We start from the raw sequence: 66,575 nt of genomic DNA, 5'->3' as shown, positions 1-66,575 counted from the left end.
ATCGCCGGCGAAGGGCAGCGCAGTGGCGGACGGATGGGCGGCGGCGGCGCACGAAGCGGGCGGCGGCGGGCAAGATCCGGGCGGCGGCGGGTCCGATCTAGCCCGGGGCGGGCCCAATCTGGGCTCCCTCAGGCCACAGCGGCGGCGGGTGTCGGTGTCAAAACCAGCGGATCTTGGGTAGGGGGTCCCGATCTATGCGTCTTAGGCTGATGGTAACAGGAAGCAAGGGACAAAATGTTTACCCAGGTTCGGGCCCTCTCGATGGAGGTAAAACCCAACTTCCTGCTTGATTAATATTGAAGATATGAGTAGTACAAGAGTAGATCTACCACGAGATCATAGAGGCTAATCCCTAAGAGCTAGCCTATGATGGTATGATTGTAATTGTGATCGGCCTTCTAAGGACCATCCTCTCCGGTTTATACAGACACCGGAGAGCTAGGGTTTACATGGAGTCGGTTACAAGGAAGGAAATATAATATCCGGATCGCCAAGCTTGTCTTCCACACAAAGAAGAGTCCCATCCGGACACGATCTGAAGTCTTGAGTCTTGTATCTTGACGCTTCTACAGTCCGGACGATGAATATAGTCCGGCTGTCTGGATACCCCCTAATCCAGGACTCCCTCATTAGCCCCTGAACCAGGCTTCAATGAAGATGAGTCCGGCACACAGTCTTGTCTTCGGCATTGCAAGGCGGGTTCCTCCTTCCGAATACTCCAATGTTCCCATCATGACGAATAGTGTCCAGCATCTTCATCAATGTTGTACTCCTCGACTTCAGTGTTTCAATAATGACCATTTCCACTTGTCGAGCGAATGCAAGGAGTCGAGGCATTTTTGCATTTGCCACCCTCAGTCCTTCGGGCTAGCCATCTATTTGAAGAGACGGGATTCCCAGATCCAAACCTCACTCTCCCTCCTTGAGCAAGCATCCAACAGAGTGCCCGAAAAAACCATTCCAACATGGCCGGTCATCGCAGCTCTTCTGCTCGCTCCCCTTGCCCCAAGCCGGGGGATTGGGGAGAGTGTTCAGTTCCCCATAGCCGTTTTGTAAAGTTACAAACCCAAGGGCTCCTCCCGCTAGCGTTCATGGTCCCTGTCCGAGCCGGAGTGGCCACCTATAACGGCGGAGAACAAGCAGAGAGATCCCCCGATCCGTCTCCAGAGGAGCGAATATGCTTAATTCCACATCTGTTAAGGGGCGTCGAGTTTCGTATTCATCCATTCCTTCGTGGGCTTCTGGAGTTCTACGGCCTCCAGTTGCACAATTTTACCCCAGCCTCCATACTGCATATAGCAGGCTACGTCACCCTTTGTGAGCTATTTCTAGGCTGCGAGGCTCATTTCGGTTTGTGGAAGAAGTTGTTCTGCCTTGTCCCCCGCAACCAGGGAGAATCCCTATGTCAAGTGGGCGGGGACGAAGTATGGCGTATCGCTGAGACCGGATACCTATCCGGTACTCCCAAGAAGGCACCAGATAACTGGGCTTCAGAGTGGTTTTACATTGATGACGCTCCCCTTCCGGATCTAGTCCAGACAGGACTCCCCAAGTTCAGTAACACCCCGCTGAGGGCACGTCTAAGCTGGCGCCCCCGAGGCCCCCAAGAAGAGGATTCCAGGGAAGTACATTTCCCGTATGAGCAGGATAAAGTTACTGGCCAAATCCGGACTGACGATAGTCGAGGTGATGGCAATATGCATAATGCAGGGAGTGCAACCGCTTCAATATCGGAGAAATCCCATGTGGCACTACAACAGGACAGACGATGCCACCCGCTGTGGCCGTAAGGGTCCGGACTCCCCCATCGCTCTGGCAAGGATACTGTCCGACCTATACAAAGAAGAAGAGGAAGACTTCCTCCACATCAAACCGCGGGACGGATTCTCCATGTATAATCCCCCAAACTGGGTAAGTCGTCATTTATTTCCTCGCTTCACTTATTGTGGCATTCTTTTCTAAGGTTACCCGCATCGATATTTCTGAGCAGGAACTGAGGAGGGACGTGGAAGGAATCTCCAGCCTTTCCCCGCAGCCAGAGGACCCCGAAAGGGCCCTGGATCCGGGACTCAAAGAAGACCCAGATGCAGTCGTGGAGCTTGTTGACGGGATATTCTATCGGGCGAGCCGTGACGGCGCCCCAGTGGCTATTACCGCTGATTACCTCGGACTGTTACCTTCGTCGCGTGTAAGCCAAGCCGAAGACTCGATCCTCCAAAGAGGATTCTTTCCTGATGTCACGCCTTATCCCTGATACGTCGTGCTTTTGCAGAAGCGACGTTCGGAGTGCAGGGCCGAGCCCCTAGGGACCCATCAGCCACAGGCGTCCGAATTGGGTAGGCTCAAGAGGAAGGCAATTAGAGCCGACACGCCTTTACAGAGGTAAGAAAACAACCTGTCACATAATTATTGTTTATTTGAAGCATGACATCGCCCTTTACATGCTGGCAGGAAAAGGATCATCCGGACTATATCTGGGGATCCCGCCAACCACGCCTCCACCAGTCGGGCTCCAGGACCAACTTCGAGAGAGGAGGCGGACGTAGGGCCGACACCGCATAGTCCTCCGACAGAGGACGCAGATATGCTCTCTGCCACAAATTCGGAAGTAGAGAGTGCCATGAATCACCGGCGTCGATGGGCCGTGCTTCGCCACAACATCTTTTCCTAAGAGGCATTTAATGCTTTCAATTCGGGAGACGCATACATCCGAGCTGCTCAAAGCAGACTTGCCCGGGCAACAGTCCAGTATACCAAAGATATACAGGTAAGAAAGTTTGATGAGAATATATATAGTAGTAGCCCCTGAGACTTGAAACGGTTGAAACAACAGTTTTAAGTATCAATTCATGCGCAGGTTCTTGTAGATAAGAATGAGCAATTGTCTCAGGAGCTAGAGGAGTGCAAGACTCGACTCAGGGCCACGGTTGCCAAGCTAGAGGAATCCCAGAAGGCCTCCTCCGGTAACATTTTGAGTGTACGAAAGTGAACCAGTTAGCAACTGGCTGGCATGACGAATTTAACAGAAAATTTTGCATATAACCCTGGAGTAAATCCGGAGGGCGGCGGGGATGACGAGTCGCATCTCTAGAGGCAACTAAAGGCCGGTGAGCGCATTCTTACGCAAGTGAAGCATGATAAGAATATGCTCCAATACGCCAATGTTCGGCTGGACGTGGAATTGAAGGACGTCCGCGCGCAGCTGGTAGACTCCGCGAAGGAGAACAAAAGGCTTCGCCGCGGCATTTATCGTAAGTGCCTAAACGAACTGTAGCATAGTTCGGCGAGGAAGTATATTGAAAAAGTTGTGTTTGTAGGAATGCTGACGGGTCGCCCTGAGGAGGAGATGCCCGCTTCTGCAGGTGATTTACTGTAGGACCTCTCGCAACTGCACGAGCGAGCTCGGTAGGTGATGCAGGGCATTGCGTAGTCTCTGTGGCCATCAAGCTCCCTGTCAAATGGCATGGGGGGGCTTGTGGACATGCTTCAAGGAGCACGGCGGCGCTTCCGTTTGTGGAAGTTATCAGCCTACCGGCAAGGTGAAAGAGAAGCATGGGCGATGGTGAAGACGCGCTACACCAAGCTGGACCCGAACCATATGGCCGAAGTTGGACCGGCCGGGCCAAATGGGCAAGAAATTCCCGTGAGTCTGGTATATGACCAGGTGGCGTTAGCCGCAAAGTATTCTCAACAGGATTGTAAGCTAGATAGCCTGTTGGTTGGTATAGAGGATGAATATAATCAGTCCAAATGACTGTGTAATTCGATGGACATAAGTAGCCCCTAGCCGGATTAAAATCATTTGTCATGGCGGACCTTTTCGCTTCAGCCCCCGGATCCTAAAGTCCGGGGTGTGTCCGAATACCCGCTCGGTTATACAAAATGGGAGTATGCTGGAGACCAGGCGTAGGGGTCATAAGTGCTTGAACAAACAAGTACCCAACTAGTTATGTTATATTACATGGTTAGTAAGAAACATCTTCCAGGGAGAATGGTTCCGTTAAGGGTTCCTTTCCCTGGGTAAGCATCTGTCAAGGCACATGTCCGGACTGCGAACCAAAGCGCGGGATACAAAACTTCTGGGGATTAATGTTAAAATAAACGAAGACATCTTTTGTTCACCGACCGAATATTCTCTTAAGGAAACTAGCTTTCGGCTTCACCCAGCCTGAGGTACACATCTGGCTCAACCGGCAGTAACAATCGCAGAGGTGCTCCCCTTATGCCCTAGCCGGGAATGTAGGGCATAAATACAGGAGCCAGGCAACCCAGCTTGGCCACGTCTTAAGTCATATTGATGCATATAATGGTGAAGAAAAGGCACACATGGAAAAAGAAACGCATGTGTGACGGGCAAAAAGCCCTGAAAGTGATTTATATTTAGCTTCCGTATAGGAAGCCCCCAGCTAAAGCTTACACACATAGTCCGGCCGGAGTAATCCGGGAGTCCGTACTATATTAAATACTGTGTGTGAAAAGAAAAACATCGAGAAAGGAAAAGGGAGGGAGCATAATTGAAAAAGGAGGGTTAAGGAGACGAACACTAAGTTCCGCGCTAGGCGTAGAATCTCCAGATTCTGGCCGCGTTCCATGGGTTTGGCTCGAGTCTGTTATCAGACGCATTACGTAAGCGGTACGCTCCTCCGGTGAGAACTTTGTCGATGATGAAGGGGCCTTCCCACTTGGGTTTGAGCTTGTCCTTCTTCTTCTCTGGTAAGCGTAGAACGAGTTCGCCAATATTATAAGTTTTGGCCTGCACTTCTCTGCTTTGGTATCGTCGAGCCTGTTGCTGATAGAATGTGGAACGGGCCTTAGTGACATCGCGCTCCTCCTCCAGGGCATCCAAATTATCCTGCCGATCTAACTCAGCTTCCTTCTCTACGTACATGCGTACGCGTGGCGACATGTATTATGTCGCAAGGTAGTACTGCTTCTGCGCCGTACACCATAAAAAATGGTGTATATCCGGTGGTGCGATCTGGCGTGGTCCGCAGCCCCCAGAGTACGGAGTCGAGCTCCTCGACCCACCGAGTATCCGACTCTGTCAAGGATCGCACTAGACTGGGTTTAATGGAGCTCATGATAAGACCGTTTGCCCGTTTGACCTGGCCATTTGTTTGAGGATGGTAGACAGAAGCATAGTCGAGCTTAATGCCCATTTTGCCGCACCAATATTTCACCTCATCGGCCGCGAAATTTGAGCCATTATCGGTGATGATGTTGTGGGGGACACCATATCGGTGTACGACCCCGGATATAAAGTCTATTACTGGTCCGGACTCGGCCGTTTTCACTGGTTTGGCTTCTATCCGTTTGGTGAATTTGTCTACCATGACCAATAAATATTTTTTCTTATGGCTTCCCCCTTTAAGGGGTCCAACCATATCAAGTTCCCAGACCGCGAAGGGCCAAGTTATGGGGATTGTTTGGAGAGCGGTAGGGGGCATATGACTATGATTGGCAAAGAGCTGGCAACCGACGCAGTGTTGGACAAGGTCTTGTGCGTATACTCGGGCTATCGGCCAATAGAAATTTGTACAGAAGGCTTTGCTGACTAATGCTCGAGCCGCAGCGTGGTGCCCTCCCAGTCCGGCATGGATTTCAGCCAAGAGCTGCCTCCCTTCCTCTTCGAAGATGCACCTTTGGAGCACTCCGGTGGCGCTTTTCTTATAGAGTTCCCATTCATGGATTTTGTAAGCTTTAGAATGCCGGACAATGCAGCGTGCTTCATTTTGGTCTTCAGGGAGCTCCTGCCTATTTAGGTAGGCCAAGAAAGGCTCAGTCCACGGGGCGATGATAGCCATTATTTCGTGGGCTGACGATGTTATTCCGGTGGTAGAACCTCCGATTATGTCTGATAGTTCGGAATCTGGGGATGTATTCGGATCCGTGCTGGTATTGCCAGACTCCCCTTCCCATACCACGGATGGCTTGAAATGCCTTTCCAGGAATATGATAGGTGGGACAGGGTCGCGTTTAGCGCCGATGCAGGCAAGGACATCTGCCGCTTGATTGTTTTCTCGACCCACATGGTGGAATTCGAGCCCCTCGAACCAAGCTGACATTTTAAGGACGGCATTGCAATAGGCCGCCATTTTCGGATCCTTGGTGTCAAAGTCTCCGTTTATTTATGATATTGCGAGGTTTGAATCCCTGCGCACCTCTAGGCGTTGAATGCCCGTAGAGACTGCCATCCGAAGACCGTGCAACAGAGCCTCATATTCGGCTGCATTGTTGGAGTCTGTGTATAATATTTGGAGGACGTATTGGACCGTGTCTCCTGTGGGAGATGTCAGGACTACGTGCACTCCCAGTCCAGCCAGCATTTTAGAGCCGTCGAAGTGCATGATCCAGTTGGAGTATGCGCCGTACTCTTTAGGGAGTTCGGCCTCCGTCCATTCGGCGACAAAGTCCGCTAACACTTGCGACTTGATAGCCCGCCGAGGCTTGTATATTATGTCGAACGGAAGGAGCTCAATGGCCCATTTGGCGATCCGGCCCGTTGCATCACGGTTATTTATTATATCGTTTAGTGGTACTTCGGAGGCCACTGTAATTGAACACTCCTGAAAGTAGCTTTCGGGATGCCATGAAGACCGCGTATGCTATTTTTTTATAGTGTGGGTATCGGGACTTGTATGGGGTGAGGACCATGGATCCGTAATAAACCGGCTTCTGTAGCGGGAATTTGTATTCGTCAACCTCTCATTCGATGACGAGTACTGCGCTTACAACTTGATGTGTTGCAGCTATGTGCAGCAGCATAGGTTCACCGATATTTGGCGCTGTTAGGACTGGATTATTGGCCAATAAGGTCTTTATTTCATCGAGTCCGGTCGCGGCTGCATCCGTCCACACGAAGTGTTTAGTGTGCCGAAGAAGGCGGTAAAGAGGCAATGCCTTTTCTCCTAACCTGGAGATAAAGCGGCTCAAAGCAGCCACGCATCCAGCTAGTTTCTGGATATGTTTGAGGTCTGTTGGTATAGCCAACTGCGACAAAGCTCAGATTTTTGCCGGATTAGCTACAATTCCTCTATTGGAAATGATGAAGCCCAGCAGTTTTCCGGAGGAGACGCCAAAAATGCATTTCTCCGGATTCAGCTTGATGTCCTATGTTCGTAGGTTTTCGAACGTAAGCCTCAAGTCATCTATTAGGGTTTCAACGTGTCTTGTTTTTATGACTACATCGTCCATGTATGCCTCCACTGTTTTGTTGATTTGCTTTTCCAGGCATGTTTGAATCATGCGTTGATAGGTTGCTCCGGCATTCTTAAGCCCGAAAGGCATAGTGTTGAAGCAAAAAGGGCCATATGGCATTATGAAAGCTGTTGCAGCTTGGTCGGACTCTGCCATCTTTATTTGATGGTATCCATAGTATGCGTCGAGGAAACACAGCGAGTCGTGTCCAGCTGTGGCATCGATGATTTGATTGATGCGAGGGAGGGGAAAGGGATCCTTGGGGCAAGCCTTGTTAAGGTATTTGAAGTCGATGCACAGGCGCCAAGATTTGTCCTTCTTTGGTACCATTACCAAGTTCGCCAGCCAATCCGGATGTTTGATATCTCTGATGAATCCGGCCTCAAGTAGCTTGGCTAGCTCCTCCCCCATGGCTTGTTGTTTGGGCTCCGAAAATTGCCTTAGCGTCTGCTTAGTAGGTTTGTATCCCTTCAGTATGTTAAGGCTGTGTTCGGCCAATTCGCATGGGATGCCCGGCATGTCCGATGGGTGCCAGGCGAAGATATCCCAATTCTCATGTAAGAAGTCACGCAGTGCGGTGTCCATAGTGGGGTTCGACTGTGTCCCGATGGAAGCTGTCTTCATGGGGTCCGTTGGGTGGACTTGGAATTTGACTATCTCATCTGCGGGTTTAAATGAGGTGGACTTGGGTCGCTTGTTGAGTATCACGTCGTCCCTGTCCACGGTGGCGCACAGCATTGTTAATTCTTCTGCCGCTAGGGCTTCGGATAGTGCTTCCAAGGCTAGTGTTGCGGTTTTGTTTTCGGCGCGGAGTGCGACGTCCGAATCACTAGCTAGAGTGATAATTCCATTGGGTCCGGGCATTTTAAGCTTCATGTACCCGTAATGGGGTATGGCTTGAAAGCTTGCAAAAGCCTCCCGCCCTAGAAGGGCGTGGTATCCGCTATTGAAAGGAGCCACTTGGAAGGTGATTTCTTCGGACCTATAATTCTCTGGGGTGCCGAATACCATATCGAGTGTAATTTTACCCGCACACCGTGCCTTCCGACTAGGGATAATTCCCCTGAAGGTTGTGCCGCTTTGTTCAATGCGGCTTTTGTCAATCTCCATCTTGAGTGTTTCTTCGTAGATTAGGTTTAATCCGCTTCCGCCGTCCATGAGTACTTTAGTGAGCCGAAAGCCGTCCACTATTGGGCTGAGGACCAGAGCGTCCGGCGCCCGGACAGACTGGAATTGGGGTTCGTCACTGGCATTGAAGGTTATAGCAGCGTCGTTCCACGGATTTATTTTTGCCACATGGCAAATTTCAGCGGAGCTTTGATGCGCTCGCTTGCGCCTATTGTTTGAGGCGAAGGTCTCGAAGACTGTCAGTACTGTATTGTGTTCCTTGGCGGGATGTGGTTCTGCTTTATGGTTCTCGAGGAGATCCTCGCCACTCTTAGCTACCTGCCGGAGCATCCAACATGCTCTAAGGCTATGGGTCGGCGTTCCATCCGGCATGCTGTGAAGCTTACATGGCCCGTTGAGCCATCCTTCCAATACGGCTCTGCGCCCTGGGGTGGGTTTTGGTTTCTTGGGAATTGAGTTGGTCGACTTACGAGAGTTCGGCCGTTTAGTTCGAACAAAGGTTCTGGTGAGGGCCATACTATCCCAAAATTCTGTTTGCACAGTACTTTCATACTATGGTTGCCAAGTCCGTAAAGTGCACTATGTCACGGCGACTTATAGCATTAAGGAGTCCTTTGTTCGTGCAGTTTCTACAGAAAAGAGAGACTACGTCCTCCTTGTGGCAGTCCTTGACTTTATTAAGAGCAAGGAGAAATCTGGCCCAATAACGGTGTACCGTCTCCTGGGGCTCCTGCCTGATACGGGATAGACGGTTTAAGTCCGAGCGGGCGTCGTTGGCTGAACCCGGATTCTGATCCGATCTGACGCCCGGGGGCACGGTACCGAGCCCGACAGTTCGGGATCTGGAGTATTACCTAATCCCTTCGGCCCAACGCCTGATTCTAAGTCCGGGACCTGGGTCATGTCTTCCTTTGGGTGGGTGTTCGGATCACTGATCCGGACATAATTTGTCCTCAAAGTTGAGGGGCAACCCACATGTGGTTCCTCCACTACCACTATCTCATGGGTGGCCGACGGGGATCTAATGTCCCTCTGGTCGGGTTTAAGCCCAATCCGTTCGTAGTTCATAGCGACTCCCAAAGCGGCGATGAGATCCAAGAGCTCGTTAAGAGAGGAGAGCTCCATCGGATCCATCTGTTCGGCAAGCTCCGAATCGATGCGAAGGTTATGCGTGATGACCCGAGAGGCCATCGTCGGCGCGACAGCCGATGGGGCGGTCATAATGAAGCCGTCAAGCTGGAGAGTCTGGCCTACAGCCAGCGCTCCCCCAGAAGTGATGTCGTCCTTGACAACGAGACGGGCCATCGAGCCTTTGCAGCGACGGCATAGAGGAACTCTCAATGAAAGCACCAATGTCGGTGTCAAAACCGGTGGATCTCGGGTAGGGGGTCCCGATCTGTGCGTCTTAGGCTGATGGTAACAGGAAGCAAGGGACACAATGTTTACCCAGGTTCGGGCCCTCTTGATGGAGGTAAAACCCTACTTCCTGCTTGATTAATATTGAAGATATGAGTAGTACAAGAGTAGATCTACCATGAGATCGTAGAGGCTAAACCCTAAGAGCTAGCCTATGATGGTATGATTGTAATTGTGATCGGCCTTCTAAGGACCATCCTCTCCGGTTTATATAGACACCGGAGAGCTAGGGTTTACATGGAGTCGGTTACAAGTAAGGAAATATAATATCCGGATCGCCAAGCTTGTCTTCCACGCAAAGGAGAGTCCCATCCGGACATGATCTGAAGTCTTGAGTCTTGTATCTTGACGCTTCTACAGTCCGGACGATGAATATAGTCCGGCTGTCCGAATACCCCCTAATCCAGGACTCCCTCAGCGGCGGTGCTGGGACACGTGGCGGGCGCTGGTTGGGCTCAGAACGGACAACGGAGAGAACCGGGGGAACCCGAACGGATGCAAGTTTTAAAAAACATGTAGATGAAATGCAGATGATGACATGGCAAAATGCAACACGCAAGCAATGACATGGCAACAACAATGAATAACTGGAAGACACCTGGCGCATCGAATCCGGGGCGTTACATAAGGATAACAAGATGGGGTCTATTCCTACATGAATAGATCTTGTCTACATCATGCCATCGTTCTTATTGCATTACTCCGTTTCTCTATGAACTTAATACAGTAGATGCAATGCTGGATAGCGGTCTACGTGTGGAGTAAACTAGTAGCAGATGCAGGCAGGAGTCGGTCTACTAATCTTGGACGTGATGCCTATATATTGATTATTGCCTTGGATATCGTCATAATTATTTATTCTTCTATCAATTGCCCAACAGTAATTTGTTCACCTACCGTGTGCTATTTCTCGAGAGAAGCCACTAGTGAAATCTACGCCCCCCCCCCCCGGTCTATCCTTTATCATATTTGCTTTTCGATCTATCTTTTGTCATATTTATTTTCAGAACTATATTTCCAAAAACCCAAAAATATCTTGCTGCACTTTTTATTTACTTATTTTCTTTTGCATTTTATCAAGATCTATTTATCCAATATCATACAATTTAATCTATCTTTTTACCATGAAGGGATTGACAACCCCTCTTACACGTTGGGTTGCAAGTATTTGTTCTTTGAGTGCAGCTATCGTTTACATAGTGTTACTTGGTTCTCCTACTGGAATGATACCTTGGTTTTCATAACTGAGAGAAATACCTACAATACCTGTACTGCATCATCCCTTCCTCTTTGAGGAAATACCGACGCAGTTTCAAGTCGCATCAAAAGCTACTCCGGCTGGCCTCGCTATGGCCAGAAAGTGCATGGCATAGAGGCCGCGGCCATGAGGTCGCGAGGCAGCCGCGGCCAGGCAAGGGGGGAGCAGCGCCGAGCGCGGCAGCCACGACGTCAGGCGCAGGTGGCGAGCAGGGCAATTCTCGGGCGCGGCCAAAACTCAGCGCGGGAGCGGGGCGAGCGGAGGGCCGTGGGCGACAAGCAGGCAGAGGATTAGGCGTGGCCACGAGCATCAGGTGTAGGTGCGCGTAGGGGGGGCAGGGGCGCGGCCGGGCGGTGAGCGTCGGGGCGGAGAGAAAAGAAAGAGGAGAAGAAGGGAACGGAGGAGGGGAGGGCCTCACTGTCATGGTCGAGGAGGGGGCGGCGAGGCTTGTGGTAGCCGTCGTGGAGGCGGTCGGGGACGACGGGCGGCGGGGCAGCGACTGGCGACGGCAAGCGGTGTCGGGTGCGAGTGGTAGAGGGAGAGGGAGGCACAAGGGGAGAGAGGTTAGGGTTCCAGGGGGAGAGGGGGCGTCGTGGTTAGCTAAATAGGTGGGAGGGGGCCGCCGATGGCCGCCACGGTAGCCCCACCGCAGCCATGGCGCCGCGGATGGTCGCCATGGCAACCCCCATTGTCGGTGTCAAAACCAGCGGATCTCGGGTAGGGGGTCCTGAACTGTGCATCTAGGCGGATGGTAACAGGAGACAAGGGACACAATGTTTTACCCAGGTTCGGGCCCTCTTGATGGAGGTAAAACCCTACGTCCTGCTTGATTGATATTGATGATGTGGGTATTACAAGAGTAGATCTACCACGAGATCAAGGAGGCTAAACCCTAGAAGCTAGCCTATGGTATGATTGTTGTTCGTCCTACGGACTAAAGCCATCCGATTTATATAGACACCGGAGAGGGCTAGGGTTACACAGAGTCGGTTACAATGGTAGGAGATCTACATATCCGTATTGCCAAGCTTGCCTTCCACGCCAAGGAAAGTCCCATCCAGACACGGGACGAAGTCTTCAATCTTGTATCTTCATAGTCTTGGAGTCCGGCCGATGATAATAGTCCGGCTATCCGGACACCCCTAGTCCAGGACTCCCTCAGTAGCCCCTGAACCAGGCTTCAATGACGATGAGTCCGGCGCGCATGTTGTCTTCGGCATTGCAAGGCGGGTTCCTTCTCCGAATAATTTATAGAAGATTGTGAACACCAGGATAGTGTCCGGCTCTGCAAAATAAGTTCCACATACCACTGTAGAGAGAATGATATTCACACAAGTTCAATCTGCTGACGTATTTGTTGGCGTGACGTCACACCACTACCAAGCCTTTACTCGAATCGTCTTTATTGTACCACCTCAACGTGTTTAGCGAAGCGGTTTCCTTGGCACGTCTTGTCGAAGCGGAGATCGTGTTCCCCTTATTCCGGGATTCCCATCAATACGGACGTGGGTAACCCAACCGCGCCATTGATTGCGGCTCTTGGGGGATAAGCGAGTTTTATCAGGCCAGTGGGGACGCGTGTTTCCATCCGCCCATATAAGGGGATAAAGATCCAACCCTTTTACTTGCACCTTCTTCCTCCTTGGCTTATCCATCTCCGCGAACTCGAGCTCCAGCGCCCAAGTCCGCACATCTCACCTCAACCTTCTCCAACCATGTCCGGAGCGGGAGGCAAGTGGATGGCCTCCTCCATTACGGAGGGGCACATCCAGAAGCTGCACAGCGCCGGATATCTGTCCAGCGACATCGCGCACCGGCTCCCCGACGAGGGAGAGCTCATCCCCACCCCTAGGCCCCACGAGAGGGTAGTATTTCTTCCCCATTTCCTCCGCGGACTGGGCTTCCCACTCCATCCCTTTATCCGGGGGCTCATGTTCTACTACGGCCTGGATTTCCATGATCTGGCCCCGAATTTTATCCTCAATATCTTGGCGTTTATCGTTCTGTGTGAGGCCTTCCTCTGCATCCAGCCCCACTTCGGCTTGTGGCTCAAGACCTTCAGTATCAAGCCGAATGTGGTAAAGGGCAGCCAAGCGGAGTGCGGAGGCGCCATGGTGGGCAAGATGCTCAACGTTACTTGGCTTGAGGGCACTTTCGTGGAAACCATTAAGGGGTGGCAACCGGGGTGGTTCTACATCACCGAGCCACGTGGCCCTGAATGGGCAGCGGCCCCCGAATTCAGATCTGGCATCCCCATATGGCTCACCTCCCGGAAAGAGAGCGACCGGACATGGGGTGATTCGGAGGATCTGACCGGGCTCCAAGCCTGCATCAAAAAGCTGGTGAACAAGAAGCTCAAGCTTGTCAACGTAATCCAGGTCATGCTTGTCCGCCGGATTCTCCCGTGCCAACGACGGGGCTTCAGTATGTGGGAGTTTGATTCGGCACAGCACCAGACTTTGAGCGGGCTCTTCGACACCACGTACGAAGATGTCTAGAAGGTGCTGTTTAAAGGTTCCGAGGCCCCCGCATCCGCTACCGAAGATCGCGGATTCAGCTCGCAGCGTCCGGCTAGCGAGGTAAGTGATTTTGCCCTTTATGGGACACTTGTTTTCCATAGTTTGACTCTATGCGGGATCTAAACTCCCTCTCCTTTTACAGGACTGGCTGAAGAAGGCTGAATAGACTATCTGTCCGGCCCCCTTGCCAGAGGACCCAGCGGACGCCCGCTTGACGGGGCTGCTGGCTCTGGCACCCCATGTTGTGCCGGAGAAGAAGGCCAAGAAGAAGGCCACGGGCACTCGGAAGAGTTCCCGTTTTCAGGTGTCATCGGATGATGACTCCGAGGCAGACTCCTCCCACAAAGGTGAGGAGGAGAAGAAGAAGACCTCTCCCCCAGCAGGGGGAGGGAAGAAAAGGAAGGCTTCTCCAACGAGGGATGCCGAAGGGTCCAAGAAGGGAAAGATTGTTCCCCCGGACTGCTCCGCCAATGCCAGTGATGACGACGAGGATTGGCCTCCAAGGGCCAAGCCCCTGGCAAGATCGTAAGTATCCGGACTCCCAAATAACTTCATGGTTTTTCTTTTCGCCACATAATGTCTTTCTAATGCCGCATACAACCCTGCAGTCCGCCCAAGGATGATTTTCCCGCTTCGTCGAGTGGGTCCTTGGGAGCGTCGGATATGGATTCCCTGCCGACCACCTCCACCCCCCGTGATGCGTACGATGCCGAGGTGGGATCCCGGGAAGGGACCCGCCAGGAGGGGGAGGCCCCGGAGGTGCCGCAGGGCAACCTCCCGGACTTTGCGTCGGACTCCACACCAGAACCTGAAGTGGCTCCGGAGTCCGACGGGCGGCCCCTTCGTAAGAACGGCAAGACCGCAACGCCAGCGGCCTCCGTCCAACCGGAGGTGCCGGATAGCTTGCTGGAGGCGCTCAACGGCGCCTCTATCAAAGAGGAACACCGCACCTTCATGAGTGCGGTGATTCAGAAGGTTCAGCTCGCCAAGAGCAGGCTGACCGAAGCCTGCAGCAGCCTTCTAACAGGCTTTGAGGTAAGAACTTTGATATATGTAGAATAGTACTGCATAGACAGTAGCCCCTGATGCTCGGTTCGGTATTCGGAAAGAAAAACCGGACTGAGGATCTAAAAAGATATACGCAGGAGTCATGAAATATGTCAATATGGGGTTGCAGGCTGTGCTGCTGACCTCTGCCGCACTTACTGCGGAGGTCAATACTTTGAAGCAAAGCCTCGAGCGGTCCGAGAACGAGTTCGGCCGTGCCAAGAAGCAGCTCGAGGACAAGGAAGGTGAATATCACCGTATTAAGATTGTACCTTACAGAAAAGGATTTGGTTACAAAAAAATTGACAAGGATAACATGGGTATTACAGGTGCCACGACCGAGGTGGCGACCCTGAAGGAGGCGGTGTCCGCGGCCGAACGTAATGCGGCCGCGGAGCGCACCGAGCGAGAGAAGCAGGAGGCGCGGGTGGCGGAGGTACAGCAAGAGCTCTAGGATCTCGTGGAAAAATATGAGAGCCTGGAGCGTGACTCGAAGACTCGAGAGTCTGAGCTTGCATCGGCTCTTGAGAGTGCCAAAGCCGCTAAGGCCGAAGCCTACAAGGCCCTCCAAGAAATTGAGGCGTTGAAGAAAATAGCAGCATGTAAGGCATTTTTCATGCAAAGTAAGCATGTGAGTGTGAATTACCTGTTACTTACCCGAATTCGGAGCTCTCCAGGAGCGTTCGCAGATCTTCCTCGCAGCGTGTCCGATGCTGCCGCGTTCTACCGGGCCGAGGAGGGGAGCTCGACGGAGAAGGTCTTCTGGTCTCAGTATGCTGAGGCCGGACATCCGGTGCCCCGTAGCAACCAGCTGAAGCAGCTGGTCGAGCTCCACAAGATGGCCGAACAGGCCATGAGGGGCCTCATAGTTCGGCTGTGGCCTAAGGAGGCCGTGCCTGGGAGTTGCTTCGGCCTGGTGCGACGGCTGGTGGATGCGTGTCCATGGGTTGAAGTCATCAAGCACTCCGCCTGTATTGAAGGTGCCCGTCGGGCCCTTGCCCGCACAAAGGTGCACTGGGGCAAGATGGATGCTGAGAATCTTGTGACGGACACACCACCGCTGGGCAAGGAGTATCATACTCCCGAGATGTATTATAAGACTGTTCTGAAGGGTGCCCGCACTATTGCGGGTGAGTGCTCCAAAGATGTAATATTTGAGTAGACTCGCATTTTGTTATCCTGTGCGCTGAAAACTTTGTTCATATGTGCTAAGCAACGCTTGTTAATTTAAAATATTACCTTCTGTGCGGCCGTTTATCAAATCTGAGAGATGGCAAGTCGTCGGCTTCGGCCCCCATGCCATGAGTGCTGGGGTGTTCGGGATAAATTTGAGCGCTCTTGTTCCCATTTTTGGGTCCATCTAGGGAGGCGCTCAACACAACGAACAAGGCAGCCAGACTTATAATGCTTGAACACTCTCACTTAGCCATAGAATTCTATAATTTTAAATTTTGGCAAAGCCCCTAGTGTTCGGAAGGCCGAATTTGGGGCGCTATCCATGCCTGGGACGGACAAAGCCGGTTCCTCGCTCTAAGCGGCATAAGTCTTTAGGGACTCGAAAAAACCTCTCGAACAGCGACCGGCTCTCGCCTCATCATGACGGTCAGTTTTAGCTTTCTCCACTGAGGCGCTCGCCCAGCTCAACTGGGGCGCAATCGCAGTGGTTCTCCCAGTGCTACCTTAGCCGATACAACGGAACGTAAGGTACCAAAACATGGGAGCCGGGCAAACCCAACTATTGACCCAAGACATGATTCAGAGCCGATGCATATAATGCTATAAGTTCGGGGTGCCGCACTTGTGAAAGTGTTCGGACTTATCGCACCATGATGCGGGAAACATAAGCCCCTAGTGTATTTAACCGTACCAAAGTGTACGGATGCAACATGTCATAAATGAACATATGTATAAGAAAGGAATGCAATTGTAAGCAAAAAGGTGCATTGTTTATTCAGGAAATACTGCTGTGAATGTAGAACGATACAAATGGTGCGATAAGCAAGGGATGGGACTATTAAACATGTCCCCCTCTAGGGGTAGGCTGCGGAATGGTGTATAAAACAGATTTAATGCTCATAATGGAGACCACCTGGATATTCGTCGTAGCCTTTCTCCTTCCCTGGCTGTTGCATCATGAGTTCGGCAGGTCTACTGCCGGACAGGGCCTCTGATGAACTGGGTCCTGTGGGTAAAGAAAAAAGAAAAGAAAAAAGAACGACACACTTGAGAACCCCTGGTATGGTTAAGCCGCATTCTGGGCCTATCGTGGTCGTGCCCCTTCCCCTATGCCCATGGTATCTTCAGGGCGTAATGATGTACGCGAAGGACCTGTCTTGAAATTTTGTAGGGGCTGGGGTTGGGGCCGCATTGCTACGCGTGCTCGGAACATGCCAGGTGGTCTTGTTGTAGGTTACTCCGGGCGCGTTTAACCGTGTCCGGTCACTTGATGGCCGGACTCGAGAATTGCCTTAAGAGGCTGCACTGTACTTCTGCCATGAGAGCCGCTGTATGTTCCTCCGTTCGGAGAGAGCATTCAGTGTTTCCGTTGACCATGATGACTCCTCGAGGGCCTGGCATCTTGAGCTTAAGGTATGCATAGTGCGGTACCACGTTGAATTTTGCAAACACGGTGCATCCGAGCAGAGCATGATAGCCGCTGCGGAACGGAACTATGTCGAAGATTAACTCTTCACTTCAGAAGTTATCCGGGGATCCGAATACCACTTCCAGTGTAACTGAGCCTGTACAATTGGCCTCTACACCTAGTATGACGCCTTTAAAGGTCGTCTTTGTAGGTTTAATCCTTGAGGGGTCTATGCCCATTTTGCGCACTGTATCCTGATAAAGCAGGTTCAGGCTGCTGCCGCCGTCCATCAGGACTCTGGTGAGGTGAAATCCGCCAATGATTGGGTCTAAAACCAATGTGGCAAATCCGCCGTGGCGGATGCTGGTTGGGTGGTCCCTTCGGTCAAAAGTGATTGGGCAGGAGGACCATGGATTGAACTTCGGGGCAACCGGCTCCGTCGCGTATACGTCCCTGAGTGCACGCTTCCGCTCCCTTTTGGGTATGTGGGTTGCGTATATCATGTTCACCGTCCGCACTTGTGGGGGAAAACCCTTCTGTCCTCTATTGTTCGGCGGTCGGGTCTCTTCCTCGTCCTCGCTATGCAGCCCCTTGTCGTTGTTTTCGGCAATTAACTTGCCTGCCTGCTTGAATACCCAACAGTCCCTGTTGGTGTGGTTAGCTGGCTTTTCGGGGGTGCCGTGTATCTGGCACGAGCGGTCGCGTATTCGGTCCAAATTGGACGGACCCGGAGTAGTTCTTTTGAATGGCTTTTTCCGTTGACCGGGTTTAGAGCCTCTGAATCCGGCATTGACTGTTGTATCCTCACTATTGTCGCCGTTAATGCGGCGTTTGTTTTTGTTGCGACGCGGCCAGCCATTGCGGTCCCTGATATCCGGACTGCCAGAATTTTTACTGAGGTTGTTGCTGCGTGCTATCCAACTGTCGTCGCCCACGCAGAAGCGGGTCATGAGTGATGTGAGGGCTGCCATGGATTTTGTCTTTTCCTGTCCCAGGTGCCGGGCGAGCCACTCATCGCGGATGTTATGTTTGAAAGCCGCGAGGGCTTCCGCGTCCGGACAATCGACGATTTGATTTTTCTTGGTTAAGAACCGTGTCCAGAATTGTCTGGCCGATTCGTCTGGCTGCTGAATTATATGGCTTAGGTCGTCCGCATCTGGTGGTCGCACGTACGTGCCTTGGAAGTTATCGAGGAATGCGACTTCCAGGTCTTCCCAGCTCCCAATTGACTCTGCTGGCAAGCTGTTAAGCCAATGCCGGGCTGGTCCTTTAAGCTTGAGTGGGAGATATTTGAAGGCGTGGAGATCATCACCGCGGGCCATGTGGATATGAAGGAGATAGTCCTCGATCCAAACCGCAGGGTCTGTTGTGCCATCATAAGATTCAATGTTCACGGGTTTAAACCCTTCGGGGATTTGATGATCCATTACTTCATCTGTGAAGCATAGTGGGTGTGCAGTGCCTCTGTATTGGGCGATATCACGACAGAGTTCAAAAGAGCTTTGTATATTTTGTTCGGCCCGGCCGGACTTACTGTGTCCGGTGCGACGGTTGTCGTCGCATATCATGAGGCGCCCACGCGATCCATAGATCGATCTTGATTGTCTTGCCTTATCCTCCAATATATCTCGCAAGTCTGGAGCATTCCCCTGTGGTCTTGTGCTTTTCGAGCGATGCCGAGGTACGGTTCTGGTGGAGGGCCTAGATGCCTCTCTATCGCGGCCACGGGGTGGTCGGTCAGCCGTATTGTCTGCTGGTGATGCAGGTTCATATGCCTCCTCCTCTAATCGGGGGAGCAGCTTGCGTTTAGGGTAGCTTTTGGAGGGCGGTCGAGCTCATGCTCTTCGGCCGCAAGGACTTCAGTCCATCTGTCGGCTAGCAGATCTTGATCAGCTCTAAGCTGGTGCTGCTTTTTCTTGAGGCTGTTTGCCGTGGCCATAAGCCTGCGTTTAAAACGCTCTTGTTCGACGGGATCCTCAGGCACGACGAATTCGTCATCGTCGAGGCTTGCCTCGTCACCGGAGGGAGGCATGTAATCCTCTGCTTCTTCGTCTGTTGCTTTCTCATGAGGGCTGGCGTCTCCGTCCTCCTGCGCTGAATCTTGCTGGAAGGGGTTGTCTTCGGCACTTTCTGGGGTGTTATTGTCTCTGGTGCCGGAATCTCCATTCTTGCTGTGGCGGGATTTAGAGCGGTGCCGCTGACGCTGGCGCTTGGGCTGTTTCTTGGAGGGGTCATCCTCCGTTGTTCCTTCGCCATTCCCATCCTTTGGGATATCCACCATGTATATGTCATATGATGAGGTGGCTTTCCAGTGCCCAGTAGGTGCTGGTTCTTGGTCGTCTCCGGCATCGTCGTCCATACCGTCGATGTCTTCGGAGTCGAAGTCTAGCATGTCGGTTAGATCGTCGACAGTGGCTACTAAGTGGGTGGTGGGTGGGCTTTGAATTTCTTCGTCGTCCGCATCCCAACCATCCTGACCGCAGTCCGGCCGGGGATCTCCTGATAACGAGAGATACTTTAGCGAACTCAAGATGTCGCCGAAAGGCGAGTGTTGAAAGATGTCCGCAGCGGTGAACTCCATGACCGGCGCCCAATCGGATTTGATTGGAGCGCGTGCGGGAGGTTCGGAGTCCGGCAAGGAGTCCGGCACCTCGGAGTCACGAGCTTCATGAGGGACAAGGTCAGTGTTCGGCTCTATTGCCATAGAGGTTGCAGCCCCCGAGGCGGTGTCTAGCCACCCGTCCTCGATCAGCGCAGCCAGCTCCGAATTGAAGATCGGAGCGGACTCGTGAGCGGCCTCCAGGTTACTGTCCGGCTGCAGAGCTAACTCATGCCCGTCGTGACAGTGCGGCGCGCTCGGCTGTGGCTCGAATCCATCGAAGATCAAGTCCCCGCGGATGTCAGCCGTGAAGTTCAAACTTCCAAATCTGACCTGACGGCCAGGGGCGTAGCTTTCGATCTGCTCCAGATGGCCAAGCGAATTGGCCCGCAGTGCAAAGCCACCGAATACGAAGATCTGTCCGGGGAGGAAGGTCTCACCCTGGACTGCGTCGTTATTGATGATCGAAGAAGCCATCGAGCCTATCGGTGACGACACAGAGGAACTCTCAATGAAAGCACCAATGTCGATGTCAAAACCGGCGGATCTCGGGTAGGGGGTCCCGAACTGTGCGTCTAGGCAGATGGTAACAGGAGACAAGGGACACGATGTTTTACCCAGGTTCGGGCCCTCTTGATGGAGGTAAAACCCTACGTCCTACTTGATTGATATTGATGATGTGGGTATTACAAGAGTAGATCTACCACGAGATCAAGGAGGCTAAACCCTAGAAGCTAGCCTATGGTATGATTGTTGTTCGTCCTACGGACTAAAGCCATCCGGTTTATATAGACACCGGATAGGGCTAGGGTTACACAGAGTCAGTTACAATGGTAGGAGATCTACATATCCGTATCGCCAAGTTTGCCTTCCATGCCAAGGAAAGTCCCATCCGGACACGGGACGAAGTCTTCAATCTTGTATCTTTATAGTCTTGGAGTCCGGCCGATGATAATAGTCTGGCTATCCGGACACCCCCTAGTCCAGGACTTCCTCACCCGTCCCTGTAGCGGAGGGGACGAGTGGCAGGGGTGCGGCTGGGCCGGCCTGGCCAGCTGGGTTGCTCGGCCAACTGGGCCAAGTGGCCCAGAAGAGGGGTTTTCGCCAAGTGGCCTAGAAGAGGGGTTTTCCTTTTTGTTTTGTCTCATTTGCTTTAGCTTTTATTTTTTTATTTTTTCTTTATTCTTTGTTTTATTTTTAGTTTTATCTTTACCTAATAATAAAGAAAATTGGGTTTCTGGTCGTCCATCATGGCATTTTGCAGAAAAGTCCCTCTATATCGGAGAATTCAACCCGCAGTCCTGTTTTAAGTAAGAACGAATCATTTTTCCATATTTTACACAAAGCCCATGTGTTTTCTTGAAATCAACCCGCCATCCTGATTTAAGTCACACCCGAACCGTTATTTTACATTTTTTGAACCCCCCCCCCCGACCTTTTAGGTAATTCATCCGCGCATCATATTTAAGTCAAACAAATGCTTTTCTAAATCATCCATATCTTTTAAACCGTAACTCCGATTTGAACATGTTATATATGAAATTTGATTAGAAAAATATATAAAATATGAATATGAAATTAATTTTACTTGTTAAGTATTTTCAAATATTATGTTGTAAGATATTTAAGTCAAACAAATAATTTTCTAAATTATCCGTATCTTTTAGTCCGTAACTCCGATTTTAACATGTTATATATGAAATTTGATTAGAAAACTGTGTGGAATCTGAATATGATGTTAATTTCACCTGTTAAATACGTTTTAAATATTGTTTGGGAAGCAAACTTTTAATTTATAGCGCACGATCCATTTTTTGTACCGGCGGCAATCCAGATATTGCAAATAAACATCCCACTATAACCATATAGGGAAAAAACATCGATAACAACACATGCATACCTTTGAAAAATGTCCCAGGGAAAAACAATATATTTCTCATCGCGAGAGTGAGAGAAAGCAAGAGAGAGAGAGAGAGAGGGAGGAGAGAGGGAGAGAGAGACACCTTAGGATTAAGCATATTCAAACACGTTTTGTTTTGTGCGAACACCGAGGCCATCGCCAGTGAGGGTGAGAAGGAGGATAAGCAGCAACACAAATATGTTGCCTCACTAAAATAAAGGAGATGGACCTATTGTGGTCTTGAGTGATGGTTGTTGGGTTAAGAGCGCGTGTTATGTTTTTCTCCCGTTGCAATGCACGGGTTCTTTTGCTAGTAAATTATAAAATTAGTTCCTCAATTAGTATTTCTAATTATACCACTATCACAAAAAAACTTTAACTCCCAAATAAAATAGTTTAATATTTTAGAAATTATAAAAGACATTTAATTAATTGTTTTAGCTATTGTTTTATTTATTTAGTGCATTTAAATTTTTTATAAAAATGTGGTTCATCACCAATATTACTTATGAATTATTTGACACACTTAGAACATTTTATTTTTGACTGTTGAAACTTTAATTGTTTGACTTGATTTTGGATTTGAATTTGAACGGGATTTGAATCAGTGTGAGATTAGCAACAGTAACAGTGGTGGCATGGCATCATTAGCATGGGATTACTGTAGCTTAATTATCCGGGTGTTACAGTGGGAGACTCCCCCCTCGCCGCCCGTTTCCCGGAATTATTCTCCATCGCGGTTGACCCTCGGGTCTCCGTCAAGGCGGCCCCTATTGATTTAGCGCGGCTCACATTCCGTCGCCCATTTGTTCCCCTGGAGCTTGCCGTGTGGGATGCCCTCCTCCAATCCATTGCTCTTCAGCCTTTGGATGTGGACAACACGCTCGACTCTGTGTCCTGGAGCTTGGAGTCCTCCGGTCAATTCTCGACCAAGTCCCTATATCCGGCCATTGCACCTTCCTCTACCCCTGAGCCGTTTAGCCTTATATGGGACATTCGCTTGCCATTGAAGATCTGGATCTTCATGTGGCAGTGGATTCGTGGCCGTCTCCCCTCCGGGGTTGACATTCTGAAACGCAACGACCCAGGAGATGGGATGTGTCCCCTCTGTGCCACGACTGAGAACGCTAACCACATCTTCTTCTCCTGCGTTACGGCTCAGTTCTTGTGTTCCTGCTTCCGCGATACGGTCGGCGGTCGTTGGTGTAACACCAACTTCCCGGACTTATTGGTGGAAATCCAGGCCTCCGCCCCTCGTCACCGCCACATTAGGTGGTTGTGCGTTGGGGTGCTTGCATGGACGCTTTGGACCATCCGCAATAAGCTTGGCATTCAACAGGCTCCTCTTTGGCGTGCGACTGACGCGGCCTTCAAATTGTGTGGTTACTTGCAGCTTTGGTGGCTGCTTAGCCGCCTCCAGGATCGGGACGCCATCGACACCCTCCTCGCCGACCTTCGCGTGATGGCCTTCCGAGTGGCGCCTCCTCTTCCGCCCCCACCCCCGGAGCCAGACTAGGCCCGCGGCCTCCTCGCGGCGCAGGACCCTTGGACCGCCCCTTGGGCTCTTGCTTGTTTTTTTTGTGGGTTGGGCTCTTGCTTGTTGTGCCTTGTGTTTCTGTTTTGAGGGCTTGTTGGGTTGTGCCCTCGGGATTAACCCTATTATCTTGCTTGTATGTGTCCTGACATTTGGCGTGCGTGTGGCGTGAACCTTTGTGTGAATGTTATGGCTCGGGTGATTTGCTTTATATATAAAGCGGGGCAAAAGCCTTTTTGGTAATCTCTCCTACTTAAAAAAACGCATGGTTTTATCAGCAGTTCGTCTTTCATTCAACCTACATTTTCCCTTTCCTCTTCGTTCCATCATATGTTTTTTCACTGGTCTTTTCTGAAAACCGTATGACTGTCTCATCTCTTCGGTTTTTTCCTCTCCTTGTTAGTCGAAGGCATGCAAGCAATATGGATGCATCTAGCTTGATAGTCGCATGTGTCTCTCATAATTGTACATATATAATAGGTTGATACTCTTGATTTAAACCCGAGATCTCACCGATCGAGTATAACGTGAGGCACACTACATAGAAAATAGGTTGATACTCTTGATTTAAGGCCGATATCTCACTGATCCGGTATGACATGAGGCGCACGCCGGAGCAGCAGGAGTCGAGTACGGTCGCGTGTGCCCGTCGGTGTGTTAATTGGACGTTAAATGGTTCTGTTAGCTGAAATTCAATAACGCTTGTGGAGAACTAAACAACGACAGGAATTTGTACTCCCACTTTCTTTTTGGTACTATATACTCCTAAATGGTAGAGCAGTATAGAGAAATTATCCTACGATGCGGTAGGGTGTGAAAGCGGTGGGAGTTGGATGGGATGCCACTCAAAAGAAGAAGACAAGGAAATCATACAGGAGCAGACATGAAGAACTGTGTACAGATTCTCTGTCATCATTGACTTAACTAGTTGATGGAAGCTTGGCTTGCACTAGATCGATATTTTTATTGCCACTCATGTCTCATCTGCTAGCTATAGCCACCAAGCAGATATTCATATCATATAATTATACTCTATTTAATAGAAAAGGAGAAATTCGGAGAGTACGGTAGAGTCAACGGCGTCATAATGATAATCAACGCCGGTTGTTGATTAAATAAAAGAAAGAATACTATAATAGTCCCACTGATTCATCAACTATTAACACTACAAATTAAGGAGCGAGGTGACGAGGACGCTGAGCAGCTAGGAAGAGGCGATGAGCAAGGTAGAGATGGGCGAGGAGGAGCAAGACGATAGAGCAGTAGATGACCCAGAGAAGAAGATGAACAAGGCGTCATCTGCGAGCACTGTCCCGCCGTTGTCCTCGTCGTCGTTGAGGGAGGCGCTCTCCTCCACCTCCTCCTCGTCCCTGAGAGAGCAACATCACGATCACGATGAAGAGGTGGAGCTGAAATGGGCGGCCATCGAGCGGCTGCCCACCTGGGACAGGCTCCACGCCTCGCTCCCTCTCCATGCCAACGCAACTCATCCGTTGGAGCCGGTAGACGTGCGCCGGCTGGGGGCGGTGGACCGGCGGGAGCTGGTGCACACCCTCATCGCCGACATCCACGAGGACAACCTCCGCCTGCTCCGGCACCAGCGCCGCAGGATGGACAGGGTCGGCGTGCGGCAGCCCACGGTGGAGGTCCGATGGCGGAACCTGCACGTCGACGCCGAGTGCCAGGTCGTCGATGGCAAGCCGCTCCCCACGCTCCTCAACTCCGCCATCTCCACGTTCTCGGTAATCCATTCGTTAAACTTGCTGCTCTTCTCTTCACTTCTCTACTACCAGAGGTTTTGGCTATCGAATAATATAGTAAGATTTTTTTACCAATTCGTGCTTACCGTGGATGCTGCCAAATATACCATCCAAGTACCGCTCGAAATACGATATTCAAATGAATTTTAAATTCAAAACTGTGTACTATACCTCGGTCGGGGTTAAGTCCCGCTGACCAAAACTCTAATATCAAGACGAGAGGAACCTGCACGCCGCACTCCTTTTCAGGATAATAATACAGTTGCATGCAGCAAGAAACCTGCACGCCGCACTACGGACCGACTGCATGCCTTCCTACCCTACTTTCTCCATTTACTTTATTTGCAAAGTTAAAAAAAAGCAGTTGTACTCCCTCCGTCACAGTTAAAAAGATGACGGCGATGGTATGGACGGGCTCGCGCGCTCCTGCTAGGTGGACGAACGAATCGACGATGCGTCGCATGCTGTATTCAATGAGATCGTATGGAGACAGGTGGAGTACGTCCATTAAAACAGTGACGTACGAAGCGGAGCCGTCTAAAATAATGGATAAATAGCGGTCCACGTTTATGCTGTTTCGTTAGCACATACTACCTCCGTCCGAAAATACTTGTCATCAAAATAAATAAAAGGGAATGTATCTATATGTATATTAGTTCTAGGTACATCTCTTTTTATCTATTTTGATGACAAGTATTTTCGGACGAAGGGAGTATCTGTTTGGGCGGTACGGGACAACACCCGTCATATCCTTCCCTAACGGAGACGCAGTTTGTCGAACGGATAAGTATTTGTGGGACCATGCTAGCCGACCGCCGCTGAAAAGTAAAAGCAATTTTCCCTCTCGCTTCGGGCGGCAAGGCGAGAAGCTCCCGGCTATGGAGATGGCGACCGAGGGAGACGACGCAATTGAGTTCCTGTGAGATCCGCCTGACAGGTAACCTTAGCCGCCCCCATTTTTGTTCCCCGTGGTATCCCATTTTTGTTCATGTGAGATGGCGTAAGTATAAGGGATCGGATTTGCCAAGTCTCATTGTTTTATTTTCCAAATACAAAAAGGTTTGAAAAAATATTGTGCTCTTCGACACATTCAAATGCTACATACAAATATGTATGAACAAGGACTAAACATTTTCGCTTGCAAAAACAAAACAAAAAGTAAGACCGTGAACTTAGAAGTTTCAAGTCAGCTTGTGTGAACAATCAAACGGAAAAAATAAATTGAAAACATTTTTTTTCGATAATCATTGACAACAGTTTGGTATTTGAAGTGACCGACCAGTGTGTAGGCATGAATTTAGGGAGTGCCCGATCAGCGTCCCGGGCGTGTCCGCGTAAGTATAAGGGACCGGATTTGCCAAATCTCATTGTTTTTTTTAAATACAAAAAAGTTTGAAAAAAATAGTGTGCTCTTCGACACATCCAAATGCTACATACAAATATATAGGAACACGGACTAAACATTTTGGCTTGCGAAAATAAAACGGAAAAAAAGACCGTGAACATAGAAGTTTCAAGTCAGCTTGTGTGAACGTTTTGAAAAGAAATTGATTTTTCCCCGATAATCATTGACAACAGTTGGGTATTTGAAGTGACCGATCAGTGTGTAGGTGTGAATTTAGGGGGTGCCCGATCGGTGTCCGCGGGCGTGTCCGCGTAAGTAAGAGCAACTCTAGCAGACCCCGCAAAAAACGCAAACCCGCAAAATTTCGGTGAGTATGCAGGCTCGGCCCATTTTTCCTGCCAAAACAGAGCCCGCATACTCGCCCGGCCCGTAAATTTTTTTCCCGCGGCCCGCAAACCGCACGCCCCGACCGCTATAACTGCGGTTTCGCGACTCGTCTGCGGGTCCAAACCCTATCCCTCGCCGCCGCCGAGCCACGCGATTCCCCTTCCCCATCTCCACACTTCTCGCCGCCGGCGACCTCCCGCCCCGCCTCCAGCCGCCATGCGGGGCCGAATGTGGAGCTCCGGACACGGCTCCAGCAGGAGATCTGACAGCGGAAGGGACCCGGAGCGCGAGCGGCGTGTCCGGTCCGATGGCGCGCGGAAGCGCGGGGCCTGGAAGTCGACCAACCGCGGCCTGTCGCCGCCGGCGAGCTTCCAGCGGAGCGAGGCGGCGGAGTACGATCGCGGCGCGCGTCCTTCTCCTCCGCGAGGTCCTCGTACGCTGGGAGCTCCTCCTCCTCCGGCGCGGGCCTTCTCCCCGTGAAGAGGGAGTGGTCGGAGGACGAGGAGGAGCCGGACGCGTTCGCCTTCGTCCCCGTGGAGGAGGAGCCCGAGGAGCCCGCTCCGCTCGGCCGCCGCGGAGTCATCGGGCCGGAAGACTATGTCGCCGACATCGACGCCGTTGCGGCCGCCATCGCTGAGTGGAGCGTACGCGAGGAGGCGAAGCGCCAACGCCACGCCGAGGAGCTCGAAGCCCTCTAGTGGCGGGAGGCGGTCGCCGCCAACCTCGCCGCCAAGGAGAAGTCCGAGGAGTGGCGCCGCATCCGCGCGGAGCAGGCGGCTGTGTACGTCGACATGTACATCTCCGGCGAGGAGGATTGAGCGTATGGCTCCTCCACAGCGTCGTCCATTTTGCCGCGACCTTGCTACCATCAGATCCGACCCCTCTAGTACTAGTTTAACTTAGTATGTAGTATAACTATGCTTGTAGTTTGTTGATCATGTGATGAGTTATGTTTTCCGCGAAAGTGTTATTTCAAATTATGCAGGTTTAGATACGGGTTTTGTTCGGCCGCGCTTGTTTTCGACCCACAAACGCGATCTTCGTGGAACCGCAAATGCGTTGTGCGGATCAAATTTTTGTGGGATCTGCTAGAATTGCTCTAAGGGACCGGATTTTCCAAGTCTCATTGCTTTCTTTTCAAGTACCATTTAAAAAAATAGTGTGCTCTTCGACACATGCAAATGCTACATACAAATATATAGGAGCAAGGACTAAACATTTTGGCATGTGAAAAATAAAACGAAAAAAAGGCTGCAAACTTAGAAGTTTCAAGTCAGCTTGTGTGAACAATCAAACCAAAAGAAATAAACTGAAAAGGTTTTAAAAGAAATTGATTTTCGCCCGATAATCATTGACAACAGTTTGGTATTTGAAGTGACCGAACAGTGTGTAGGCGCGAATTTAAGCGGTGCCTGATCAGTGTCCGTGGGCGTGTCCGCATAAGTATAGGGGGCCAGATTTGCCAAGTCCCGTTGTTTTTTTTTCAAATACCCAAAAAGTTTGAAGAAAATATTGTGCTCTTCGACACATCCAAATGCTACATACAAATATATAGGAACAAGGACTAACCATTTTGGCATGTGAAAATAAAACGAAAAAAGCCACGAACTTAGATGTTTCAATTCAGCTTGAGTTAACAATCAAACCGAAAAAGAAATTGAAAAGGTTTCAAAAAGAAATTGATTTTTCCCCGATAATCATTGACAACAGTTTGAAGTGCTTTCAAAAATTCGTAATGTAGGCAGATTTCTGCAAGGCGATTCAAAAAAAAACTCTGAAATTCCTTTTTCTTGGGCACGACTTCCAAAAGTATGTTTGAGTGACCAATTTTTTGCAAACCCTTAGAACTTTTATAGATGTTTGTTGAGAAGAAAAAAAAATTGTTTGAATCTTTGTTTGACTTCTCTACGGTTGTATTGTTCACCGGATGTCACTTTAACTCGGGAGCAAAAAGACACTTTCATCAAAAAAGAAACTCCACTAAATTGTTTTCCCACCAGCAATACTCATCGTTGCTCAATTTCACAATGAAATTTCCATGCATGCTTTCATCGCTGAAATGAACATGTACAACAAAAATCCATGACATTAAAATAATTTACTTTATTTTTTTGCTCACTAATTACACAAGAACACACGCTCCCACGACCAAAAATGCCATGAATAAAACTTTTGCAGGGTCCGTACATACAGGTACAGAACAGCGAACAGACGAGGCGGCAGGAAACACCGTCATCGCCCCTTGTACGTCGGTCGCCGCCAACTGCTCCCGCGCCGTCTGTTGCAGTCACGTATGCGCATTAAATATCCCCTCATCCTCCATCTGTATTACCACACGATGTCCCACATCAGCGCTGCTATACACACGATGGTGTGTGGACGATTCCTGAACGACAACGCAGATCAACTCATCCATGCACAACAGTAAAGTGAAGCAGACGGCTGGATTTGGCCGTCGTCTCCTTGTCGTGCACGCAGTATCGTCTTTACAGCAGTTTCGGTCCCACATCTCCAGCGAACGAATGGGTTACGATTCCGAGAGCGCGCGAGCTCGTTCGTGCCAGGCAATTTTCGGGTGACTATACTTCTTTAATTAACCTTTTTGCATGTGGACCCGACCAAGCTGAGTTTCTAGCCGGCCAACAAATCCTAAAACGGAGGTAGTACCATAGTCCATATAATAGATAGGTACTTCAAAGAAAATATTCTTTAGCTCCTCGGCGTATACGCACCTCATACGAGGGAAGAAATAAAAAATTCTGAAACTTTTTTATAACAAACTTGACATTCTGTTGTACTCGTACAAGGTTTCGCAAAGGGAAAACTTTCATTGACTTTGGGGGAAAAAACAAAATTTCAAAGACAAAATGTGTGAGTAGTAACATGTCATAGTGTTGATCACTTTTTCCACTCAAAATACCATAAAAATTATTCCTTGGCAAAACTATTTATACGAGCACAGCAAATAAAAGGCCAGCTTGTTTTTTTAAAGAACCTTTTCATTTTTGTAATTACTATATCTTTTATAATATTAGGTGCATGTAACACGAGAGCCAAATGTGTTTTTTCGGTATTATAGGCCTCCTTTGGTTCATAGTGTAGGAAAATCATACGAATATGAAAGTCATATATAGGAAATGAGATAACATGTATCTCAAATCCTATGAATAGGAATAGAAAAAGAAGACGTCCTTTGATTCACATCATAATATATTTTTTTCATTGAGTCTAGGCTAATGTTTATCCCTATAAAATGTGGAGGATAAGGGGAATTCTTACATAAGAATAAGATTATATTCCTACAAATCAAAGGGCTCTAAGAAAAAAATTCTATAAAAATCCTATCATATGAAATTTCTATAAATTTTCTCCAAACCACAAGAGGCCTAAATGCAAACTACTACCGCCGGCAGTGATAGCTAACCTGTTGCGGCTAGTGGCGAAGCTACAAGAAAAGACCTCGGCGGGATAGCTTAAAGAAGGGACAAAAATATATTCAAATTATAAATCATACTACTAGTTATAGTAGGTATTGGGAGCAACTCCAACGCAGCTCACCAAATACTACCTCCGTCCTGGTGGTTTGTAGGTTCTCTTTATAGTTTGTGTCAAATATTGACCAAAAATTTAACTAACAAAATATTAATGCATGTTAATAAAAATTATATCGCTGGACTCATTTTTGAACATAGTTTTCGACGATATAACTTTTGTTGGCATGCATGAACATTTGATTAGTTCAATCCATTGTCAAAATTTAGCACGAAATACAATGTGGACCAATAAACCAGGACGGGGGTAGTAGCTCCTAAAAATCCGAATCATGCTGTCCGCATATTATTATTTTTATCATCCAACGACAGTTGTCAACAATGTTCGGACACGTCCGGATATTCAAAATTCCATAAAACCGGAACTAAAACATAGAGGAGGTTTACGGACGTTCATGTCCGCCACGTATGCATTTCGCACGTCTGGCCCACCCTAAAACTCCATTGGACGTCCGCTCCCGAACCCTCTAAACCCGTTGCCCACATTCATGCCACTCAGAGTGTACCCGACCATATGACCCTACCTATCCGCATTGATGTCGGCTAGCTAGATGGACGTGCGGGAGAGCTGACCGTGACGGCATTCACACCGACACAATGACCGAGGAGTCTAATCCGGCCGCTGCGGCCGCATTAAAGCGGCATCGGTTCGTCTACCCCGGTTATTTAAGTCGTCCGGTGAACGCAGTGCCCTACCTACACCACCGTTGCTCCTCTCCTCCACACACCCCCACAAACCAGTTGTCGTGATGGGCAAGTTCGACGACATCAAGTGGTTCGCACCACGCACCTTCGGATCTGTGCGATAGCTCCGGATCGTGGCACCCTGCCCATGATCTTCAGGCCGTGGGCGTCAACCGCTCCAATGGTCAAGACTGAGGTGCTCTCCTCAGACGATGAGGAATAGCAGTAGTCACCCCTTCTCGCCAAGTTCACGCGGAAGAACGAGCGGTATGTGCGGAAGCTCGAGCCGGTGCTTGAGTGGTCGCGCTTCGACCGTGGTCTGACGCCCCCGCTCCCATCCAGTTGCGGCCTCTAAATCAGGGTGTCACGTCAAGGAGGAGCTGCACGTCAAAGCAGAGCCCTCATCCCCACCTCGTAGTCGTCTCTACCGCGGCAAGTAGGTGGCACCACCATTGCCACCCCGTCATCAGTCCGGGAGCCCGTGGTACCCGATCGCCGTCAAGGAGGAGGCGCCCTCCCGGCGTTGCCAACACGCGCATCTGCGTCGCGTACTACCTCGGTGACGGCAGTGGTACCTCCTTCACAATGATGACGACCTCAGAGGTGGCGCGTCGAAAAAGGCGCAATGCTCAACAGCGGGTGTTGTTTACGTAGTCGGATGTCACGCCGGCATGGGCCGCACTCGCGCGGGCCTGGGCCGTCGACCGGTCAAGGACCACCGCGGAGAGCTATATTCATCGTTGACGCTGGATCAGCGACCAACTCCTTATAGTGGAGTTGGAGGAGTCCGAGAACTTGGCCTGGCTCAAGGTGGCGGATGGTTGGATTCGGGCGGCGGGGATGGCTGGCAACGAACTGAAATGGGTAGGGGAGGGGCCGGAGCTGGCCGGAATCGGTTGACGGAGGCGACGGCGAAAAGGAGAGCGGGTGGCAAAAGACGGACAACGGGGTCGGGGATGGATGGACGGGCGGCGGCGGCGGCGTTTTCAGGCAAAAATCACCGGCGGCAGAGGCAGACGGGAGCGGGCGGGCGTCAGACGGGCGGATGAAGCTTTCAGATTTGACGGTTGGCCGTTCGCGCATGGCTGACCATTTTACATCACCAGCATCTTCAAGCGTTGTATTTTACATCAGTTAAAAGAGGTGATGTAAAATTTTCTACATCTATGTCACTGTTGGAGAGGAGCAAAGTTTCTAGGCCTTTGACTTACAGCGATGGGACCATAGCCAAAGATCAGCAGCAGCTGAGAGCAAGGGCGCCGCCGCTCAACCCTAACAACCCAAAGAGGGCCTCTAGCATATTTTCAGGAACATATCGAGCTTTCATCCCGCATAGCGCCCACAGCCATGCCGGCACGGCAGCCACCACAGGCCGTATGACGCGAGGCACCAGCCGGCGGGGCCTCGGGCGCGGTCCGCCTCTCCTCGCGAGCGACGCGCTCAACAGGGCACATTCGTGCTCCTCTCGGGCGCCGCTGCGGTTGTCTCCTCCGTCCTCTCCTTCCCCTCCCTCCCTTCCGACGTCGTGCGCGCCGCGCTCCAAGCCCTGGGTAACGCGAGGGGACCATAGCCAGCCGCCGCGCGCCGCTGCCATCCGACGCGCCTAATCTCCCGCGGCTAGAGCAAGCAAAAGGCGTCAGGAGGCCGGCATGGAGGCTTGGACGTCGTCAGCGGCGGCAGGGCCCGCCCCGGACGGCCTCTTGCTGGGCTCGACCGAGTAGTCTTAGAGGGAGGAGGGGGAAGTCAGTGGAGGATGTGGCGGAGGGGAAGACAGACGTGCTGCAGGGGAGGTACCAGGCTACTACCAGCTGGGGCGGGTGCTGGGGCTCGTCGGCGGCGGCGCTCTTCGCCCGGATCTCCCACGCCGGCCGCCTCCAGTTCGGGGCCTTCATCGTGCTCTGCGGCCTCACCCACCCGCTCGCCGCCTTCACCTACGAGCCCCACCCCTTGGTGCTCGTCCTGCTGCTCACCGTCGCCAAGTGCCTCACTGCCATCACGCTGCGCAGGCTCATCCTGAAGCAGCGCAGCTGCTCCGTCAAGGTCCGCGAGAGCCTGCTCTGGATCAAAGCCCGCGAGCTCGACATCATGAAGCAGCAGGAGGTGGCGAGCACTAATGGTACTGTGCTACTCAACTTATATTACTCAACACTAATACCTAGTATATATGTTCTACCTCTGTTCCTAAATGTAAGACGTTTTGGCAGTTTAGAGGGTGTGGTATATATTATATACTGAAGTACAATATATACAATAGAAGTGAGTTGATCCCGGGGAGAAGCACATTAGCGAAGTAGGATAGTAAGGGAGGAGCACAGCAGCAGAAGATAACAGCAAGAGGAGCACAACAGCAGAGGAGTGAATTCAAGGGAGGAGCAGAACCAAAGGAGGGAGAGCGTCGTAATGCTCCTGGCAACCGCTGGCGGCGGTGGTGGGTGGCAGCGGCAATGGGGGTCAATGGGTGGTGGCTGCAGTCTGGTCGTCCCAGGCAGTTCGTTGTGGAGCGATCCCGGAAAGCTAGGGTTGCAAATTTTTGACCTTTCCCTGGCTGAGTGCTGCTCACTTATTATCCCGTCCAAATTGAGTCGATCCACTCAAACACCCAAACTAGTCCGGACTAGTCGATGACTAGTTGCTCCACCTTTCGACTCAATGAGCTAGTCTACACGAAGAAGCTAGTCAACAATCAGAATGAGACGACTAGACTGGTCACATGGCTAGTCGTTGGACTCATTCATTTCACCCAGGAAATCCGCAAGTCGCACAACCGCCACTGTTCATCAGCTCATTCGTGACGAATGGCACCGCGTGAAAGCCAACAGCATCCGTCCCTCAGGCCTCAGCGCATGAACGGAAGCAGTATCCGTCCCTCAGCTGGCATGTCCGGCTGCGTGTGAACGCCTTCGTGGCGGACGCGACGAACTAGCTCATCCGCAACATCCTCCCTCTCAGCTCCATTGACTTGTCCACGGTTGTCGTGCTCGCCAACACGCTCTACTTCAAAGCTCCCACTCCGTCACCCGCCATCATCCGGATCTAGCCACGGCGGTTCGGTTCGCTTTTGTAAAAAGAAAGTCAGCCACAAAACCAGGGGAAAAAACGCCGGCGTGGCATGCACAGTCAACAGGGAAATTAGGGGGGTTGTGAAAATTGATTTTTTTTTCACTAAATCAGGTAATATTGTTACACGTGAAATTAGGTGGTAAAAATGGAATTCACTCAAAACAGTAAAAAAGATGTGGGAACACGAACCTTCGACGTGGGGTTGCGTAACCACTACAGCACTAAGGTATGACATTGGACAGAGATGGTACAATATTTAGCCACACTTTGAGCATTTAAATTCTTCAAGAAATTCGATTTTATTTTATTTTTGCTCGAAAGGCCCATTTATCGGGGTTAGCAAGAACACGGATTTGAATTTCTCGCTCGGTACCAAAAACCTACCGCTGGCCTCGCGACCTGCTTGCTCAAATGCTACCGTTGCCATCTGCAGCTGCTCACCACCATGCTCGGCTTCAACCGTAACCAAGAAAGGATCCACATCCTCAAAGATGTCACCGGCATCCTCAAACCCTCCAGGTGAGCTTCCTCCTGCTATATATCCATTTACTTGCTGATCAACCTTCCCCCTTTCCTTCCTTCCTCATCAGATCAGTATGCAAATGCAACACCAATCTGTGTGTACATGCAGGATGACCCTTCTCCTTGGACCCCCAGGCTGTGGCAAAACCATCCTTTTGCTAGCACTTGCTGGAAAGCTCAACAAAAGTCTCAAGGTATCCCCACTCTTTTTTCCATCGACACATGTACCTTCCAATTCATATAATGGCCATATACTCCGCAGTTTAGCTTCCACTTATGAGCTCTATGTAGGTCTGAAATTGCACACAAAAAACAGAGAAAATACTGTATGTCGTGCATTTCAGTACTTTAACTCACATACTATGGATGTGTGGGTGCATAGGTAACAGGAGAAATTGACTACAATGGTGTCAAGCTGCAAGATTTTGTTCCAGAGAAGACATCAGCGTATATTGGTCAGTACGATCTTCATGTCCCTGAGATGACTGTCAGGGAGACACTCGACTTCTCTGCAAGATTCCAGGGCGTTGGCAGCAGAGCAGGTTTTTTTTTCTGGGACCTGGTTAACTAAATGTTTTTAGGGACAGCAGGCAACTAACTAGTCGAAGAAAATGTGCCAAAGCCATAATACCTTCATTTTAGGAAATATTAATTGCCCATTCTATCTACTAAACCAAGTGCTCTCAATTTCTTGTACAAAATAGAAATCATGAAGGAAGTCATTAGAAGGGAGAAGGAGGCTGGGATCATCCCTGACCCCAACATAGATACATACATGAAGGTAAATACTGACCTATTTTGCTATAATGTTGTAACATTTCTGAGTGTGCCCATTGGAACACCTTTCTCTGATAATATTGAATCAAACCTTAAAACAGCATCTTTCTGCCAAGTGCCATCATAATTTTTCAGCACGATTCTTTCCTATTGATTCTTAAAAAGAAAAGCAATCGTATCATGTTTGTACAGACAAGTTCAGTTTAGCTGCAACATTTACAATTTCTGTGCACTTTTTTGTAGGCAATATCTGTGGATGGTTTAGAAAGAAGCATGCAAACAGACTACATTATGAAGGTAAACAATGTTCAAAGAAGAATTCATTGGTTCCAACGCACAATGTTTTTCTTCTGCATGATCTATTCTTGGTTCACAGATAATGGGACTTGACATATGCGCTGATGTACTAGTAGGAGATGCCATGAGAAGAGGTATTTCAGGCGGTGAGAAGAAAAGACTAACCACAGGTGAATTTACAATACATATGAAATTTTCAGGATGGTTTATTATCTCAACTATACTCTTGTAAATGATATTTTTGCAAGATAAATAAATTAATAACTGTGCAATTCATTGACTAAAATTCCTTAACTGCATATTGGAAGGTACACACCTTTTGTGGTGGCTAATTGATTTTGTCGATGCTTTCTGTACTTTATTATTACCATGAGCTGATATGAATTTCTCGCCACAACAAAGCTAAGAACAGGGGTATGATAAACCATAAATTTTTGTTGTGATGAAAGCACATGAGCCTGAACGAATCAACTTAGCATGATTTATTTCTACTTTTTAGAATGTAGCTAGTAATGTGTTATATTCAGTTTATGTAGTCCCAACCTCAGTTTTGGTCTATATAGGATAAATAATACTCCCTCTGTTAACTAATATAAGACCTTTTAGATCACTAAGGTATTATATTAGTTTACAGAGGGAGTATAAATTAATTCGATACTAGATGCTTAATTTTTTTCACTTGTAAAAATTTCTTACAAGCAGGAGAGATGATAGTAGGACCATCAAAAGCGCTCTTCATGGATGAAATATCAACTGGGCTGGACAGTTCTACCACCTTCCAAATTGTTTCTTGTCTCCAACAGCTTGCTCATATATCAGAGTCTACCATACTGGTTTCACTCCTTCAACCAGCACCAGAGACTTACCAACTTTTTGATGATATTATCTTGATGGCTGAAGGACAAATCGTATATCATGGTCCTAGGAGCTGCATTATGAGTTTCTTTGAATCTTGTGGTTTCAAGTGCCCTGGAAGAAAAGGGGATGCTGACTTCCTTCAAGAGGTATTTAGCAAAATACTAATTTACATATGTCAAAATAAGCATCAGTAGCATCTCTGAGTTCGTGTAAGCATGGTTCTCCCTGCTGTCTGACAAGCCATGGTGCTTATTTCGCAAGATTAAGGAAAGCAAATCCAACAAACATGGAACCTGGACTTGACCTAAACGTTAAGGCATGCCCCGATTTGGGTGGCGTGGCAGTGATAAGACTTACTCCCTCCGTTCCCAAATATAAGTCTTTTTAGATATTCCAACAAGTGACTAGATACATAGCAAAATGAATGAATCTATACTAAATTATGTCTACATACATCCGTATGTTGTAGTCCATTTGAAATGTCTAAAAAGACTTACATTTAGGAACGGAGGGAGTATTAGTTTAAAGAGTAGTTATGCTAACTCTGTAATAAGTTTGGCTGCATGCATCGATGATGCAGAGGCTTGAGGTAATAAAAGCTCCTATTATCTAAATAAAATTAAGATATGCCCCACCACAAATTCAAATTTCTGCTTCTCTAGTTCTTGTGTAATCTAGTCGGGTCTTTCTGTCAGTGCAGTCCAGCAGAATGCAAATCTGGCATGCTGAATTTCATTTGCCATATGCATATCATTTGTTGAATATATAATAACGGAACTGGACATTTTATGTGCCTAGAGTAATGCAAATAGCAATTCTCTTGTACAGACATGTTTCTGGTTTCAACATTTCTGCAAAGTGTAAGAGTTACACCTATAGTTTTGATGTGCATTTGATGAAAGTAACATTACGAATATGAAGTAATAGGGAGTTTGCCATGCTTTTTTGTACTCTTGCTTACCATCATAAAGTAGTCCAGTCTTAACAATGTATGTATACATAGGTCCTATCAAAAAAAGATCAACAGCAATACTGGAGCCGCACCGAAGAAGGATATAATTTTGTTACAGTTGACCAATTCTGTGATAAGTTCAAAGCATCTCAGAGTGGTCAGAATCTTGCTGGGGAGCTTTCAAAGCCGTATGACGAATCAAAAGGACATAAGAATGCACTGTCCTTCAGTATCTACTCGTTATCCAAGTGGGATCTCGTCAAGGCATGTTTTGCACGGGAGTTCCTTCTTATGAAAAGGAATGCCTTCATCTACATAACAAAAGCCATTCAGGTAGGCATCTCGAAGCTCTCTTTTCGGAAGAAGAAAAAATGTGATTGATGCGTGGAGATTTTCTACCTAGTTTTACAGTGCTATCTCGAATGTCACGTGCTAGGGTGTTTATGAGTGTAAAATGTGTTCTAGTCTGTAAATGCAGAATCTTACTAGGTGTAGTCAATTGCGAAATATTGTAGAATTAGGACTATGTGCTTAACACAGGTTACATGGACTACACACTGAGAACATTGAACTCTCGAACCATATAGAAGTCTTCAGCAGGAACTTGCCCAGGATGTCAACATTTTATTCTGCATTCAGTTTCTACTCAGTGTGATTTGAGGACCTCAACTGCTTGTGTGCTCATATCATTACCTAAACTATAGCACCACAGCTGCAGTGTTTTTTGGTTAAAGTATCTTTTACAGCTTTTTTTACGGTAACTAGAAGGAGCTCTGCTGATGCATTATAGATTAGGAGTAGAAACTTTGTACAGGTGCAATCGCACAAGAGAACCAAAAAGAATCAGTCGCTGAACAAGGACCTGCTTTAGTTATAAATAATATGGATGGAATTTACAGCTATGTCATTTTGCACCTGGCTCAACATGACCACCACAAACTAACATATTTTCTCAACATGTTTCATATTTTCGCTGCAGCTTGGACTAATTGCTGCTATTAGTGGGACAGGATTTCTGCGCACCCATATGGGTGTTGACAGAATTCATGCTAACTATTATATGAGTTCACTCTTCTTTGCGCTTCTGCTGCTGACGGTGAATGGTTTCCCTGAGCTGGCCATGGCAATTAACAGACTGCCAGTCTTCTACAAACAGAGAGACTACTACTTCTATCCTGCATGGGCTTATGCAATACCATCTTTTATCCTAAAGATTCCAGTATCTTTAGTTGAGTCAGTAGCTTGGACATCAATATCCTACTACCTGATTGGATATACCCCAGAAGCATCTAGGTAAAATTGCAATGCTGTTGGCACTAATTCAACTACATCAACATTTTCTGTAATTCAGTATCACCATTCACCCATTCGGAGTCATTCAAATGTTGAGTATAATCACCCAAGTGAAGCGTACAAGCAAAACATTGTTTATACTGGTTTTGCATTGATCTGGTGTACTGAAGTCAAACATCAAATTCGCTTATCTAACATCATATTTACTTCTCTTTCATTGTTTCCGCAAAACCAAGGTTTTCAGATGCAGCATTGTGTTAACATGCATTATTCTTGTGTTTAGGTTTTTCTCTCAGCTCCTCATCCTCTTCCTCATCCACACAGTAACATTATCAAAGTTCCGGTGTGTTGCCTCATACTGTCAAACGATGGTGGTTGCTTCAATCTGTGGCACATTGACATTTCTAGTCATGCTTCTATTTGGCGGTTTCATAATTCCACGTGGTAAGACACTCCCTTATTTCATAGACTTTGTGTTGCTAACAAGTGACGAGTCATAATTTATTGCAAATGTACGTCGTGCTCAACTATTAAAAAGCACCGCTAACATTTTCAGTGTCATATTGCTACAACACTTTTGCCTAATTGGCTAAAATGGGGATTTTGGCTATCTCCGTTGTCTTACGGTGAGATAGGCTTAACTGGAAATGAGTTTTTGGCACCAAGATGGTTAGAGGTACACTTTGGCATACGAAGTATGAATTAAGTGAAAAGCATGTATTCCTAAAGGATATTGAAATTTCTGTGCTTGTAGATCACGTTATCTGGTGTAACACTTGGAAAGAGGATACTAATGGATCAAGCACTAGACTTCTCCAGCTACTTCTACTGGATCTCGGTTGGAGCATTGATTGGGTTTACTTTGTTGTTCAATGTAGGCTTTGCCATCGGCTTGACCATTAAAAGTAGTAAGTGCGACATGGCTGAAATTGCATTAAGCTAATTGGCTAAGTAACTTAAAACACTTTACTTTCTTTCTAACAGTATCACATGAATTGTGAACTCAATCAAGCATATGCTGGAGAAAAAGTACTTCCATTCAGAAAAAAACTTCCTGTTTGCTCTTGTTAGAAATGCCATCTGCTCTAATGTCCTTTGAACCTCTCAGTTCCAGGATCTTCTCGTGCTATTATCTCTCGCAATAAGCTTGCCACATTTGGTGAAAGAAACCAAGATAAGGATACGGAAAATGGGATGCCTAATTTACAAGCAGAAACCGCTTTGACACCTAATAGGACTGGTTAGTTGAATTCTACATGATGCAACTAAACACAACTAATACTGTCGACGGAATACAATCAAGATTGAACTTATACTAATGTGCAGGGAGGATGGTATTGCCTTTCACACCCCTTACAATATCATTCCAAGATGTCAACTACTATGTAGACACCCCCGCGGTAATGCTCATGTAGCTTGAACATCTATGAACACATGACCTGAGAGCTTAAAGCCGTAGCAAGGGCTGATCATTAATATCTAAGTATTTCCTCGTTGCAGGAAATGAGGGAGCATGGTTATATGAAAAGAAAACTACAACTACTGCACAATATCACAGGAGCATTTCAGCCAGGGGTTCTCTCAGCCCTTATGGGGGTTACTGGAGCGGGAAAAACAACACTCCTTGATGTTCTTGCTGGAAGGAAAACGGGTGGTGTTATTGAAGGGGATATAAGAATAGGAGGTTATCCTAAGATCCAGCAAACTTTTGCTAGGATATCAGGCTATTGTGAACAGACTGATGTTCATTCCCCACAAATCACAGTGGGTGAATCAGTTGCATATTCAGCCTGGTTGCGCCTTCCACCAGAAATTGATTCAAAAACAAGAAATGTGAGCTATATTTGTTTCTGTAACGAAACAAGAGCTACAAATATGCAAACATATATGAAACTATATTATGAAAGTGCAGGGTACAGGATGACATACTTGTATCCAAGCCTCCTCCGTGCTAGGAACAGTTGAAATGAAACTGTGAACTCACCTGTGTGTTCTTTTCCCTTGCAGGAATTCGTAAATGAAGTTCTTGAAACAATTGAGTTAGATGAAATTAGAGATTCTTTGGTTGGAGTACCAGGCGTAAATGGACTATCGACAGAGCAACGGAAACGGCTCACTATTGCAGTCGAGCTTGTGTCTAACCCTTCAATCATATTCATGGATGAGCCAACATCAGGCTTGGATGCAAGGGCAGCTGCTATTGTCATGCGTGCAGTCAAGAACGTTGCAGATACAGGTCGAACAGTCGTGTGCACCATTCACCAACCAAGTATCGATATATTTGAGGCATTTGATGAGGTAATTACTTTACATATATATACTTCTGACCTTGTTCAAGATTCTCTTTCTAGGCGCCAAGACATGAATGTATTAAATAATAATTTTCAAGGTGTAAAAAGAATCTAATATAGACTTATCATATATAGGTATTATGAGTTGATTATATTGAAGAAGTAACATGAATTACCAAGTGTTGCTACCTCAGCTTGAAATTATAAAGCCAAGATCTGATATCAACCATCAGACATGGAACGAAATTGCATGCTACCTCAGAAAGAACCCTTGACACTATCTACCGGAACTGAAATCAAGCCACACTAACATGCTACTTAAAGGACCCCAAATTAAGTCCCAAGACAGAGTCGACCTCTTCTAAGTTTTCGAGAAGCTAACAGTAATTTTCTGACTTTCAAATATAATCATACTACTGAACTCTGTTGTATTATTAACAAGCATACTGTTCAAAAGAGCTGACACGTTCATTTATGGGGTAGAAATTCCTAGATTAATTGGAGAAAAGAGAAGAACATATGTCTCCTGGCTGGGTTTCTGACACGGTACTCGGTTGCATTATTAACACTTATCTTGGTTGGGTTTAACAGTACGGCTTAAGTAGATGTATATGATAACAGCTGCATACGTTCTCATTTATAAGTATTGAAGTTCTGTATCAAAAGCAACTCTACCAATTCAACCAAAGCCTAAACCTTAGTTCCTGTGATTTTGTGTACATCGTTATCATAAATTTCTTAACCAGAATATTTCATATAAAGTGGAGTGCCATTTTACTAATTAGCTCGTAATATATATGTAGTTGATGCTGATGAAAAGGGGTGGAGAGTTGATCTATGCTGGGCCAGTTGGACACCATTCATGTGAAGTAATCCAATATTTCCAGGTAATAAGTGATTTCAACTCGTCCTTGCACAAAAAGACTGAGTAAATGTGCATATGATTTACATCACTCATTTGTATATGATACAGTCGTTTACAGTAAACAAACCTAACAATATTTGTTTTCATCCTTTTCTTTATTTTAAGGAGATATACTTTTTTTAACTGAAAAATCAAGAAGTTACGTATACTTCTGAACCCATTATCTAGTCCTCATGATTTGCATTCTACATAGCACTTGAAGGGGCGAGCAATATTAATCATAGTTGCACTAGTATATTTTGATTAGAGGAGGCTATACTCAATTCACCACCAAGTCCACCACCTGAATTTTCTCCCCCAATTGCTGTGATATACTAACTGATGATATTTGTTCTTTATTCTTCTAGGCAATACCTGGGGTTCCAAGGATCAAGGACAACTACAACCCATCAACATGGATGCTAGAAGTTACTTCCACATCTATGGAAGTTCAACTGGGAGCAGATTTTGCACAGTTGTACAGAGAATCACCAATGTGCAAGTAAGTTTCAAAGAACCAGCTCAGTCAGCAATAATGCTAACCCGATCGATTATGCAAAGAAAAGTTTCATGTCAAACAGAACGTAGTGCTTCCAGCCTTCCATAGTAGTACTTGAGAAAAACAAAAATAGGCATGTGGGTCTCAAAGTTTGATCAGAACAGAATATAAGCATGGGTAACCATGCCATGCGTAAAATAATATTTGTGCTAATCAGTATGTAAATTTGGTGATCAAAGGGACAAGGACAGGGTGGTAAAGCGGTTAAGCGTACCAGTTCCAGGTATGACCGACCTCCATTTTGGGACACGGTTTCCACAGAAGTTTCAGGAGCAATTCAAAGCTTGCCTCTGGAAGCAGTGTTTGTCGTATTGGAGAACCCCTTCCTACAACATGGTGCGATTTGCGTTCATAACATTCTCCTGCATTTTCTTTGGTGCACTGTTCTGGCAGCAAGGCAACATCAACCATATGTATGTAAACCACCTCTTGATTATGTGTCTTAATTAACTCAATGCAAATATGGGAGAAGCATATGACTGAAGTTGCTTGTTTTGTTTGAGGGTAGAAACGACCAGCAAAGTCTCTTCACCATATTGGGGTGCATGTATGGAATCACTCTGTTCGCTGGCATCAACAACTGTCAATCGGTGATGCCATTTATCTCCGTGGAACGTTCTGTCGTTTACAGGGAGAGATTTGCGGGGATGTACTCTCCTTGGGCCTACTCTTTTGCGCAGGTCCTGTTAATCACATTAAGTTTTTTCAGATGGATTATATCACTAGTACAAGCAGACATTGACTTGTCTTTTTTCTGGAGATAGGTTGCCATGGAGATACCTTATGTGCTGATGCAGGTGGTGCTGTTCATGTTGATAGCATATCCGATGATAGGGTACGCGTGGACAACAGCCAAGTTCTTTTGGTTTATGTACACCATGTTTTGCACACTGCTCTGCTTCGTCTACATGGGAATGGTGGTGGTGTCGATCACCCCCAACATCCAAGTTGCATCCATATTTTCATCTATGTTCTATACCCTACAAAACCTCATGTCTGGCTTCATCATGCCTGCGCCTGTAAGTGAACTCACTAAACTCTATTATATATACCATTACAATTTGAGATACAAAATATGGTGCTTAAAAAGACTTCATAAACATATGGCAGCAAATACCGAGATGGTGGATATGGTTCTACTACGTCTCCCCACTGTCGTGGGCGCTAAGGGTCTTATTCACCACGCAGTTCGGGGATTACGACGACAGGATGATCGACGTATTTGGAGAGACCAAATCGGTCCCAGTATTCATGAAGGACTACTTTGGTTTTCGGCGCGATCTGCTGCCGCTGGCGGCTGTTATTCTGGCGGCATTCCCGATCCTTCTTGCCGTTCTCTTTGGTTACAACATCTCAAAGCTCAATTTCCAAAGACGATAGACACACATGTGTTCATCAAAGTAGTAAAACAGTAGCACGGTATAGAAAAGATATTGCTTGCGCGCGCGCCCACACACACATATCGCTGTACTATAAAATTAAAGCCTGAGTTTGCTTACCAACAAGAAAAGGCCAGTGTATGTATTTTTGTGTAAGTGACACATAGTGCAACAGAATTCCAGTGGTAGCTAGTATTTGAGAATATTGTCGTTGACAGAGGCTCTTAGGCACTTTCACAGTAGCCTGTATCGTTTGTTATTACTGTAAATAAATTCGTAATTACAGAGGCTCTTAGCACTTTCAGTCTTGCAGTAATGAAACACCGCAACGCGCAGACAGTTTTCATTAGCAGAATAGAATTGGTATCAGCTGCTCTGCAAAGATTTTGCCTGAACGTATTATCGACCATAAAGTTTGAGCTTACTGCAGAGGATCCTAACCGGCATCATAGATGTGTGGTGACTAGTCAAAGTATCAAAGAATTAGCATCAGCTGCTCCACAAATATTTTTTTTGATAAAGGGTGGATTTTATTGACTCAAAATGAAGCATCAAATGGATACAAACATAATGAGCACACATCCGGCCTTTGCATAGCTAGGATGCACACAGCCAACACCAACGCACACACACTAAAAAACTTGCCGGCAAGATGCAAAGTCATACAAGACCAAAGCTATGCCGAAGCAAGGAGAAAAAACCGAAAGTGATCGACAACCTATGACAATGACCATATCTGCACCAACCATCTCTTGACAATAGAAGGACAACGAGATTCTTCAACGGCAACACCTTCATGAAGGAAACCTTCGTCACCGGATCCAACCAGTAAAAGTCAGATTCTAGGTTTTCACCCTGAAGAAAAAGTCTGAGCAAAGCCGACCAATGCTTTTAACAAGGTAACGATGCAAAAACATCGTCATTGCTAGATATAACCAACATGGGTCAGACCTTGGGTTTTCACCCCGAAGCTCCAAACCGTGTACTCAAGAAGCACCATCAATCGAAGTCAATCATGAATTGTCACCACCACTTTTTCACAATCCTAGCAACCACATGTGATGGGTTAATTCCCTCTTCGTCGTTGCACAACCACACCCTTTGCATCAAGCCACTGCACATAGATTGAAACTCATTGTCGAAGACAAATTGTCCGAGCAAGACTGTGACGTAGGCCGCATTGCTTCAGGCCAAGTGCTAGATCAGATCAACCACCGTGGGCGGCCAAATTCACGGTTCTGGCCTTTTTATCAAATTTTAGCACGATTTGACACCATTTTGAAATCTTTTTCAGATCTGACCCGTTTTCTACCATTGTAGTCTTTGGCGATAGGTTTACATTGCCTACCGTCAATGTCAATTGCGGTAGGCTTTGGTCAACGTTTAGATGAATGTTTGCTGACTGTGCGAACCCTACTGCCATAGGCGGTGACGGTAGTTGGTTATAGCTTACCGCCAGCCACAGTGGCGGTGTGTGTGTGTCGTTGCATGCATGCATGTTCATGTAGAGACCATGCTTCACTCACACCACTTACTGTTGAGATGCATGCATGTTCATACGCACGCAGGTAAGTAGCCCCAGTAAAGCACTAGTGCATGCATAAACCACATATTTGAATACGTACATGGGCCGGTGGCACATGCATACGAAAAAAAATTATATGAAACCGGGTCTCATATAAACCAGGTGAGACCCGCCTTGATGGATGACATGTGGCATTCAGAAATCACAAAGCATCTAATCTTCCCCTCCCCCACCCCTGATTTCAGGTGGGGGGTGAGATAGATGCTTTGTGATTTGCAAATGTCACGTGTCATCCATTAAGATTGGTCTCACCTGCTAACCCGTGAGACCTGGTCTCGTAGAATTTTTTTCCCATGCATACATATATGAATACCCATATAGCTATAGAGCCAGCCAATGAGATGAGTACCATATATAGATCTGAGTTTAAACATTAAACTAAGTATACTTACCATATATTTGCTTGCATATTCTTATTTCATAAATCATCATTTATCATGAAATAATTAGTAATCTCACAATCTGGGTTATCATAAGAATAGTCATTTGGATAATTAGTCTGATTGACAGCCAGGTCCCACACGAAATCGCTCGGAACCCAATGGTCCGATGCGTCTCCTCCGACGGACCGTGCAAGGCCCCCAGCCCGGCTATTTAAGGCCAATGCTGGCATCGCAATCCTATCCATCCACATTTTCTTCCCTCCCGTCCACCTCCACATTTCAGTCGTCGCCGCTCGCCGGCCGCCACCACAATCAAGTAGTCACGCCACCACGCCGATGGGTCAGGAGCTACCCTTATCTTACGTCGGAGCGCCGGTTGTTGCTCATTGAGCAGATCCGGGTAAGGCCGAAGCCCAGATCACCGTGGGCCTACCTCCGGACGCGGCGGATCCGGAGGAAGAGGAGGACACTGTCCGTGGGTCGTTTGTGAGGAAGAAAGAAACAACCGGAGGGGAGATGAAGAAGCTCGCTGGGCAGGCTACCCCATTGTCTATCCTAGGGTTGAGGGTGGGGACGGTGGTGGACGGCGGCGGTGTGGGGCTTCACCGAAGAAAAAACTCGGCGTGGGGGGCCTAGAGGGATGACCGAGGGCGGCGGAAGACCGGTAGGAGGGTGGTTCCGGGGAGGGCGGCGAGGCGGCGTGGGAGCCCCGCCGACCACGGGTGGTGGTGGCCGGCGCTTTGGCCGGTGGAACGCTAGGAGGAGGAAGAAGAAGGGTCGCGGGCTGTTAGATCTCCATCCGACGTCCAGAATGAATTGAACAACCCGATTTGAAAAATCAGTCGATTTACCTGTAGCCACTCCTACTTTTTACTAAGTTTGAATTGCTTTTGTTTTGGGGATTACATACAAATACTTGCACTTGTTGAAGGCCAAGTATGCAACAAGTAAAAATACATATCCGAATACCCGTACGGGCTGTCCACATACGCATACATTCTGAATACCCGTGTATAGAGGAGATAAAATTATCTCTAGTCCTAATGGAGCAGTTGGTGAATAGTCTCTACGGTTTATTTTCGTCTCACTATTTTCCTAGTTTTTTTCCGTCCCCTCCCCACCCGACCCACGCACGCAACCAAAAAAAAACACTCGGCAAAAAAACCCACTCCCATCGATCCCCTCCAGACACAGCGCTCCTCCCCCGAACGAGGTCGAGCAAATTGATAAAATGACACATCTTTCCTGGTAGTTTGATCCAGTGACACACTTTTCTTTTTGTTCGATTAGGTGACACATCTTTGATTGACAGCTTGATGAAATGGCACAAATAGAGTTCTTCTGTCCTTTTTCACGTGTGGGGCCGCACTTCATAATTTTTAGGACGGTTTTGCCCTCTCATCGATTCACCCGTTGCCTGGTTCGATTGATAAGTTTCTGGTCGAGTGGAATGACGCACGGGAGGCCGACCTGGATCAGTACATGTATTGACACGTAATATGGAACTAGGCGATCCTGCATGCAAACAAGAGCGTTTGTTAATTGAAGAAATACGGTGCCTCCTCTCCGGCGCCACTGCCTCGCCGTGCTTAGTTCTCGGCGCTGCTGCTTGCTAGCTCTGTAGTTGTTCGTTGTTGTTTTGAGTATGGGATGACACCTGTGAGTTCGTCAATGAGCACGGCGACCGCGACGGCGACCGTGGCGGAAGAAATGGATCCTCGCCGGAGGAGAGGAATTAGGACAAGAGGCGGCTGGGAGCCGGGGTCTTGGCAGCACGTCGGGGAATATGCACGGCGAGGCAAGCGCTGGGGACCTGGCGGCACGGGGTAGGAGCCGGCGTGGCGGCGGCGCATCGCTTCCTTTTCCTGTGCATCGCCTCATCCGACGTTCTCTGCGTCGTTTCGTAGGTTCGATCGAACCAGGCTGAGTTAGGCAGGTGAATCGACGCAAGGGCAGAACCGTCCTAAAAATTATGAAGTGCAGGCCCGTCCATGAAAAAGAAGATAAAAACTCTATTTGTGCCATTTCATCAAGCTATCAATCAAAGATGTGTCATCTAATCAGACAAAAAATAAAGTGTGTCACTAGATCAAACTCCCAGGAAAGATGTGTCATTTTATCAATTTGCTCGACGAGGTCCCAATCCGTTCCTCCCCCTCTCCCGTGGATACGCCGCCCCCGCCGATTTGCCGATCCGGGCAGCATAGCCGTCGCCGTTGATCTGCCTATCCGGGCAGACGCGGCCGTACGTTGTGGATCACGAGAACGCCGGCGCTGCCGGCGCCTCGGATACGTCGCCCGTCACCACCACGATGGTACCTCGCTACTGCCGCTCGGCATGGATGGCCGCCCCAAGACATGGATAAGCTCTCGTGATCCCCACCCCATCCCTCTCATCCCCTGAATCCGTATCCTCCTTCCCATCTTGATCCCACCCACGATCTGATCCGGAAGCTGCCCACGATCCGATCCCCTGGTTTCTTATCCGGTTATCCCCCTCTCGTCTCTCGTCTAGCAACCCCCATCTTCGGGGTGGCGACATTGCTGACATCGTCGCGACCCCCCGCAATTCTAGGCTCGGCCTTCCTCGACTCCATGCGTGGCTGACAAGGTGGTCTTCGTCCCGAGGTGGTCTGCTCGTGCTCTCCTGTTCCTCCTGAAACGGCGAGGGGTAGTGCCGGTCGTGGCTCAGCAGGATAGCATAAGCTTGCCCTTGTTCTTTTGTGTTTGAATCAGATTTGCTGGTTCTCAGTTTTACATGCACATATCAATCTTTCTTCTGTATGCAGGTTACACACCTGATGATGTTTACAGCGAGGCGCAGGAACAAGCAGAGGCCGAGGAAGTGCAGGCATGCGTTGCTGACCTTGGCAGGTGTAGGAGCCGCGCGAGGAAGGTTCAGCGCGCTGCACCAGTCAGGCCACGCCCGGGGCGCCGCGCCAACACATGTGTGCGTGGTCGGTGAGTTGGCCAATATCTGCATTCTGCAACTTCATCTTCATCATGGACACAAGCAAGGACTGATTGGTGGGTCTTGGTAGCGGTGCCGAGCATCGGCGGATCGAAGTGGTCGAGGTCGCGGTTAATCGACCAGGACGAGACATGCATCTTGGAGCTAGCGCAGAGGGGGAAAGAAGCAGGTTGGTCTGGCCTGGCCTCGCAAATGAATTGGTATGTCCAGTTCTTCCCATGAAGGTCACATGCCTAACTTCGTGCTAGACATTGCTAACTCAGCCACTTGATGTTAAACTCTGTATGTGTAACTAGACCAAGCTAACTCAATGATTCGATGTGTTAAATTAAAGTACCAATCAGGCATGTTCACCCCTTTGTACGTGTGTGCTCTTGCATTACTTACTAGATCTTGTTGTATATGATGGTCCATTGTCAGCTATACAACTTCTGAATTTTGTCAAGTTCAGTTCAGATTTGATTTTTTTCACCTCTTTTTGCATGGACAATGTGTCTACTTGAAATTCATAGGCATTGTGAGGTCAGAAAGGATTCCATTTTGACTCTCTTATTCAGTTTGGTTCAAACCTGTTAGCTGCTACACCTACACGTGGAAAACTTACACTTGACATTCTAAAATTAGGCAGCAACCTTTATTGCCGGTCATTTAAAAGTTCAGTGACAAGACAACTGCTGACACAGAGTTCTGCCTCTCTGATTGAAACAGGAACTTTCGCGCAACGAAAACACACACAGGGCCGGAACATGGCTACTCTCACCCTTCCAAGTTTTTGATCGATCGAACTCTTCGGGGACAAGAAAATGAGAAAAGGGCAGGCCGTCGATGTACAGACCACAGGTGCTCGGACGCACGGCCGGCATCATGGTCGTCATAACTCATAACCCATGAGGGGATGATGAAGCAAGAAAGGAAGGTCGCCGAGAATGCTAATATCTCCGTTTTGCTGATATAAGGGATTTAGAGCATCCACATGACCATGATCGACAATGGCCTGAAGCCAAATTTTGTTTTTGTTCAGACAAATGGTCGTGCGCTGAACTGGTAAATAATAAACCTATTTTAAGTGTGTAGACCCTACGGGTTCGGGAATCACGTAGACATGACCGAGACAGCTCTCCGGCCAATAACCAACAGCGGGATCTAGATACCCATGTTGGCTCCCACATGTTCCACGATGATCTCATCGAATGAACCACGATGTCGAGGATTCAAGTAATCCCGTATACAATTCCCTTTGTCAATCAGTACGTTACTTGCCCGAGATTCGATCGTCGGTATCCCAATACCTCGTTCAATCTCGTTACCGGCAAGTCACTTTACTCGTCACGTAATGCATGATCACGTGACCAACCACTTGGTCACATTGAGCTCATTATGATGATGCATTACCGAGTGGGCCCAGAGATACCTCTCCGTCATACGGAGTGACAAATCCCAGTCTCAATCCGTGTCAACCCAACAGACACTTTCGGAGATGCCTGTAGTATACCTTTATAGCCACCCAGTTACGTTGTGACGTTTGGTACACCCAAAGCACTCCTACGGTATCTGGGAGTTACACGATCTCATGGTCTAAGGAAATGATACTTGACATTAGAAAAGCTCTAGCAAACGAACTACACGATCTTGTGCTATGCTTAGGATTGGGTCTTGTCCATCACATCATTCTCCTAATGATGTGATCCCATTATCAATGACATCCAATGTCCATAGTCAGGAAACCATGACTATCTGTTGATAAACGAGCTAGTCAACTAGTGGCTCACTAGGGACATGTTGTGGTCTATGTATTTGTCGGAGTAAATGACCACGGGTAGCCTAACCGGCTCCCATTGGCCCTTATAAAAACAACGGGCCAACTGAGCCTTGAAGCACCCAACACGCGGGGCCGCCTTCCTCCGGCCGGCTATCTCATAGGCCGGCTACCGGAAGGCGGCCCGACCCTAAACTCTCTTGGAGGACGCCACGACAGGGCCGACTCCAAGAAGCCGGCCACGGAAGGGCCGACTCCAAGAAGCCGGCCACAGAGAATTGACCCCAAGAGGCCGGCCCCAGGCAGGCGTCCAGGGGCCGTGCCCTAAAAGTCTGCACCCCCATAACGATGATGGGACGGGGCGTGGCAACAGCGGATCCTGCCACCCCCAAATCCCGGGGCACGCATGGCTACAGTACGCCGTACGGGACAGCCATCACCCGTCCGGCGCGGCACTGTTGCCATGCTGATCATGACACCCTCCATGACGGGCAGCCAGTACGGCCCGTGGGCAGCGGGCCCCTTCAATCAGAGAGACGCCCGAAGGCGACCTGGCCTCCCCCAGCCGGCCTGAGGCATGGCCGGCTTCCTATAGCCGGCTTGCTCCTCTCCTCGGGGCGCGCGCACCATTAAGGAGACAAGACGAGGTAAGGCTATAGTGAGAGTTCGCAAGGCGGCAGCACTGTAGCCATGCTTACCTCGACAAAGCCCTCGTCATCAGAGGCGAGGAAACAGTAACCAGCCCCCGACAAGACCCCCAAGTGGTGGGACCGGCCTGTCGGCCGATGAGCTGGCAGCCAGCGGGACCCACCAGTCGGTGGGCCCCAGCGGTTGGCAGAGAAGCCGGCGGTCATAGACACTAATGGCTAGGGCCCACGCCCAGCCGGATTACCATTGTACCCCCGGGGGGTAGGCCTATCTAAACCCCCTGGGACACCCATGCAAAGGGTTGAGCTCAGCTAGTTTTAGACACCACTAAAGGGAGAGGAGAGAGCTAGTCTTGCCCTTCTTCCTCCTTCCACCGAACTGCTCAGGGAGCCTCTTGTAGCTTCTTGTTGATCTAGTGATCATGCGGAGACCCCGCAGAGCAGGAGTAGGGGTATTATCTCCACGGAGAGCCCCCAACCTGGGTAAGATCCGCCGGCGTGCATGTCTTCGCCTTATCCCGTTTCCAGGCACCGGCGATGTTTTACTGGCTCCCACACAGATAAGCCATCCGTTGGCATATGTCGCACCCGCCACCCGACATTTGGCGCCCACCATGGGGCCAGGTGCACCGTCATCCGGAGACCTGCTCTGGACGGGAACCTTTTTCCTCCCCCGCGAGCGTAGCCAGCCCGGCACGCCCGATGGCGCTTGCCCCGACGCGCTGCAAAGCATCGACGACGCCTGCGCAGCGAGCTGCCTCGCCGATCTTCTTGGCGAGACTCGCATCTCCGACAGTCTCCTCGACCAACTCCACGTCTCCAGCAAGCCTACTGCAGACTTGGAGTCGGTTGGCTCCACCGACCCGATGCTTGTCGACTCCCACACGGCGTCGCTCGACGCCTTCCCCTCCAACGTAATCATCTTCGACGACCCTCTCCCTCGGGCCGACAGTGGCGGCAGCACTGTCACCGAGGTGCTGGTCATCAGCCATGGCGTCACCTCCGATGAAAACGCCCGTGACGCCCTCCAGGCAACGCTGCACGACCTATCCGCCCACATCCCGGCGGACGCTGACGCCGAGACGCTGGAGGCACGCCGCCTTGCTCTCCTTGCGGAGGGCCAGAGGATAGCCTCCATGAGACGCCATACTGAAGCCCACCAGCGCGAAGTCGACCACGCCGCTTTCGGTACGCCGCCTCCAGAAGGGCCGAGCCGAGCCGGCGTCGTCAAGAAACGCGGCACGACCATCGCCAGCATGCTGGGAGCGGACCGCCCAGTCTACGCCACGCCCCTCGAGAATCTACGCGTCACCCAGTCGATCGTAGACGAGCTAAATGGACTGGAGGCCGACGAGCTCCCCTACATGACCAGACGCATCCAGCAGCTAATCGACGCGGCCGCGGAGCGGCACGAAGCCGGCGTCCGAGCTGGAAGCCCCCCTCGCCGAGAGCACGGCACGAAGTCGCGTATGCCGACTGCGGGCGGCGCCCGTGCGAGACAAGAGAAGGAGCCGGCTGCTAGCCGCAGCCGGACCCGAATCACCATCGAGCGCGATGCAGAAGACCGCCCTCGAGGTGTGGAACGACGAGGCGACCCGCCTCCTCCTCCGCCTCGTGGGGAGAGATATCCCACCCCGCCGCCTGTCGCGCATCCGACTCTCAGCGGTCGACTTGGTCGCCGCGAAGGAGTCGGTGAGAATGATGCCCGCCATCGGATCGACCGCCTTGCGCGATCCCTAGCCCTAGAAGAAGAAGATGATGTCGGTCCGCCTTGTTTCGGCCCTTGCATCCATGACGAGCCCTTCCCCAAAGGGTTCTCGCTCCCGAGAGACACGCCCAAGTACAACGGCTCCGTGAAGTCGGAAGATTGGCTGATCGACTACTCCACCGCAGTCCGCATAGCAAACGGCAACAGGCGCGTTGCCGTGAAATATGTCCTCTTGATGCTCCAAGGCACGGCGCGTACCTGGCTCAATAGCCTCAAGCCTTACAGCATCAATAGCTGGCTGGACTTCACGGAAGCCTTCATACGCAACTTCACCAGCACCTACAAGCGGGCTCCCAAGCCCCGACAGCTCTCCTTGTGCGTACAAGGGCCGAGTGAATCAACCCGTGACTACCTCACGCGTTGGGCCGAGCTCCGCAACTCCTGCGAGGGGGTGCACGAGGTTCAAGCCATAGAGTACTTCACCGCCGGGTGCAGAGAGGGCACCCTCCTCAAGCGCCGACTCCTCTGCGGCGAGCCGGCTACCCTCGACGAGCTGCTGGTCATAGCAGACAAGTACACCACGGCCAACTCCTCAATGAAGACTGAGCTCCGGGTAGACGCCTCTGGAAAAGTGCTGACGCCTGCTCCCAAGACGCCGGCTGGAGAATCAAGCCGACGCACGTATCAAAGCGACCACAAGCGCAAGGCCCCTATGTCGTCTTCCACAAGCCGGCAGGTGGCCACAGTCTAAGACGAGCAACCTCAGGGGCGGCTGGCACCCAAGAAGCAGAAGGGCGGCAGGGCGGCTTGGCAGCTGGCTTTCTCCTATGAGCAAACCCTCGATGCCCCCTGCAAGTTCCACAGCGGTGCGAAGCCGTCCAACCACACAACTCGGAAGTGCCATTGGCTCACACGGATCTCCAAGGGCGAGGGGCTGTTGCCGCCTCCGCCTGCAGGCCAGCCGCCTCCTGCCCCGCAGCATACGGCCGCTCGGCCAGCAGTCGGAGCCATCCAAGACGAGTTCCCCGATGAACATGCTGCCTACATCGTCTTTACAAGCCAGCCGGATGACCGGCGTAGCCGGCGCCGACAACAGCAAGATGTCAACGCGGTCGCCTCCAACAACCCCGAGTTTATGCACTGGTCGGAGAAGCCCATCAGCTGGAGCCAGGCCGATCACCCAGAGGTGATGCCGTCTCCTGGCTCTTATGCATTGGTTTTGGACGCCACCCTCGTGACAGAAAGGCGAGCTGCCCGTTTCTCCCGCGTGCTAATAGATGGCAGGAGCAGCATCAACATACTGTACCGCGACACCGTGGAGAAGCTCAACATCAAGCTGAAGCAGCTCATGCCAAGCCGGGCTGTGTTCCATGGCATTGTGCCCGGCCTATCCTGCTCACCAATCGGCAAGATCAAGATGGATGTCCTCTTTGAGGACAAAGATCATTTCCGTCGAGAGGCAATATGGTTCGATGTAGTGGATTTGGAGAGCCCGTACCACGCATTGCTTGGCCGACCTGCCTTGGCCAAGTTTCTGGTTGTGCCCCACTACCACCTACCTCAAGATGAAGATGTCGAGTTCCAAGGGCATCATCACCATAGCCGGAGACTACAAGAAGTCTTCTGAGTGTGCAGCCGCTAGCAGCCGGCTGGCCGAGTCCCTTGTGATTGCTGAAGAGAAAAAGATGTTGAATCGAGTTGTGGCCATGGCTGGCAAGCAGCCGGCCCTGTCCCCCGACCCCAAGGAATGTGATGCTCAAGGTTCCTTCCAGCCGGCCAAAGAGACGAAGAAGATACCTCTGGACCCGGAGCACCCGGAGAGGTATGCTGTCACGGGCACCGGCCTAGACAGCAAATAGGAAAGCAAGCTCGTCGATTTCCTCCGTGAGAATCGGGACATCTTTGCATGGTCTCCTAAAGACATGCCGGGTGTCCCGACGGATTTCGTCGAGCACAAGCTACACGTCCGATCAGACGCCAAGCCGGCCAGGCAGCCCTTGTGCTGCCTGTCAGAAGAGAAGAGAAGAGTAGTCGGAGAAGAAATAGCCCGGCTTCTGGCAGTCAGCTTCATTATGAAAGTGTTCTTCCCAAAATGGATTGCCAACCCGGTCCTAGTGTTGAAGAAGAACAAGCAGTGGTGCATGTGCATTGACTACACCAGCCTCAACAAAGCCTGCCCTAAAGATCCCTTTGCTCTGCCAAGGATTGACCAAGTGATAGACTCCACAGCCGGATGCGAGCTGTTGAGTTTTTTGGATGCATACTCAGGCTACCACCAGATAAAATTGGACCCAGCTAACCGCCTGAAGGTCGCCTTCATCACCCCATTCGGAGCTTTCTGTTACCTGACTATGACATTCGGCTTGAGAAATGCCAGTGCCACTTTTCAGCGTTGCATGCAGAAATGCCTCCTCAAGCAACTCGGCAGAAATGCCCATGTCTACGTAGACGATGTTGTGGTGAAGACAGAGAAACGCGGCACCTTGCTGGAAGACCTCAAGGAGACCTTTGAGAATTTGCATCGGTTTCAGATCAAGCTCAACCCGGAGAAATGCGTGTTCGGGGTACCAGCCAGCCAGCTTCTAGGCTTCCTGGTCTCCGAACGCGGCATTGAGTGCAACCCAGTCAAGATCAAGGCCATAGAGAGAATGAAGATTCCCACCAAGCTGCGAGACGTCCAAAAGTTCACTGGATGCCTGGCATCTTTGAACCGCTTCATCAGCTGGCTCAGAGAAAAAGCTCTATCCCTCTACCGACTCATGAAGAAGTACACTCACTTCGAGTGGAATGACCAGGCGGACCAAGCTTTCCACGAGCTAAAGAAGATGTTGTCCACGCCGCCTGTCCTGGCGGCCCCGACTGAGAAAGAGCCCATGTTCCTCTACATCGCCGCCACCAGCCGGGTGGTCAGCACAGTTATCGTGGTTCAGTGTCCAGAAGAAGGCCAAGCTCAGCTAGTCCAGAGGCCAGTGTATTATTTGAGCGAAGTACTGTCCACCTCGAAGCAGAACTACCCGCACTACCAAAAGATGTGCTATGGTGTGTACTTCGCCTCCAAGAAACTCAAGCCCTACTTTCAAGAGCATCCCATCATAATCGTATGCACTGCCCCGCTCGCCGAAGATCATAGGTAGCCGGGATGCATCCGGCCGAGTGGCGAAGTGGGCCATTGCGCTGGCTCCTTACACGATCTACTACCAGCCCCGCACCGCCATCAAGTCCCAAGCATTGGCCGACTTCCTCGTCGACTGGGCTGAGACCCAGTACCTGCCACCGGCCCCCGACTCCACCCATTGGCGGACGCACTTTGACGGATCCAAGATGCTCACCGGCTTGGGAGCTGGCATCGTCCTCACCTCTCCCAAAGGCGACAAACTCAGATACACATTGCAAATCCATTTTGCCACTTCCAACAATGTGGCCGAGTACGAAGCACTCATACACGGGCTCCAGCTAGCCAAGGAACTCGGCATTCGCCGGATCTTGTGCTATGGCGACTCGGACTTGGTGGTCTAGCAATCATCCGGTGACTGGGACGCCAAGGACGGAAACATGTCAAGCTACCGCTTCCTCGTTCATCAGATCAACGGATACTTTGAGGGGTGCGAGTTCCTCCACGTGCCACGGGCCGACAACGAGCAAGCAGATGCCCTGGCACGAATAGGCTCCACCCGGCAAGCCATACCAACCGGCGTCGCCCTCCAATGCCTCCTCAAGCCGTCCATCAAGCCGTCTCCGGAATCCAGTTCCATCTCCGTGCCGCCTAACCCCGACGCAGTCGGATCCGACTTCGGGAACCAAGCAGGCAGCTCGGGGACTTCGACAGCCGGCTCGGGGACTGTCATAGTCGAACCCGGCTTGGGGACTGTCATTGTCGAACCCGGCCCGGGGACTGCTACAGTCGGCCTATGGACTGCACCAACACAGCAGGCGGCGGCTGACTCCAACTCCTCACAACCCAGCCCGCTCACCCTGGTTGCAGTAGCCGTTTTAGCGATAGAAGAAGTCACAGCTCCATCGTGGGCCCAGCCCATCCTTCACTTCCTGATAAACGGAGAGCTGCCGACTGACGAGATCTCGGCAAGACAAGTCCAACGCCGAGCCGGAGCATACACAATAATGAATCGAGAGCTTGTTAGGCGCAGTGTTACTGGAGCCTTCCAGCACTGCGTCGAGCCAGAGAAAGGCGTAGTAATCCTCAAATATATCCACCAAGGCGAATGCGGCCACCATGCCGCCTCAAGGGCACTCGTCGCCAAAGCTTTCCGCCATGGATTCTTTTGGCCCACTGCTTTGGAGGATGCCAAGGAGTTAGTCAAACACTGCAAAGGGTGCCAAATCTTTGGCTCCAAGCAACACCTGCCGGCTTCTGCACTCAAGACCATCCCCCTCACTTGGCCCTTTGCCGTCTGGGGGCTGGACATGGTCGGCCCATTCAAAACAGCGCGCGGCGGCATGACACATCTGCTTGTCGCTGTGGACAAATTTACCAAGTGGATTGAAGCGAAGCCGATCAAGAAACTGAATGGGACGACTACCGTGACATTCATTGCAGACATTACAACCCGGTATGGAGTACCACACAACATCATCACCGACAATGGCACAAATTTTGCCAAGGGAGCACTGGCACGTTTCTGCGCGACACAGGGCATCCGACTGGACTTAGCGTCTGTTGCCCACCCACAGTCAAACGGCCAAGTCAAGCAAGCAAACGGCCTCATCCTCGCCGGCATCAAGCCCCGACTGGTCGTGCCGCTCGAGCGTTCGGCCGGCTGCTAGCTTGACGAGATGTCGGCCGTCCTTTGGAGTCTGCGCACTACCCCGAACAAGTCAACCGGCTTCACCCCTTTCTTCCTTGTATATGGTGCCGAGGCTGTCAACCCAACTGACATCGAGTTCGACTCACCTCGGATCACCATGTACACGGAGGCGGAGGCCAAGGAAGCACGAGAAGACGGCGTCGACTTGCTGGAAGAAAGTCGGCTGTTAGCCCTCAGCCGGTCCACCATCTACCAGCAGGGTCTACGCCGTTACCACAGTCGGAGGGTCAAGTCAAGATCTTTCCAAGAGGGTGATCTTGTGCTCCGGCTGATCCAGCGAACAGCCGGCCAGCACAAGCCCTCAGCCCCTTGGGAAGGCCCCTTCGACATCAGCCGGGCTCTAGGCAACGACTCCTACTACCTGATCGACGCGCAGAAGCCGAAGGCACGCAAGAGAGACGATTTCGGCAAGGAGTCGAAACGACCATGGAACGCCAATCTTCTCCGAAGATTTTACAGTTAAAATGTAGTATGTACCATGCTACCTTTTGTATTAAGTATGAGACAACGGGTTCCCCGAGAAGTTCCCGGGGACTACCCTCTTTTATCTATGAATGCCGGGTATCATACCCATGGTTATGTCACTACATTCATTTTTTCGTCCGGCACCGGATTCGACTAGTCAGCCCGGGGACTTGCCGCCTTGAGTTATGTCCAAGTTCTACCTGCAGTCAGACAAGTAATGTGCCGGCACCCAAGCCCTCTCTTGCGAAAGTCGTAGTTCGAAGAACCGGCTATCCGACTAGGAAGAGCCAAAGGCGGAAAAGGGGGCCCACATGAAAAACGGCTAAGGACTAACGAACTTACATAACGCAAGCCGGCTCCCCCCGCCAACCGGCTGTCGAAGCAGCCGGATGGCCGGCTTCCCTTCTTACTTTGCTACAACCTAAGAAAGCTTGAGTACTTGCGCTCCTAGACGGCCAATTCCTTACCCGGCCACAGACTACAGAGCAGCTGTCCGGCTGGGAAAGGCGGCGACCAAAGGAGGGCGGCAAAGGAAAATAGCCCAAAGATAAAAAGCAAGTAGGAATGGAAGCCAAGCACACGCATAATTATATTTACGCTAAGGCCTTCAAGAGGCCGGCATTCAACAAAGTTTGAATACACCCCCAGTGGGTGGAATTGCGCAAAGTTAATAAAGCTGTTCAAAGAGTGACAAGGAGGAAAGTAAAAACGGCGAGTCAGGCCAAGGGAGCAACTGGGGCGTCGGGCAGATCGGTGGAGATGGCGGTGTCGGCTGGAGGAGTGGCCGGCTGGCGAATCTCGGCCTGATCATCACCTGCGGCAGGCGGTGCATTAGCACGCACCTTGTTGCTGGAGGCACGATCAGGCTGAAGTTGGCTGGCTGCTTCACCATCCGGCACAACGTCTTCATCGTCTTCCTCCTCCTCCTCTTCGCCCTCGTCATTGGAGTCGATCTCCTCTGTCGAGTCTTCACCGTCGGTCGGGTTCAGCCCGAACCATTCCTCCAGCTGCGCGACGCCGTCTTCGTTTACCTCAGGAGCAAAGGCGCTGGTGTCGGTGAAGTCGGCGATTGCCGAGGCACGCTGGATGATAGCCGGCCGCACCGGCCCCAGCTCCTCGTCAGCCTCCTGCCGCCAGGTGCATAGCTGGTCCAAGTTCAGCCGGGGATACCAAGCCCGGATGAACTCCAGCGCCCGTCGAGCACCGGACCGCGCTGCTGAAGCTTTCCAAGCCTCGAAGCGGTCGACTGCCACCTCCAGCAAGTCGGCAGTAGGGCAGGTGGTGTGGGGAATCACCTCACCAGGCCAGAGGGCAGCCAGTACCTGCGCTCCAGAATGCTGAAGCCCGCGGAGCATGCGGTAGGCCGGCTGCAGGAGGGCTTGGATCGCTAGAAGCTGCTCCTCAAGCGACCGGTCGGCGTCCGGTGCAACCTCAACCCTAGCTTGCCGCCCGGCCTCACGGTGAGCTTCGATGGCTTGGTTGGCGGCGACGGAGTATCCGGGGAAATACTCTTCACAAAGAAGAAAGAAACAGAGCAAGTCAGAAGATGAACCGAATTACAAGCAAAGAGGTGAAGAAGAAGGCGGCCTACCGTCAATCAAATCCTCGACCCGGCCGTAGCCTTCGCTCAGAGCCTACCTCACCTCGACCCAGCTTGCCGCCTCGGTCTCATACTCGGCTTTGAGGGCGGCCTCGCTGTCCTGCACCGCCTTCAGGGCCGCCTTGTGGCTCTCCTCCTGGTCGGCCAGTTTCTTGGCCAGACGATCACGCTCCTGAACCAAGGCATTGAACTCGCCCTCCCTGGTGCGAAGGGCGGTCTGGGCCACGCCCAGCTGCTGCCTCAAGTCGGCATTGGCTCCTGCCAATATCAAGAAGAAGAAATTAAGAAAGAAGTCGGCAAGAAAGATCCGACCCGACTCCTCAGCAGTCGGCCCGAATCTCGGGGACTACACCCAGTGGGTGCGCTGACGCGCCCCCACATGAGATAAAAAGACAAAGCACTCACGCCGGCTCTCCGTCAGATCGGCGGCCTTCTGGTTCATCTCCCGGGCCTGGGAGTTGAAGGTAGCGGCGTGGAGGTTGTAATAATCCTGCAATCAGGACAAAGGTGCGAGCAAGAAAAAGCCGTTAAACCAAAGTCTTTGGAGAATTTCCAAGCCGCCTGCTCAGCAGCCAACTAGGAATTCGGGGACTACACCCAGTGGGTGCGCTGACGTGCCCCCACGAGAGAAATCAAGAGCAAGAAAACTCACCCAAATGACCGACCGTGTTGTGAGAAACTCTTGGGTACACTGCTTCAGCGCAGTGGCCTGAGCCTGAAGCCGGCTACGGACATCCTGCGCTGCCAGATTCAGCTGTCCCACCGCCCAGCGTCCACCCTGGCAAGCTGGCGCTGGCCGTCTCCAGGTCGTGCGACAACGAGCTGGAGCCGGCGGCCTTCTGCGGGTCCGGCTTTGAAGCCGCCCTTCCCGCACGCCGACGAGTCGGCGACAAGACCACAAGATCCGCCCTTGCAGTCGGCTCGCCCCCAGCCGACTGCTCAGGATGAACCTCGGGCTGGCCGCCTTGGCCCGTCCCGGCTACCGGAGGTGGCACCACCTCTCCCTCCGGGACGACTACGTCGCCCCCCTCCCTCTCCGTCGCCGGTGGGTCGCGGCCGGTTCCCTCCGGCGGGGGCACCGGGATTTCGGAGGCCACGGTGCGGAGGGGAATGACGAGTTGCGGAGGCTGGCTACGCAGGGCCTCTGCAGCCCTCTCCGCGGCCTCGGCCTCCGCCTGGGCCTTGGCTGCTGCGTCGGCCTACGCCTCAGCCGACTCCGCCATCGTCTCCTGAGCTGTCTCGGAGGCGGCCGTCCTCCGCTCCTCCACCTCCCGCTCCTCCCGCGCGTTTCGCTCCGTCGCCGCTTGGAGTTCGGCGCGGGGGTCTATGCGGCGGGAACTCGCAGATCCTTCCGCCCGCCGACTATGGAGGCGGCGGTAGTCCGCTCAAGAGAAAGCGGAGCCCTGGTTGGTAAAAAAAGAAGAAACTTAGAAGAACATCGACTGAAGAAAGAAAGAATGGCGTGCGAGAATCAATACTTACGCTGAAACCGCCTGCGGCTGCTTCACCACCTTGCGGAAGCAGGCCGCCTTCGCGGTCGCCTCGTCCCGCTTGGTTGCCGCCGTGGAACCCTTGGGCTTCTTCGGCCGCCCGCCGAAGAGAGTCGGCGCCGCCCGGTGTTTCTGCGCGCCGCCCCAAGCTGCCGGCCCGCCGGAAGGATCGGCGCCTTGATGGTCGGACGAGACTGACGACGCGGATTAGGGTCGGCCTCGTCATCGCCAGGCCAGTCATCAAAGCCGGCGGTGAACCCGAAGCCGCCTGTCTCGCCGCCTCCTCCTACTGCGTCGTTGTCTAGGGCGGCCGCCCCCAAGTCGGGGTCGTCGAGGTCGTCCACCACGCGGTCAGGGGTGAACTCGCGTTCCGCCCCCGCGGTCCCGGCCAAAGGATGAAGGAGGGGGTTCTGATTAAAAAACAAGCTGTCGGATTTCGGGTTCCAGCAAACCCTCTAGATTCGAACACTAGGGTGCGCGTGGAGATTTCGCCCTCTGCCTACCTGCACCTCACCGCCTCGCTATGATCTAAGCAATCAAAGGAACAACACAAGAGACATAGAGTTTATACTGGTTCAGGCCACCATTGTGGTGTAATACCCTACTCCAGTGTGTGGTGTGGTGGATTGCCTCTTGGGCTGATGATGAACAATACAAGGAAGAACAGCCTCACGAGGGTCTACTCTTGGCTGGTGCAATGAACCACTTGGGGAGTTCAGTCGCTCTCTGGATGGATTTCTAGATAGGTCGATCGATGCCTCTACCTGGTGGGTGGCTAGTCCTATTTATAGGCAAAGGCCCTGGGCCTCTTCCCAAATATTGAGCGGGAAGGGCGCCAACAATTGGCCATTTTAAAGGGGAACATCTAGTACACTTATCCTGACTAAAGTTGGTCCTCGCCTGCCAAAGACTCTGGTGGTGACGCCGGCTTGGGCTCCACGATGACCTCCATCCCGCCGTTCTGCTGGTCTTGGTCTTGTTGCACCGAAATGGATGCCTTTGCTTGATGCTCTCACCTGCGCTTGCTCCCTTTGCACCAAAGAGGAAAGAAGGACATTGCGTGGGTTGGCGCCCGCCTGGTGCCCTTGGTCGTCATGGCTTGCGTCATGGGCACCTCGCGAGGTACCCCGCCTTGATCTCTCTGCCTCCTCGCGAGCCATCCTGATGAGGCCGTGCCTGAAAAGGTCCATTGTCGTCCGCCCCGCGAGGCTTGGCCCCTCGCGAGGGTCTTGAGCTTGTGCTGATGAAGATGGGCCATGCTTGGCCGCCCCTCGAGCCACGCCGCAGGCCGCAGGCAGGAAAGTCTGGGGACCCCCGTTCCCAGAACGCCGATAGTAGCCCCCGAACTTGGGTGAGCAGAGAGGCGAAGGGGCAAGTGCGAAGCGCCGCGGGCCCTAACAGCATGCGGCCTCGGGCGCCACGTGACGGTTGATTGGACGTGAGTGCCACAGCAACTGCGTGAATTGGCAAAAGAGTGGCATCTGCCTAGGCTTCGCTTCCCTTGCTTCCTCCGGTCATTGCCCAGATCCCCTTTCTTGCGCCCTTCCTCTCTGCCACCGAAATCTTCAGATCTACTTCGACCGCGCACCCTAGCAAGTCATGGCGCCTCCCCAGACCCCGGCTGAAGCTTGGTATTCGCCCGCCTTGGACTCGCCGAACGTGTCGGAGGCGAGCCTTGCCCGAATGCGCCGGATGGTGGTGGCGCAAGGCATCGACGGGGCGAAGGTGTTCAAGGCCAGCTCCGCCCCTCCTGAGGCCCAAGGGAGCACCTTCTACCCGCTCTTCATAAGCGCCATTGCTTCCGGTCTGGTACCTCCTTTTTCTGAGTTCTTCTTCTTTGTCCTCCGCCATTACGACATGCAAGCTCTGCACCTCCACCCCAACTATGTCCTTCTTCTGGCGATCTTCTCATACTATTGCGAGGCTCACATCGGGGTGCAGCCTTCGGTGGCCTTGCTGCGCCACTACTTCTCCCTCCGGCTCTCTCGCGGTCCTCTCTCCGCGTGCGCGAGCTTCGTCCTGTATGGCGGCTCCAACGCCATCTCGAAGCCCTAGAAGAGGATTGAGGGCTTCAGGAGTAAGTGGGTCATAGTGGATGCCGGGCGCATCCACCCTCGGCTGATTCTGCCCACGGAGCAGCCCACGAGCTCCGATGATTGGTCTCGCACAAAACTCGTGGACCCCCGCGCGAAGCCGGTGTTGGAGAAGATGGACGTGGATCTGAGGCCGGGGAACATGGTGACGGCGAAGCTGACCGGCGCGTCGCTCCTGAGGGAGTTCCTGGAGCACCAGGTGGCCCCGCTTCGCAAGTACTCGCTCCTGCTGTGGAGGCCCTGCCTGAGCCCTGAAGTTTTGGCCGATGAAGATCTGGCCGAGGTCCTCCAATCTTTGGTTGGAGGGGACGTGGCGAGGCTGGAGGGCGCCCCTGTACCCCTGTTTCTTCGAGATGATTGGGAGAAGGTGGTGGACTCCATGCCCGTCTTCAATGGGGACGGGCCCGTGCCCGCGGTGGCTCCCGAGGACCCGGCGGCCCAGGCGACGGTGAACATGTCCTCCGGCGACTCCAGCGAAGAGGAGGAAGAAGAGGAGCGGGAAGGTGGGCCTGAGTCCAAGGCTACCGACGGGGAGTCGAGAGCGCCTCTCCCCCGGCGCAGATCCCGCGCTCTCCACCTCTCGCCGAGCAACGACAAGGATGATGGTGAGCAGGGAGGCAGGAGCTTGCCCCCGATCTCGAAGAAGGCCAGGTCTGGGCTGGTCCCCCTCGGGTCTGCCCCGGTTCCGAGGCGATCCGCAGACGTGCCTCCTGCTTCCGAACCTCTCAAGGATGATCCCAGCAGCCGGCTCTCGGGCTTCAAGTACGGCCGGAGGTTGCTCGAGCTCGCGAGCGGCGACGAGTAAGTGCTTGATTCTTGTCTTATTCCTTGCTTTGTCGTTGAGGCTTGATGTTTGTATCTCTTGGCTAGGCTGGCGCCTGCGGTGAAGAAACTGAAGGGGGCTCCTGAGGTTCCGTCTGGGGCAGCACCTCTGCCCACGAAGGGAGGTGGCTGCAAGGCATGGGCCTCTCCTGCTCGGTCGTCCTCGCGAGGCCTAGTGGAGCTGGCTGGGGCGAGCTCAGCCCCCATGGCCCAAGCGACTCCTGAGGTATCCTTGCCTGATGCCATCGCCACAGCAGTTGGGGCGCAGCAGGTCCTGCCTCAGGATCCTGTGGTTATGCTGCCGTCCTCTCCTCCTACTCCACCAACTGCTGTCTCTCCGACTCCTTCCACCATCTTGGATCACGCTGCTGCCGAACTGGACCGGCCGCGGCAAGATCTTCTGGGCGCCGACCCTCGCTTGGTGGTCGGGCGCTTGGAGCTGGCTTCTGGCTGGATTCGCTCTGACGCTTCGATTCGAGCGGCACTGGTTCAGGCCTCGATGACCTGCGACGAGGAGAAGCAGGCCGTCCTCGAGGCGAAGGCTGCTCGAGACGCCGCCTTGGGAGAGGCGGCTGATGCCCGAGGTCGCTGCAAGGCGCTGGAGAGCGAACTGCAGGGCCTGCGGGACCAGCTTGCCGAGGAGGTCCGCATCCACCAAGAGAAGGAAGAAGACCTGAAGGCTCGCGAGGCGGCCATCAAGGACCGAGACCCCAAGATTAACAAGCGCCGTGACCGCCTGGGCACACTGGAGTAGGAGTTGGAGGCATGGAAGGCCGAGCTGGACGACAAGGCGCGGGTCCTTGCCGAGGACCGCGAGGCCTTCACGGAGACGGAGGTGAAGGTTCGCGGCTTGCTGAAGTCGCTCTACGACAGCGGCCTGGAAAGCCCGCTGGTCGGCACCGAGGACGGCCCCGCCAAGCTGCTCCCCTTCATGGTTCGTGCTCTTGAAGACGTCACCCTTGGCCTTGGCCCTACGGCCGAGGCGCGCGTCCTGTCTTCTGCAGCGCTGACGCGGGTCCTTACCCATGTCTATCTTCGCGACCCCAATGTCGACCTCGACAGCCTGCTGGAGCCAGCGAGTGGCAAGCTTGCCGCTGCCGCTGCTGAGGCCGTGAAGGGTCGCGCGGAGGCTCTGTTGTCGAAGTTCCGGGCCTTCAGCACCAAGCCAAAGCGAGGCGCTGCCGGTCCTGCAGCTCCACGAGGCGAACCCGCTCCCTGCAGCTCCGCCGCCAACAAATGACTCCATCGTGGCTTCTATCCTGCTTTCAGCTTCTGCAACATGCGTCATGCCTCGGGGAGGCGTTTAAACTTGTGTTTGGTGTCGTGATAATAGTTATGGACTGTAATATTTGCTTTTGAATTCCTTGAAATTTGCGCTCTTCCTACTTGCTTATGTTCTACGTCGGCAGAGCCCGGCCCCGCGCATACCTTAGCCGCTGTTAGCCCCGACCGGAAACTAGGAAGGGACCAAGGAGTGAGGGGCTATGTGACAAGTTAGGCTCCTGAGTCGCGATGCTCAGGAGTCCCCCTTGGCGCACGAACAGCAAGTAGGGAGGTGAGATGTGTGGGTGAATCTACCATTCTACGTCTGCAGAGCCCGGCCCCGCGCATACCTCAACCGCCGTTAGCCTTTCGGAACTAAGGAGTGAGGGGCTATGTGACGAGTTAGGCTCTTGAGTCGCGATGCTCAGGAGTCCCCCTTGACGCTCAAACGTCCTTCGTACCTTGGCTCTTCTCGGGGAGAGACGCGCGACGAAGTAGGCCCAAGGGGCCTGGCTGGGTGGCGTACGCTTGGGCGTGACCCAGGCGCAGCCCCCGTGCCCAGCCCCCTCGTGCGGCGCTCCCGAGGGGAGGCATTGCGATGAGGCCAGACACTGAGCTCGGGGCTCCCTGAGGTTGATGCGGCCGGGGGCCACCCTCAGTATCACCAGTGCGGAGCATAGCGCTTCCGTATGTGTACGGGCATAGCCGCTCCTCGGCAGTGTCGTCAGCCAGCACGGAGCATGGTGCTTCCACTGGTGTGTGGGAGGGTGCTCCCCTCCGGGAGGAGCCCCCGGGGCGTGTACAGCCCCGCCCTGACACGTGACCGGCATGGTAGGGTATGAGGAGGTGTATCTGGGCACCCGTGAGCCAGCGCGGGACTCACGGGGCCCTACCTCAAGGCAGGTTGCGCCTGGCACCGGGCCTTAACTTGTGATGTGTTCCTGCAAATTTGGCCAGATGCTGATGCTCTACGTCCTCGGGTCCCGGCCCTCGAGCGAGTCTCAGCCATCGCTGGTTTGCCAAGGCGCGATGCCGTGGACAAAGCCAGAGGGTGAGGGCTGGAGAGCCAGTAGGAGCCCTGAGTCGCGATGCTCAGGTACCCCCCCCTCTAACGCGCAAGCTTGGTTAGATGTCGACGCTCTACGTCCTCGGGTCCCGGCCCTCGAGC

The 66,575-nt window shown here is 51.1% G+C and overlaps 1 protein-coding gene across 5 annotated transcripts; it reads left to right on the top strand.

Annotated features, from left to right (window-relative positions):
• The first annotated feature begins 24,373 nt into the window (after positions 1–24,373).
• Positions 24,374–44,105, top strand: LOC123090918 (ABC transporter G family member 41). 5 transcript variants are annotated; one of them, XM_044512275.1, is made up of 23 exons: positions 24,374–24,924; positions 34,403–34,488; positions 34,601–34,685; positions 34,874–35,033; positions 35,196–35,272; positions 35,512–35,565; positions 35,645–35,735; positions 36,268–36,569; positions 37,427–37,708; positions 38,355–38,668; positions 38,952–39,109; positions 39,238–39,344; positions 39,423–39,576; positions 39,777–39,908; positions 39,995–40,068; positions 40,169–40,501; positions 40,676–40,966; positions 41,763–41,846; positions 42,232–42,365; positions 42,602–42,835; positions 42,931–43,102; positions 43,187–43,441; positions 43,533–44,105. In XM_044512275.1, the coding sequence occupies exons 1-23, from the start codon at positions 24,400–24,402 to the stop codon at positions 43,800–43,802; spliced, it is 4,374 nt and encodes a 1,457-aa protein (XP_044368210.1). In that variant the 5' UTR covers positions 24,374–24,399; the 3' UTR covers positions 43,803–44,105. The 5 variants fall into 5 exon arrangements, with proteins under 5 accessions (XP_044368210.1, XP_044368206.1, XP_044368207.1 ...); XM_044512271.1 differs by having other exon boundaries at positions 38,952–39,112; positions 39,304–39,344; XM_044512274.1 differs by lacking the exon at positions 24,374–24,924 and adding an exon at positions 31,041–33,025 and having other exon boundaries at positions 38,952–39,112; positions 39,304–39,344.
• The last annotated feature ends 22,470 nt before the right edge of the window (positions 44,106–66,575 follow it).

This window comes from Triticum aestivum, chromosome 4B (assembly GCF_018294505.1).
Source record: "Triticum aestivum cultivar Chinese Spring chromosome 4B, IWGSC CS RefSeq v2.1, whole genome shotgun sequence".
In the NCBI taxonomy this organism is placed as follows: Eukaryota; Viridiplantae; Streptophyta; class Magnoliopsida; order Poales; family Poaceae; genus Triticum; species Triticum aestivum.
The sequence above is the reverse complement of the archived record's forward strand: the minus strand, read 5'-3'. Positions and strand labels throughout refer to the sequence as shown.

Excerpts from the sequence above, each read along its gene's own strand:
- LOC123090918 (XM_044512275.1), top strand. The coding sequence starts at position 24,400 with ATGAGCAAGGTAGAGATGGGCGAGGAGGAGCAAGACGATAGAGCAGTA. Across the intron at positions 35,736-36,267 it reads GAAGAAAAGACTAACCACAG|GAGAGATGATAGTAGGACCA; the intron begins GTGAATTTACAA and ends TCTTACAAGCAG. Across the intron at positions 40,502-40,675 it reads TTGATTCAAAAACAAGAAAT|GAATTCGTAAATGAAGTTCT; the intron begins GTGAGCTATATT and ends TTTCCCTTGCAG.